This window comes from Strix uralensis, chromosome 27 (assembly GCF_047716275.1).
Source record: "Strix uralensis isolate ZFMK-TIS-50842 chromosome 27, bStrUra1, whole genome shotgun sequence".
Classification (NCBI taxonomy): Eukaryota; Metazoa; Chordata; class Aves; order Strigiformes; family Strigidae; genus Strix; species Strix uralensis.
This window is the reverse complement of record NC_133998.1, coordinates 3220427-3289749: the sequence shown is the minus strand read 5'-3', so window position 1 is coordinate 3289749 and position 69323 is coordinate 3220427. Positions and strand designations below refer to the sequence as shown.

At 54.1% G+C, this 69323-nt stretch overlaps 2 protein-coding genes and 1 long non-coding RNA gene across 6 annotated transcripts; 1 reads left to right on the top strand and 2 right to left on the bottom strand.

Annotated features, from left to right (window-relative positions):
- Window positions 1-18732: 18732 nt before the first annotated feature.
- LOC141935468 (4-galactosyl-N-acetylglucosaminide 3-alpha-L-fucosyltransferase FUT6-like) lies at window positions 18733-21223 on the top strand. The gene is made up of 2 exons (XM_074851662.1): window positions 18733-19778; window positions 21166-21223. Exons 1-2 carry the CDS (start codon window positions 18733-18735, stop codon window positions 21221-21223), a joined length of 1104 nt encoding a protein of 367 aa, XP_074707763.1.
- Window positions 21224-25504: 4281 nt separating this feature from the next.
- Window positions 25505-50904, bottom strand: NRTN (neurturin). Of its 3 annotated transcripts, none has more exons than XM_074851667.1 (3): window positions 50819-50904; window positions 32399-32654; window positions 25505-30503 (listed from the first exon to the last, which is right to left on the bottom strand). In XM_074851667.1, exons 2-3 carry the CDS (start codon window positions 32625-32627, stop codon window positions 30055-30057), a joined length of 678 nt encoding a protein of 225 aa, XP_074707768.1. In that variant the 5' UTR covers window positions 32628-32654; window positions 50819-50904; the 3' UTR covers window positions 25505-30054. The 3 variants fall into 3 exon arrangements, with proteins under 3 accessions (XP_074707768.1, XP_074707767.1, XP_074707766.1); XM_074851666.1 differs by lacking the exon at window positions 50819-50904 and adding an exon at window positions 50221-50380; XM_074851665.1 differs by lacking the exon at window positions 50819-50904 and adding an exon at window positions 40371-40801.
- Window positions 50905-51348: 444 nt separating this feature from the next.
- Window positions 51349-66879, bottom strand: LOC141935350 (uncharacterized). Of its 2 annotated transcripts, none has more exons than XR_012626547.1 (4): window positions 66744-66879; window positions 65148-65233; window positions 54369-54751; window positions 51349-52623 (listed from the first exon to the last, which is right to left on the bottom strand). It is a non-coding gene; the product is annotated as an uncharacterized LOC141935350 (long non-coding RNA). The 2 variants fall into 2 exon arrangements; XR_012626546.1 differs by having other exon boundaries at window positions 65148-65237; window positions 66744-66853.
- Between the last annotated feature and the right edge of the window lie 2444 nt (window positions 66880-69323).

The window sequence follows — 69323 nt, the reverse complement described above, 5'->3', positions numbered from 1 at the left end:
TCAGCTGGGACAGAGCCAGAGTCCCACTGGGACCTTCCCTCAAGGGATGGTGGAAGAGACACGTCATGTGCTGAGAAAGTGGGGGGATGCTCTTGTATGGGTCTCCAGCAGACAGATATTGCTGGGAGTCCTGCAGCACTTGGTTTCTATCTCAGCCAAGATGGTTATCATTAATTGTACTAACTCTAGCCGTTCCTGACATCCACAGAAATGTCTAATCCTGTTTTGGAGCTACGTACATTCTTGGCCTCTCTACATCCTCCTTTCCCTGGGAATTTTCCCCTTCAGACAACTGGGCTGCGCTAGAAATGCACGTTACTGCCAAAAACCTACAGAGGGGTTCTGCTGGGTAGAAGATGTTGCAAGGGGAGCCCATGGTGGTGCGGGTGCAGGGCAGATGTTGGGGCTTTTGGGGTCTTGCTGCTGAGACCAGGGGCTGGATGTGAATCTGCCTTCCCCAAGGTGCTGCTCCAGTTTCTCAGTCACCGGCTGAGCTCAACGATGGTGCATGCCTGTCTTTCTGTAGACATTGGCCCTCCAGGTAGGGGTAAAATGGTGCTGGATTTGTAGGTAGAGGTTACATCGCTGACTTAGGTTGTTGAGGAAATCAGGAGAAATGGAGAAACTGGTTAAAGAGGTGGATGTGGTTGGGATGGAAAGGCTGTTTCCCCTTCATGGTCTGGTTTGTTGTGGTGTTGGAAAAATGACATCGAGACCTGAGGATGTCCCCGTCCCTGGGTCTCCCTGGCTCCTGCCGAGAGCCAGAGGGTGCTGCAAAGAGGTGTCAACAGCAGCTCTTCTCTGCAAGCCTGATTCTCCAGCAGTCAATGTCTGTAAGGGAAAAGAAAGCAACCCTGATCTTAACAAAATTAATAGACTGGGAGAAAAGATCCTTGTTCATTCCCATGTCACTAACAGAAAATACTTAAGTGCTGAAAACCCCTTATGCTATGGCTGTTTTGTGTGCAGGACCCACAGGTTCCCATGCAAGCCCGTGAGGTTTTCTCACTCTAACACTGACTCCTGACAGATTTCCCTGCTGGGAGGCAGAAAAATCTTAATTTTTTTCCCTGGCAGAGGACCCTGACAGAGCTGATTGCAAAGGGTGTCCCACCTCGGTTCCTGGGAGGCTGGTACATAGATGTTGGTTTGGGACTGGTTTCCATGGCAAGGCATTTTTTCACAAGCAACGTGCATTTCTAAAGTGTTTCTGGTGCATCCAGGATGCAAAGGAGAGTAAACTGAAGGGCACTTGATAAATAGGTGTGCATTTTCTGATTGATGCTGGCTGGAATCAGACCTATAATGGGTCCTTGGCTGTTTTTGGAGAGGCGTTGAACCCAATGCTCTCTGCTCAGTCCCTCATCTGGGCAAGCCCCTGCCTGGGTGGAGAGTTCACTTCTCAGACCCGTAAATTTAAACAGCTCAGGAGGCAGCTGGGGTCTAATCCAAAACAGTAGGACGGTGTGAAATATCCTCCCGGAGGGCTTTCCTGCTGTGCTGGATGCAGATCTGAGATATTTTGTGCAGGGCAGGCTGCCGGCAGTGGACGGGGCACCAGGATCCCATGTCTTGGGGGATCGGGGGGTTTTTTGTATGGCCCTGCTCAGATGGCGAGTGGTTCCCCTCTGCCACCGCCATGCAGGACACGGGGCACCAGAGGGGCTTATGGCTCCCTGCTTCCCTGAGATCCTCCTTTGCTGCTCACCGGCACCATGAGCCTGGGGAGGGATGTGCTGCCTGGATGAGATTTTGGGAGGGGATGTTACGAGATGACTGGGAAAATGTCATTTGTTCCCCGTGGTTGTCACTGTGTCCCTTTGGCACACTTGCCTCTGGGTCTCTGAGCAAGCGAGGCGTTGGAGTCGGCACAGATCCCATGCTGTGCTGGGACCAGCCTGAGAAAGGGGAAATGTTAATGCAAAACCCATCAGCTGCACCGATGGCAGATGAGTACCTGTCTCTATCCCCTACAGGCTGGATTAACGGGTATTTCCTTTTTATCCCGTAGAAAACAGTTATTCTCCCTGCATTTATTTCAGAGCAGCATCCTGGTTCAGACTCTCTCCCTGCAACAGCACTGTGCAGGAGCACTGGAGTTCCCTGGAAATACCGTGATGGGAAGGAGCTGTGAAGCAGCAGACGTCGCCGCGCATTGATGGCACACAAGGACGTCGTTCCCTGGGGGCTACAAAGAGCCACTGGAGCAGAGAAGTGGAGGTTAAACAAGCCAAAAAACCTGTGTCAGCCCCCAGTCTACTCAGTGTGCCCCAGCACATGGGGCTGGTTCCTGCTTCCCTTCGGACCCATTGCTGCCAGGGGATCTCGAGGGGCTCCCCGTGGGAGTCCCAGCCAAGATTTCCAGCCCTGACTGTGGATTTGCAGTGCTTTGAGGGGTGAAACGGGGTTTGCGTTTCAGGGGAGCAGGACCTGCATGGGGATGGGGCCCCTGGGCACATCGCTGGGGTAGGTGGGTATCGAAAGAAACTGTCTCTCAGTAGCTACGTATCCTCTTAACTAATGTGTTCATCCATTGATCTGGCCTTCCAGAGACCTTTTCACTTCAGGTTTCAAAGGACCTTGTGGTGATGCATGGCCAGTGGTAGAAACAGATGGGTTTTGGTGGAATTAACCTGTCGTCCAAGCCCTTGACTGAACCATGACCTTGAGAACAACCTACGAGGGTCTCCTGGCATGCAAGACTGGAGATGGAGGGTGTCTATGAGGGCAAGGGCAGGTGATGGTAGTGAGAATCAACTTAGTAGCAACCAGATCATTTTAAATCCCTGTTGGGATCTGGTGCCGTGAAGCAGATTAAACCTTGTGCTGAGTATCTGAGGTTGGGATAAAGCAAAGCCTGACCCCCCTCAGCTCTGATCCTGCATGGCTTCATTAAAGAGAGGAACCAAAATTAACACTGGGCAAGTTAATTTTTCATTGCTGCTGTTGGATAAAGTTTAGCTTGGAGGACTTTTTAACCTTAAAACAGACGTCTTCAGGTCTGGGCTAAATTATGCCTCCACAGGCTGTCATTATATCATAAAAGGAGCAGGTAATATTAACATTTTTGAACAATTGCCCAGATTAAGTTTGCTTGGGAAGAAACCTCTGTGAGTGTTCATGGATGCATAGAGGAAACCAGGACTGGAATGCTTTGATTTATGAGTGGGGCCGGGGATGCCCGGGAACGAGCGGGTCCTTGGACAGCTTACACACGAGAGCAGGAGGCTTAAAAGACCTGCTGAAATTCTTTGTGGTCTGAGGATTTCGCTGCTGTACTGATTCATCTCCGATTATCAAACGGAGCACAAATTCCTTCCTGATGACATGCGAGTGAGTGCGTTACCGGAGAAGCCAGCTGATGAATTTGGGGTGAGAGGGATATGGCAGAGGGTCCTTTGGAAGGACTTGAGCGCCTTTGGTTGCTGATGTGACTCATGGAGGTTTCCGCAGCCTGCAGAGCTGTTTTACGCTCCCTGGAGACGTGGCCATTGAAGCGGGAGGCATTTTTAAGAGGTAAAACAGCATCCTTGTCTATGGGGTGGTGACACATTTTGCAAAATAGCTGTATCCCCCAAACTGGAAGAGAAAAACCCCAAACCAGCCCCAAATGACAGCCCTGTGAACAGCACATTGTCAAGACAGGGCTGTTTGTAACTGTTGACTCTTTGACATTTTCAAGGGGGGAAAAAACGGAAAAGGAGAGACATCATGTCCTGTCTTCTGCTCCAAGTTACCCATATTTCTACACCCCACTAAACCTTGACTCCTTGAGGGCCTGAGTCTGCGTAGCCCATACCCAGCAGTGGTGGATGCCAGCAGGAGAAGAATCTTGGCCCCATTTTGGGAGTGCAAACGGCAACAGAGGCTGTGCAGATTCAGTCCTGGGATGGTGCTGGGACCTCACTCTGCTGCTGCTGACGTCAGGCGGGAGCGCCCGGGGAGCTGGCGGGAGCAGAGTTAGAAACACCCTTTGCTGGTGTGAATTAGGTTAGAGCATGGTCCCGGGAGAAAGGGGGAATTCATTAAAACGCCACCACATGTGGAGTGAGGTTATAACTGATTTTGAGTGAGTGCAGCTGACAATCTGAAAATACATTTTCCCCTCCAAAGAGTTTTTATTCTTTCAGCTCTGCCTCACTGCAGCCTTCAAATACCGCAGATGTACGTACAGGAGATGGTCTGGCATTGGCGTGAGCTTTTCCTGGTAGCGGTACAGAGCACACCAAGGCACTATCAATTATAATAAGCTATTTAAAGAAAGGTGCTGCTTTTCCATTGCTCAGGTCTTTGTGCCCGTTCACACTCAGTGGGAAGTAAGTGGCATTTTCCAGCTTCTGCAGTAATGACTTCTTTGTGGTTTCGTGGTGCTCCACTGTTGGTTTATTGAGGAATAGCCCAAGCAAAAAGCACCCCAGGTCCCATCAGGCAACATAAATTCAGCTCCTGGAGCTGCAGGAACCCCCTTTGGAGTTGTTCCTGAGATGCAGATGCACAGGCAAGCCCTTGCAGTTTAACATCACGTCGCTAAATTTAACAGTGTTCACACCCTTGGCCCGTTGGGGTGATGGGGTTTAGCATAACCCTGCTCTGAGCTCAGGAAAGCTGCAGCCGTTACCCTTGCTGAGCTGACACGAAGGAGCCGATCTCGCCCTGATGATGTTTGTGCGTGTCTGAGAACCCACTTGGCACGGAGCTGCTCTTTGCTCAGAGTGGAAGGTCCTTCCCACAGCACCCTGGAGAGCCGTGTCCTAAACTGGCTCCGCTCTTTCAACCCTTCTGCCCTCTGTACTAGGGAGAGGGGATCCTCCTCCCCAGGACAAAAAACATGCATTAGTGGCGGCTTGGCTGTTGGTTTTCATTTTTTTTTTAAAGGGTTGCACAATACTTCCACTAAAATCCACTTGGAGCAGGGGGAACCAAACCAACCCAAACAAACCCACCGCAATGCCTCCCTGCCACGGCTGCCTCAGCCTCCACGGTGCTGGGGAAGGACTTTGCAGCAGGATGGGCTCTCCTCGCTGTGATTTAGGACCCATCTTCCCGGGAAGCTCTCGCTGAGCCAAGCAAGAGCACAGATCCTGCACTCTCATTGTTATTCTGCAAAACAGCTGCTTATTTCTGCTTAATCCTTTTCCAAACAGATAGGCTTAAATCAGAAAAGTTTGGGTTTATGCCAGCCTGTGCAAGAAGCTGTCCTGAATCATATCTGTGGGCAGACGGACTCTTGTGAGGCTTGTAAAATACTGAGCACCTTCTTGGCAGAGTCGCAGTGAATAAGAGTGAGTAAAAAAATTGGCCTGGCCTCCTGGGGATGGGGGGAGCTCCTGGCCCAGCTCATTCCCAGCAGTGCTGCAGCAGCCTTGTGGAAAAGGGCTTGCAGCTGAATTGGGGGAAAAAAAATCCTTAATATTTAGATTGATGAAGTAAGGGAAAAATGTCTCTGTGAAGAGGACGGCCCCGAAGGGTGTTTCTGTGCACTGGGAAATTACATGCATGTGTTTCCACTGCCGGTTGAGGTGTCCAATGCCCAGATCCAGCCTGGCTCTCCTCTTGCACGGCCAGTCTCCCCCGGCTGCCAGGATAGCTCATTTCTCCAGAAAATGCAGGGAGGCCGGGAAAGGTAAACATCTGTGTGGCCAATGCTGCTGGCGTAAGCGGGGACCTGTTGTGCTGGGACTGCCAGAGGCTGACCTGGGGTGAGCCCTCAGCTGCAGGGCCCATGGTGGAGCATCATGAGGGACATGGAGGCCTCCCTGGTTTGGAGTTAAACGTTTGCTGCTGCCTTGGTCGTGTGAATGGAGGGGAAAACCTGGCCTGACACAGCTTGTGGATGGGCGGTGGTTCAAAACAACCACCTGGGAACCACCTCATCTCTGGAAAGAGCACCCAGTTGTGGCAATTCGGACCCATGTGTGCAGTTACAGTTGAAACTCTAACTAAGGAGCCTGGCAGCAAGATGACACTTCAGTTACATCTCTCTCTTTTTTTTTTGTTTTTTTGTTTTTTTGTTTTTTTGTTAACAGGTCAAGAACCTCATGAATTCTACAACTACCTGAAAGGAGGTTGCAGAGAGCTGGGGATGAGTCTCTTTAACCAAGTAACAAGCAATAGGACAAGAGGTAATGGCCTCAAGTTGCACCAGGGAAGGTTTAGACTGGATATTAGGAAGCATTTCTTTCCGGAAGGGGCTGTTGGGTGTTGGAATGGGCTGCCCAGGGAGGTGGTGGAGTCCCCATCCCTGGAGGTGTTTAAGAGTAGGGTCATCATAGTGCTGAGGGATCTGGTGTAGTTGGGAACTGTCAGTGTTAGGTCAATGGTTGGACTGGAGGATCTTCAAGGTCTTTTCCAACCTAGACGATTCTGTGATTCTGTGAATTTTCCCCTGGAAAACAAATACGCAGCAAAATCAAAGCTGTGGCTCACCCCACTGAAACCGGGTGGTCAGAAGCTGAACACGAGCTGCAGGAGAGCAGCTGAGGTGTGGCGGGGAGGTTTCTCTGGAAATGGATTCTCACAAAGGCAACGTGGCTGGTTGGAGCTGATGGAGGAGGAAAACATCCTAAACGTGTCAGTGCTGGTTTGGGTGGCTGCTGGGGCAGGGCTGGGAGGAGCAGTTCTGGTGAACTGCAGGCATCACAGGTACAATTTCAGATGTCAGGTCTGGGGGAGCACATACACACACGTGCAACCAGCACATGTGTGTGCACCAGTGTGGGCAGCACACACACATGCCTCGAACACAGCTGCCAACGCACACCCGCAAAGCAGCCCCTGTGGGCACAAACCACATCCCAGCCTGGTCCCAGCTGTGTTTTCTTCCTCTCCCCTCTTCATGGCTGCACTTTACGGATGTGACTGTGTCTTTTGACTGGGCTGGGGGCAGCCCCAGTCCTGCTGAACCCCTGCCTCTGGTCCAGCCTTTGCTGCTGGAGGGTCCTGGAGGGGAAAATTTGAAGGAAATGGGACTGGAAGACCTTTCTGACAGTGAGAGCTGAGCGTTGGCTGGAGGAGGAGGACCACGGGTAGGTCTTTTACTTCCAGCTCCAGCACCATCTGGGCGTCATTGGTGCTGTGCTGCCGTGGAAGGGCAGAGGGCTGTGATTTGCCCACCGAGGCTCTGGCACGAGGATCATCCAGCCCCCAGGTATTGGTGTTGTCCTTCACCAATCCCTCCCCTAAACCACAGTCCTGACTGCCCCCCTCTAGCCCCATACCGTGGTCCCACAGACATGTGGGAAGTGCTGGGGCATCTGCAAGAATCCTCACAGTCTTCCTCTGACCAGCGCTGGATTTTCAAGCTAGCGGAAGGGAAATGGCAGCAGGAGCCTGGGGCAAACGCTGTGGTGTGCACAACCCTCTGCCCTGGCTGGAAGCTCCTGCCATTTGCCCTCAGTCCAGGTGTGATTTCTTTTTATTCTGTACAACAGCAGCACCCAAATGAGCCTGTAAAGCAGTGGCAGCAGCTTTAGAGCACACCAAAAGCATCTGAAACATCAGTAGGATGAGTGCGTGGATCGAGAGGAATTCCTCCTGCAAACCCTTAGTGGCATAGAAGGAGGCACATCCCCCACGGGGCACCTCAGCCCACGCCACCCTCCCTGGGGAGGGCAATAAACTGTGATGTGGGCAAACAGCTTGGTGGTCCAGCTTGGGAGGCACAGGACGATGCTCACATCAGCTGTAGAGCTGGGAGGCTCCTGCCAAAGTCTAACATGGGGCTGCCTTTGCCTGGCAAATGTTTGACACCACGCAGAGGGGATGCTGGTGCATCCAGGACATTTCCATAACTCAGATCCAACACAGGCACCAAAAAGAAGACAGAAATAATTCCAAGTAAAGCTAGCCTCTTAAATGTAATCAACCCTGAGCAGATGCTGGCTCGCTCTTAATCCAATTATCTATCAGCAGGCCTAGGCAGTGCTGGGAGGAAAAACACACCGACCCCATCTTGCTGGGAAGTGGGGCTTCAGCTTCTTCCAGAATTTGCACCCCCACCCTGCCCCAAATCCAGCAGAGCTCTCCGGAAGCATGAGGTCCATGAGCAGCACAGCAGCACAGGTGAGCTCCTTGTCCAAGGGCACGGGCTGCAGCCTGAGGGCACTGGTTGTCGCCTGCCTCTTGAATCATTCAAAGCACTCGGAGGGTGAAGTTTTGTTCTAAAATACTAGATCTTGAAGTCTTCTTCCCCAAGGCTGCCACAGTGGTGCCTTCTTGAGTTCTATGGTGCAGGTTCTTGGGGAAAAGCCTGCAGTGCAGCATGTTCACTTTACAGCCACCTTCCCTGCCCAGAGAATTGCAGGGCTTTGCATCCCTGTCGGGATGTGACTCATGGGATGCTACAGCTTTTGGGGTACCCCAAAGGCAGAGCCAGCTGAACCCCTGTGTCCAAGGAAGAGAAACCTCTGGGGAGGTGGTTGAGCAGAGCGAGCTTTGCTCTCCTTGCAACTGCTCTTGGCTGCTTGGCCACCCACCCACGCGGACCCCCTGTGAGAGGCTGGGGTGGGCTCGAGTGGCAGCTTCTCCAGCAATTAGTGGCCACTCTTGGGACTCGGGTCTCAGCAGCCCCGGCTGGCAGTGAGAAAGTTGATGGAAGAGGAGCCATGTCCGCTTGCTGTGACAACAGTACAAGTATTTCTGGAGAAGTGCCCTTGCCAGAGTAAATTGTTGGCAACCACGCGCTAATTCTCTTTTCATAAACAAAGCGAAGGAGATAAAAGCAGCAGCCTCAGCTGCCTCCGCCTTCTCCCTCCAGCGCAGCGCCTCGCGCCCTTGCACACCCAGTCCCGCATCTGGAGCTCATTGGGGGCAGCTGCTGGGAGGACGGGGATGGGAACCAGCTGAGCCTCCTTCCATGCTGCTGCCAGGTCCAGGCATGGTCCTCAGGAGGGAGCGTGCAAACGGGGCCCTGCTTGGGTTGGGAAGCTTGGGTCAGATCGATGGTGGCAGTCAAAACATCGAAAAGCAGGGTGGTTTGATCAACCTGTAAACAGAAAAGTGAGGTGGCCAACATGTATTTTTAATGGTCAAAATAGCTTCAGATTTCCTCTTGGCCATTCATCCCTTTCAATCAATAGTGACCAAGCACTGGGAAAATGTACTGCTTGTTAGATCTTGAGTGTGCCCTGAATTTTGTCCTATCCCTGGCACAAACCTGAGCTGGGCACCACAAGCAGGTTGTTTCCCTTGGGCTCTGCAAAGAGGCAGTCATCTTGGGAGCCGGCACCTTGAGCTTTGGCTTTGGGAAGTTGTTATCAGAAAGGCTGATTTGAGCCCCTTTTTGCAGCCAAGGGTCATTGCAGATGGATTTCTCAATGCAGAAAGATTTTAGCAGGCTGGGGAGAAAAAAAGCTATGTGGCCACAATGGAAATGTTTGCATTTTCCATTTGCAAGAGGAACATTTTCTGTTTTGGGGTTGGAAGTGACTTCTGTTTAAGAAAGTTGAGGACAGCATAGTACAATGCAAAAATAAACAGCAAAACAGCTCAATTTGCTGCAGCCCCAAATGAAGCATTTTGAAATGAATGAAACAGTCCCCTGGTTGGCCCCTAATGAGATCTCAGGAAGTGGGATGGACACTTTGACTGATCGTTGGCTCTACCAAAGCCTTCCCAGGGCATCTCCTGGTGGATCCTGCCCCTGGTTTTGGGCAGAATTTTGGAGGCTGAGCCCATGGTGCTCATGTGGAGTTACTCTGGACTTGTCAACCCGGTAGAGAAATGATGTTTTAATCAAGGCTGCGTATAGCAGATGGCAGCTGGGAGCTGTCCCGGCGTGGGAGTGTGACTGCCCAACCCCAGCTCCCCAAATCGCTCCCGTTCCATCGGGGTTTGCTTTGTGCTTTCCTGACAAACCCTTGCCGGGGTGCTGGTTTTCATTAGCTGGGGGAGGGCGGTTCTCTGCCTCGTTGGCTCTTCCACGTTCGTCCCATCCTTAAGGAAAGCTGAAGGAAATAACTTGAGTCAAGCATGCTCAGGGAACTCAAAAATGTCCCCCTCTGCAAGAGTCAAATTATAGAGTGGTGGGTCCTGTGTTACTCTTTCCAATCGGAGACCTGTGGTCCTGCAACTGCACCTTTATTTGTTTATCTAGATTTCCTCTGAAACCAAAGACGTGTTGCTAGCATGGTCTTCATTATAATTTTATTAGTTACATTTCCAGTCACTTGTCTATTACATATTCCCCTTCTAGACCCTCCTCTTGCCTTTTCTTGGGAAAAATAGATTCTGTGCATGCGGGGGGTCACTGCCCAAATCTGCTTTCTTCTGGCAACCTAAGTGTGCAGCTGGAGACCTGGAATCAGCTGCAGGCGGGCTGTCTCTGGCGTGCAGCTCAGCCTTTCCAAAGGATGCTTTGCGAGGGTGCGGCCAGTGTCTGGTAAGACCCAATCCTCCTTTCTCTGTTTTGGGTTGTTATCTCATGTGTGGAGAGCTCCGACTTGTCTTTGCAGCCCCCAAGACACCGGGGTCCTGCCTGCACAGTGGCTATAGCTGAGCCACTGGGCGTGAAGGGACTTGGGGAGCTGATGGGAGCTGCATGTGCTACAGTGGAGGAGATGGCAAGTTGCTGCTGGAGGTAAATTCTGTCTCACCCATTCCTCAAACCAACTGTGCATCCACCCATCAGCCCATGTTAGGTACCTGGACCAACATTTAAATGTCACCTGCATCAAACCCAAAGGGAATGACCGTATTTTTGTCTCCTCATGCTAAATGATTTTCAGACCTTGGCCATTTTTAATTTTTTTTTTTTCTGTGGAGACCCATAGCAGACAACTGACAAATCACCCTTAATCCACCTGCACTGCTAAATCTCCCGGTAATCCCTCCCCAGCACTGCTCAGATGCTGCTCCCCTACAACAGACCTTCTTGGTACCATTAATCAGTGTCTTTGGCTCCCGGGTGCCCCTTGGTACGTGTCTATGCAGGGAAACCTTCTCATTTATAAAACTTGGGGACCTCCCACAGTTTCCCATTCCCTGTGACCCTGGCGAGGGGGTCAGTGCACAGAGTAAACTGATTGAGAGGGAAGGTCGTAATATTTATATGGAAAGCCATTAGCAGGCAATATCTTATCTACCTTCTATTTTGAAGTGGAGGGTTGGGGCGATGGCAGGGCTATGGGTAGCATTGGAGCTGCCTCTGAAACACCCTGACATGCTCTGTTTTGCCACCTGCACTTGTGGCTGGGTTATAGCACGTTCTTAATGTTGTGGGATGAGAGCAGTGGGTGCAGAAGGATTTCAGAGAGGAAAAAAAAGAGCTTAGACCCTCACCTGCTGAATTTTCAAGCCTGAAAAAAAGCTCTTAAATCTACCTTGATACCTCCTGGGGTGGTGTGTTTTAGCCAGCTGGTCCCGGTGTGGATGACGTCCTTCCAGGCCCAGCTGGAGGTCGGAGTGGTCTTTCCTAGTCTTAAAAAGTATAAACCTATGAAATAGCCATTGTCTTGTGAACTCCCCTGAGCCTTCCCCAGATGTTGAACATAGCTTTGAACGCAGAGGTGGTCAAATCTTGTTTTCTCCAGTGGAAACCGTCTTGGAGAGCCTCTGTGTTGGATGTAAAAAAAGGTAGGGAAGAAGTGAAGATGAAAGTGAAGATATAGCAGGGGTGAGATTCCTGCAGGACTTTTGATGTGAGAGGAGAGGTGGTGACTCCCTGGGAAGGCAGGCACGTAGGACACAGGGGATCAGCAGGTATGTGGGTGCTGGGTAGGTAACTATTGAACTGCAGCACGGTCACAGACTGCATTTCTTTAGGAAATGTGACAAAAAGCAAACCAGAACCAAACTAAACAGCGAGGCAGTGGGATTCCAAATTTGCTGATGTTTTATTCATAACATCTTCAGCAAAAAGAGCCCTCTGCTCCCGGGCTGCTGTGCAGCTGTGGATATAACTTCACAGTATCCATTTTTTCAAGTCCATATCCTCATAGGATGCTGGGACTCCAGGTAGGACTGGGAATGGGAACAGAAGCATAGACATAACAAAACTTGTTGGAAGCAGTGAAGCTGTTGGCAGTGGGCAGTTGGCTGATCTCCCGTTGGCAGATTCGTGGTAGCATTTAGCATATAAATTCTGGGCACTTTGTAGATGCTGGGGATAGACTGGGGAGAAGAGTGGGGCTGAAGCAGCTGTTGGGACTCCATGAGCCCTAACAACTATCACAGCAATTGTCCTTTAGTTCAAAAGCCGTCAGGAATACCCAGGCACAGTCTGGGGGGGCTTCAACCACACTTCAACCACCCTGATATTTGTTGGAGGGACAACCCAGCAGGCCATAAGCAATCCAGGAGGTTCCTGGAATGCATTGATGATAACTTCCTTCTCCAAGTGATAGAGGAGCCAACAAGGAGAGGGGCTATGCTGGACCTTGTTCTCACCAACAAGGAGGGGCTGGTGGGGAGTGTGAAACTCAAGGGCAGCCTTGGCTGCAGTGACCATAAAACAGTGGAGTTCAAGATCCTCAGGGCAATGAGGAGGGCTGGACTTCAGGAGAGCAGACTTTGGCCTCTTCAGGGATCTTTTCAGTAGAGTACCCTGGGATAAAGCCCTGGAGTTAAGAGGGACCCAAGAAAGCTGGTTAATATTCAAGGATCACCTCCAAGCTCAGGACCAATGCATCCCAACAAAGAGGAAGTCAGGTAAGAACGCCAGGAGTCCTGCAGGGATGAACAAGGAGTTCCTGGACAAGCCCAAACACAAAAAGGAAGCTTACTCCCCAAAGGAGTCGGACTTATACCAAAGGGTGGGCGGACCTGTGGTCCCAGCAAATGCAGAGGACTGGTGATATAATAGAGATAGAGCAAAATCATGGGGCAGTCTGGGGAGAGACAGTGGTGATGAGGTTTGGCCCACCCAGGAAGGCAGATGGCTAAGGAGATGCAGGGTTTGGGGACTGCTGGTATTCAGGGCTGGCTGCCAACCTCACACTCTCATCCCAGTCTCCTTGCTGACATTAAAGGGCTCTGGATCAGGCAGTGCTAAGTTTGTTCTTGGTGGCTGCATCTTTCTGCTCTGCTGTTACTGGGCTGTACCCTGAGGTGGGTCTAGCCTAGAAGATCAGAAACCCATTGCTGGATGCCAACCAGGGCACGTAGTTATATGTTGAGGCACAAACAACATGCTCAGCATCTTAGGACCTGTTGTATATTTGGGGTTGGGCCCCTCCCATCTCCCTGATCCTCCTCCCTTACCTTGGAGACCCACATGAGAAATCCAGCAAGGCGAGAATGCCTATTGACACTTCTTTTATGTCTGTGCAGTCAAAAAGGCTGAGGGTGATGGAGGGGACCATCAACAGCCATTGTGTTTGGACAAGATCTCTCCATCCTACCCACTGAAGCTCAGCTGCACGTTTAGGACTACCACTGGATCCATGCTGGTATTTGCCTATTGATGATCATCTCCCAAAACATCTTTGTTCCTGGAAAAACTCAACAAAATGTTCTATATGAGATGAACAGGGAGCAGTTGGAGACCGCAGCTGTGAATGCCCCGGGCAGAGCTCCCCGGTGAGTCTTTGCAAAGGAATTCTGCATTCCTCCCACCTCTTTGCCCTGCTCTTACTCTTTGCAGTCTGCCCAAAGTGACTGGAGCAGAAAAATGTAGTGTTGTTCCCTTGTAGACTCTGCAGAAGCTTTTCAAAGGAATTGGAGGTATATAGAGACCTTTTTCCAGTTACTTCTAGTGCAAACATTAAATGCCTTGATATTAGCAGAGATATATTGCTGATGGGGCTGTGAGACATCCGCCCTGTCCTCTTGGAGTCTCTGTCTTTTCTTGGGACAAGATGTCTGATTAGATAAATGCTTCCAAGAGCTCACCCCTCAGCTGTAGCCCTGGCCTATGGCTTTTCCTCATATGCTATGTATGCAACGGGAAACTAAATGGAGGCAGGGCGTGGGTCTAAAGACCATCCCATTATCATCTGTACTGCGCGCACCTTGGTGTGATTTTAGCCCATGCCAAAGAGTGCCCTTCAACCAGCATCTAGACATGGTCCAAGGATAGTCCAGGGCAGGGACCATACCCAGCAAAAAGCCTGGATGTGGTTGCAGTTGACTGAGAAGCTGTGGGGATGCGAGTCAAGCTGGGTCACTTGGCCTCAGGGACAGAAACTAGTCTTTGTCCCATTTATTTAGTAATGTAGATGAATCCAGTGTGTTTGCAAATCCATCACTGTGGACTAACCGTGCTTGGTGACCTTTTTGAAGGTAAATGGTCTCATCTGTTCATCTGCTAGCATGCCTGGGTGAGCAACGCTCACTCTGTTGGTACAGAGAGTTCAGCCCTTGCGTTTTCCTGTGCTCACCTGGGTGAGAGGTCACCATCTGAAGCTCCACTGTCACTTGCTGGCTCAGCAAGAGCAGTAACCAGGAAGCTTCTCCAAAATACAACATTGTCTTCAGATGTAGGGATTACTGAGACTATTCATCACACAACAATAAATCTCCATGTCAATGGCATTTCGTCCTGCCAAGTCTATTACCTGAAGGACCAGTTTGTTCTGTCTGCGCTACAATCTCACATCACCTTCTGGACTAAGTGATCTGTCACCTCATGTCATGTGTGCCGCTGGGAACAATTCTCAATCCACAGCTTTGTGACTGTTTTCACTTGCTAATTTGTTTCACTTAATTACACCTGCTGAGCTTAAGTTCCTTATGGTCCTGGTTTTCAGGGGTACAAAAGTCTTGAATTCTCCACCTGCCTGAAGCCTCTTATCTGGTGCTCCAGGATCTTTCAACTCAGGGCTTCCCATGGTGCTGGGAAACTCAAATCTTCTTTCTTCTCTACAGCCTTGAGCAAAATTGCATCTGGGGACATCTGGGCATGCAGGGTCTTCATTTGTGCTGCTGGCTGCAGCCATGGACCCTCAGCCAGAAAGCCAGCTGACACCTGAACTTCACAACTGCATCCACCCTTGTAGGACAAGCTTGTTCTCCTGAGGCTAACCAGCGTGGCTGGGCCATGTTCATGTTACAGAAATCCTTTTGCCACCAAGGAGAGGCCATGTGCAGGCTACCTGTAGGGAATGGTTGCTTGTCCTGGTAACTCCCAAACTGCACATGGGTCCCATTTGGCATAGTGCTAGCTGGCTCATGCCAAAGCTGGGCCATGGACCATTCCAAATGGCAGCCTCTAGGTTAATTAAATCCAGAGCCCTCGTATTGTTTAAGTTGCTAGTATAGGTGTAGCCTGTGTCATGGGGAAAGGGCCAGAAGTTGCAGTTTCTCAAGCGTGGAATTTCTAGGCAGAGCAGTTGAATGGCTGGTACCTTCTCCAGCCCAGGTGAGGAGCCGTGAGACCTGAGGCTGCCTGGGTCATTCTGGGGTGAGCAATCCATGAGTTATGGCCCCCATTCCTCATGCCATGGTATATTTTTTTGCTCTCACCTGTGCTGGAGTGCTCCCAAGTCTGCAGGAGGCACCTGGACACACTTCAGGTGACCTCCAGCTCTGTCCCAGGAAGCACACACCTGGTAGTAGAAGACCTGAAAATGTAAAATATTCCACCATGTCTTGCCCATTTGCATTCCCCTTGCCCATCCAAACCACCCCAAACCTGTATTAAAACTCTTTCTGTGAATTTAATTCCAGACCAACAATCCATATTTACAGCTGAATATATTTAAGCCCGATAATAGCACATAATGGCTTCTTAATATTCCAGTCAAGTGCAGCCAAGCTTGATGCAAGATCAATTCACTCTGGTCGTGGCAAACAACCTTTCCATGTCCACAGACCGTGATGTACAATGCCTATTCACCTGGGCTGGAGATGCCCCAAAGCTTGGTCTGTGGTGCTGGACACAGGAGGGATCTCCCAGACAATCTTGTTCAAGTGCTCATCTACTCTGAAGCTCATGGTGATCGCTGAAGTCACCAGTCCCAAGAAACACTTTAGCTCAAGATCTGGGAAAGGTGACAAGGACATGTGGCCCAGTGTAGGGACGGGGAAGCCCATTAGCTGGCAGGGGGACTTGGAGACCTGCTGCCTACACCTCCACTCCATGTCAGCTTTGCTCGTCCTTCCCAGAGTTATCCTCCTGCAACACAAGGGGAAGGATAAAACATATCACAAACAGATCCTGTGGGCTGAGACTGACAAAGGAAACAAACTAGTGCATGTGTAGAGGTGCTTTCAATGGTAAGGTATGCTTTAACCACAAGCAACGTCTGGGCTGCTTTATTTGACTGTTCCTTAATTTGTCAAAAAGGAATCTGTCCTGCCTTTATTGCAGCTTTTATGATTGGGTGATATGTTTCTGGTGGTAGCGACTGGCATGCGCAGCTCAAGACACAGAGGAACACCTGGAACACGCTGCCAATCCCTCCCTGCGTCTGTGCTCTCCTTTCTTCTCCTCCTCTTTCCTGGTTGTGTCATCCACTCCAGTGCTCACCCTCATGGCGCGCTTTCTCACCAGGACCAAGCCTGGAGGTGAGTTGCAACAGTCCTTTCTTTTTCCGATAGTTATTGGAGGAGGAACCTGATTCAGGCTGTGAGAGAGAGGCACCAGGTACAGGAGGGAGGGGGTCTGTGGACATCTGTTTTCACCTCTGATTGCAGGGAGGCATTGCTTCCCTCTCTGTCTTCTTATCATGTCTGTCAGTAGTACAGGTACCACTAATACACAAGGTAAGAGCTGACAGGTGCTGAACCCACCAGCTTTTGCTGGAAATCCTGTTGTTTTGGGGGATCTTACAGCTACCTGTAAGACCACGGTGGAGCGCAGGCTGGTGCTGTATGGGATTCCTCGCCCTTAGGTGAGTGTTGGCACGCAATCAGACTGTTCTGTTAGACAGTCGTGACTACTGCAAAAACAGCAAGACCTGGGCTTTGGGACACAGACATTCCCATGCTCTTGGAGACCACAGCAAGTGTGAAAAGCAGTGGGGTGTTGCAGACCTGAAGGTCCATGGCTGTTATCTGGCACAGAGGAGTAGCCAGCAGGATGCCGGTGATAAAACTCTGGTGGTGGTGCTGGAAGTTGGAGGGGTGGTGGTCATACAGGTGCTAACCGTGCTGAGAAGGCTGTAGCTACTGTTCACAGGACACAGAAGTAGAACAGACAGTGACAAACCAGGCCATTGATTAGTACAGATAAGCTGTTTTGAAATGTTCAATGAGGGCATCAACTGAAAGAAAAGGAAACACATGTAGCACCAGCCTGCACACCAGAATGGTTTACTGGTGGCTGTCAGATCCCCCCCAACCACAGGGAAGGGAGCTCCCCCACCCGCTATCGCTGTGTGATGCTGACATCAAACCCCAGTTTGTGGTTCACAGGCCCATTGACCCATTCTTCTGGTTTGTGTCATCTTTTGGGGGATCCTCTTGGGGTCTTTTCCTTATTGTGCCCACACACATGTTATTCTGATGTTTTGTCCTCCGTGTTTGCAGGCAGCGTTGCCTGTGTCTTGCAGCCCTGTGTAAAGCCCAAAGCCGGCCCCAGTGCTCCTCTTATCCTGCTGGGCTGGGCTCAGATGCAGGGGCATCTCTTTGCATGTGACAGAATTTGTGCTGGGGGCCCCTTGGTGGCTCCCTTGGAGGGCTCTGTCACTCTTGGGCATGTTCTGACTTCTCTATGCCCCCACCCTTTCGGTACCCCTCTGCCCTTATGAAGTTTCTGCCCATCCCAGACGTGGCAAAGTGGGGGGACCCCAGCCTGGCCATTTTATACCTTTTTATGGTTCTCTTTTTATATGCTTTTATGGTTATATGTTTTTAATCTCTATAGCTTTATAAATATATATATATAAATATATATATAAAAATATACGCAGCTATACATATATAGAAGAATATATAAAACAGTGTGTCTGTATCTAATTAAAAAAGTCAAAACCTATTTGTACGCTCCTTTACGTATAATTCTATATATCGTGTACAAGTATAAAATATGCGTTTATATACAACATATATAGTATATAAATGTATCTATTTTTATACATGAGTATTTCTTGGTCCAAAGGAACCAGGAAATCAGCCAGCCAATCACAGGGCTGCCTGAGACCATGTGGGTATGATGGCTGTCAGCCAATCACAGAGCAGTATGATGTTTAAAACGGCGGGCAACTGCCTGCCATACAATGGTGGTGTCATGTCCTAAAATGGCGGCCAAAACAAAATGGCAGCCCCGTGTGGGTAGTGGGGAGGCCCTCCTGGGTAAATCGGGAGGGCGTGGCTGCTCCTGCCAGCCAATCACCACAGAGCACGTGACCAGGGAGGGGGAGTGGCTTGCAGGCCCTAAGGCTGCTGGGAGGTGGTGGGCGGGGCTTGCGGCAGGCGCTGGTGGGCGGGGCACCTGTCACTCCTCCGCATCTCTGGTGCCTGTGGCGCTTCTGCCCCTGCTCGGGCCCCGCGGTCACAGGCCTTCCGGGATGGAGCCGGCCGCTGCGCGCCCCGAGGAGCCCGCGAACGGCAGCTCGCGGCTCTCTGGGGAACGAGGGGGGCAAAGAAGGGGCTGACGAGGAAAGGGGTGGTGATGGGGGCAGCAGAGGGTCTGTGGAAGGGCGGCTGCGTCTGTAAGCGCCTTGCGTACGGCGCTCTAGAGGCGACCTTCTGCGAAGAGGCGGCTGGAGGTAACCGTCCTTCAGCTCTTCACGCTGTCCCCTGAGCCCCCGGGCCTCCCTCTCTGCCAAACTCTGTACCCAGAGCCACCTCCCTGCGGGCGTCTCCGTGCACCCATCATTTGTCGTCCTGTCTGTGGTGTTTGCAGGTCCGTTCATGGAGTGCATGGAGGGGAAGGTCTCCTGCAAGAAACTCCTCATCTTCCTGCTCTTCAGCTTCATCATCGGCTCCTGTTTCTTTGTTTCTCTTCAGCAGTTCAGGACTTCCGAGCCAGAGCGTTACAATTCCAGTCCCTCTGCACGAAGAGCCCATGCTAGAGATACCAGTGCCCCACCAAAGGGTGAGCACAGGCTGACCATCCTGCTGTGGAAGTGGCCCTTTGGGCACCACTTTAACTTCATAAACTGCTCGAAGGTCTACAAAACCCCGGACTGCCATTTCACCGTCAACCGCAGCTGGTCCCAGAAGGCTGATGCTGTGATTATGCATCACGGGGATGTTTTCAGGGAAAGGGAGAAGCTGGTCAAGCTCCCCAGGTTCCCGTTCCAGCCCTGGATCTGGTTCAACCTGGAGTCCCCAAGTCACTCTCCGAACTTAGGTGCCATGGACAACCTCTTCAACCTGACCATGTCTTACCGGAGAGATTCAGACATCTTCACCCCTTACGGGGAGCTGCATCTCCTTACCCAGCCCCAGCCCTTCAACATCCCACCCAAGACCAAGCTGGTGGCCTGGGTAGTCAGCAACTGGAAACCAGAGTCCCCCCGGGTAAAGTACTACCAGGAGCTGAAGAAACACATCACTGTGGACGTCTATGGGCGGTATCACTTGCCCCTGCCCCGGGACAAACTCCTTCCCACTATCTCCCAGTACAACTTCTACCTGGCTTTCGAGAACTCACAGCATGAAGACTACATCACCGAGAAGCTCTGGAGGAATGCCTTGTCCTCTGGCACTGTCCCTGTTGTGCTGGGGCCTCCTCGAGAAAACTACGAGCGTTTCTTGCCCCCTGAGTCCTTCATCCATGTCGATGACTTTGCCAGCCCTGGGGACATGGCGCAGTACCTGTGGGAGCTGAGCAGGGATGCTGAGGGATACCAGCGCTACTTCCAGTGGCGCAAGTGGATGAAACCCTCAGAGGGACCCGGGTGGGCTGTGCATGTCTGCAGAGCTTGTCACTTCTTGCAGACAACAGCAGCCAGGTACCGGGTTGTGCCCGATCTGTCTGAGTGGTTCGTGTAACTGCTGTTTGCTCAGCTTTCTGCTGTGTTGCAATCTTTTTGTCCTTGCTGGCGGGTTGCGATTTCATGATTGAACTTGATGGAAATGGAGGGACAAAAGGAGCTTTGAAGCAAAGAAGGAAGCAATTATGAGTTTGTATGTCTTTGTCTTGAGAACAGATTGTCAGATAGAGTAGTAGTGCATTGTCTTTTTTGTTGATCTATTAGTTACCTGAACAACTTGTTTGCTGGCTGCAGCTTGGTCTTTGGAGAAGTTCACCTTCAGTCTCTGCAAACAATTCTGAATCAGCTCCACGGGAGCCGAAGCGACTGGCTAAGAGGGGAAGCTGACATAGCAATACCTATCATAAACCTGCTTCAAGGGCTTTGTGCTGTGCAAAGCTGCAGCTTGAAGGGTTGGCCACCCCACGAGGCTGCCTGCTGCTGCAGGACGAGCTGGCTGCTCTCCTTTCTTCCAGCCCCACAGCCCCAGTCCTGCCCTTGCTCTGCCTTGGGCTCTCCCTGGCTGCCTGTGTGCTGCTGCATCAGGATGCTAAATGGGCAGAAAACAACTCAATTTCTTTTACAAGGCTGTTTTTCGGACAGGTTAGCAAGACAGTGTGTGTTTGAGGAAGGGTCTGGCAGCAGCAGCCTGGTTCAGGTAAGGTGTGGGGTGCCAAGAATGCCCTGGAAAGAACTGTAAGTTTTAGTGCCTGCAGCACCCTGTGGCAAGGAGACGCTCAGCACCAGCACATGATGAGTTACCTCCTCTGTGCCTCGAACATCGCAACGTCTGGCATCGGCTGATGCCTCTAGGCCACGTGTTTAAAAAATAGTGAATAATTTATTGAGCTTCCTGCTGCTGTTCAGGTTGTATCACTGGAAACTGTTTCCTTTTCAGGTTGGGGAGCCCCATTGCGTGGAGTTGGTGGACACAGCTGTGCCCTTCCAGGCTCCCTGCCGATACTCCTGGACATTCAGTTTGTTTCCCTGACGGCTGCTGATCCCTGAGCTGAGCCTGTCAAAGGTCTGTCCTGACCCCAGGATGTTTCCATGAGGAAAATCAGCTCAGAGTCCAGCAGTGCATACAGAGATGCAATTGTTTTCTCCGTCAGCAGCATTCAGCAAACATTTCTAAAGAATTCCCTCTGCGTTTTCACCCGCAGGCATTCTGTAGGAGAAGGACCATCAGCAAGACCTTGTCTTTAACATTGCGAGTCCCTTATTTTCATTAGCAACCTTTGCCACCTGTGTTTTTTCTCTGCTTTGCATATTGGTTGAATACATTAATCAGCACAAACCTAAGGACAAATGTTCACCCGGAAACCTGAACCTTTATCCCTCCCACCTTCTTCCTGTTCTCCTACAGTACCTGTCTAGATGAGACCTTCCTGAGGCTGCTTAGTTTCGTGAAGAGCCTTTGCTGAACCTTAGTGAACCCCTTTGGAAATTCAGGTAGAAAAGTGTGCCACATCTTCCATAGCCATGTGCTTGTTGTCTGCTTCAAAAAAGAGCAATAAATTTGTGAGGTGTCAATTTTTATTGCCAAACAATTGTCCGTGCTTCTGCCCCTGCCTTGTCTGCCTGCAGACACACGCATGTCTCCTCCTTTAGCCTACAGCTCCTGGGATCTCATCAACCGACCCATGTGCTCTTTCCAACTTTAGAGCCAGTTCAGTTCAGAGCAGCTGAGAAAATTTAAGCCTTTAACACTGCTGATGGAGCTGATATGGATGTGGGTAAGGGATAAATAATATTCTGTGTGTGAGCTCTAGGTACAGTCTCTTTCTGTCAATGGCAGCACCGGGGAGTTGGGATGGATGGTCACTCGTTTCACTGCTCCTGCTAGATTTGGAAGATGACACCTGTCCCTCGGCTAAATCCTTCCACTTCGAGACTTCTGTTGGGAAAACTTCAGCTTTGAGCATTGCCAGCAAAACTGATTACAAAACAGACTGGTTGATGAAGCTGAGCAGTGACGGGGCACAAAGTCCAGCTGCTTGGAAAGGGTGTTCCATTCGGAAAACCAATTGCAAATTGCCGGAAGCTAATAGAGATGACCCACGTTGCGTGCATGAATGCAGCCAAGAGGAGCTTGCTCTTGGCTTTAGCCAATGTCATAAAAAGCCTTCCCAGGAAGAAGCATAAAGCCCCATGAACATGTTCAGTTCACCTGCAGTATTTCTCTTTAGCCTGTTTTGAACGGACGTACTGCAGCGAAGGGGAGGTCCTGGTGGGTGGCAATGCAGGGTGTGTTGGGGCAGGGCCACTGTCCTTCTGCGCCTGAGCCTGGGGATATTTTGGCAGGTCAAGGCCAGCCAGGCTCATCAGCCTCATCCCTCTCCCGGGTCCCAGGGCTATTTGGGGACCTGGGTAAGCCCTGGGGAGAGCAGCAGGGGTCTTGCTGACCCCGAGGCTGGCCAACCTTCAAGGCTGCAGGAGCAAAGGCAACATAAATATGCAGAGGGCTTGTTGACCTAGCCCTTACCCCAAATTGTGCTGCAGCCTTCGAGAGGGTGACCAAAATAGGAATTTTAGTTCCACTGAAGCATTCAGGACTGGGCAGACCAGGGGATGGTAGGAACTTGCACCCAGCCAGGCTTAAGCCATGGTCCTTGAGGAGGGGACATGGCGTTGCCAGGACAAAAATATGACATTAAACCTTCTCCTCCTCTAAGCAGTGGCTTGCTGCTGCCGAGGCCTGGGGAAGGGATGCCTGTGGGCAACGTGGAGCCACACACAGGCTGACTTTGTTAGGGGACAGGAAAGCTGACACCGCACTTGGGAAACTCTGTAAGGGGGGACTTCATCGAGGGAAACATCTGGATGGCTGCGCCGCGGGGGCCCAGGGCTGGGAGACCACACTAAGTCACAGTCTGGCTTTTCCTGAAACACCAGTGCTGGGGTTTGCAGCCTCCTTGCACAAGTGTGTCCCCCCTCCACACCCAGTTGGAGATACCAGCATGAGGGGGCTGCGTCAGTCCCTCGCAGAAAAGATGTGATGTTTGCCCCCAAACCTCTCATCTCTTTACCCAAATGTGGTAGGGGGCAGGCTGAAGGGTTCCCAGCTGACACTTGGGCAGAGATGGTCCAAAGAGCAGAGAAGGGGAAAACTTTACAGGGGTGTTTCCCCAAGAGGTGAGAAAGAGGTTCTCCTCATGGGAAACCAGGGAGATAATAATGTTGAAAATGGAGTTTTTGGAGCAGTGTCTGACTTCTGCTCTGCAGAGACACCAGGGCCAGAGGGGAGCCAAGAGGAGAGCTTTGCATTTGGGGAAGGGAAGAGAAAAGGCTCAGCTACACCAAAATCCTGAAAACAGTGGCTGGAGCCTTACAAGCTCCAGAGTTCCATCATCACTGTGTTTGTCCTTCTGGATGTGTGAAGGTGCCTGAACCAATCCTGTAAATGCAATTACTTCCAGCTTTCCCGAGCCTACAGGCAGATACTCGCCCCATGCTTTGGAAACCTGCTCCTCATTTTGTCCAGTGAGGCTGGGGAGGGGAACATGAAACTATTAAGACTGTTTTCTCCACATCTGTCCAGCACCACCGAGCTCCCTCCTTCCCTTGTGGCAAAACCCCAGCAGCAGCTGAAGCAACGAATATTGTCATCGTGTCTTTTTTGGTAGTACTAGCAGAGATACTGAGAGAAAAATCACCATTTATATGGGTTTGTTGGTTGGGGTTTTTTTTAAGACTTGCAAACTCCACGCACTTGCCTTCACTTTTATTTCACGTTTTTCAGTTTGAAGTCAGGCTGGGTTTATTTTCCCATGGTTTTTCTTACCGGGAGGTAATTTTGAGAAGCTCAGACTGAGTGGTGGGGTTGAGCACTGTCAGCATCCCATTTCCCGCCTGTTACTTTTTCCATTTAAAAAATGAAAAAATGAATCCAGACCGTCATTTGAGAGCTGGGATTTTGAAGCTGGGGCTCTAAAGCAAGCACCAGCCGGTGAAAAGCTCCCACTTACACTATGAAAACTGGCAATATGCGCCTCATCTCCAAGAAATTGCACCCAAAATCATCCCCGGCCCCAGACCAGCAGCATGTCCTGGCTTCACACTGTTGCCTGTAACTGTTGTTTTCTTTCTATTTTTTTTGTGCTCTTGCAGGAGTCAGATTTTCCAAGCAGCCCTCTCCAATTTGGTCATTAAAGCTTCAGTTTGTCTTTTTTTTTTTTTTTTTTGGACAGGCTGGCAGCAGGATTGCAGCTTTTCTTAGTTTCTGGAGTGCACGCGCACACGTACACACATGCACGCATGCGTGTGCACATGCGAAGATTTATGAGTCTCAAAAGATGCTTCATAAAATATTTACAAAGTGGAGCTTCGAGCGTGAATGTTTGACTCGGCCACGAGCCGTCCACGGCTGTCAGGCCTCTGGGTGGCATGAGGGGGGAATATAAACAGACCTTTTTTTCCATTCCCAAAAAACCACTATAAACCTTTGTGGTTCAAAAGCATTTTAGCTGCTTTTTTTTTTTTTTTTTTTTTTCCCCCCAGTTGTTCCCTGCTGCCCGGTGCCAAGCCCGGCAGAGCAGCGGGGCGGCTCACTGGCTTTGCTCAAAATGAGGTGTTTTGCAAACAAATGCAGGAGCTTGTACCAACTCTCACCACAGACACTAGATAGTTTGTCTATTTTTCAGTGAAAAAAAAAAAATCATATTTTTCTGGACACAGTGGAGTGGGAGTGAGGTAGTGCTGTTACAGACAGGGATGCAGGCTGATGCTCTGCACTTTAAATTCCATAATGTGCATTAAATGGGGGTAACGTGTCTTAAAACGGTGTAATATGTGTTAATTGGGGGTAATATCTGTTAATTATGGGGGTTGATGCATGTTAACTGCAGGGTAGCCCATGTTAAACGGGGGCAATGCACCTTTAAAGGGGTCTGTTAAATGGGTTTAACGTGCGCTAAAATGGGGCTTCAACACCTCTGGCTTCTGTCCCCTGCGGAGCTACTGGGAACCAGTAGCAGGAAGGAGGAGCTGGGGTGGGACTGGTGCGTGTGAGGCGGCAGCGTTGGTGCCAACGCTTCCACTTTCCACAGCTTTGAAATGTGTTTACATCCTGAACTTGGCCAGGCTTTCAAATTGCAACATTTCACCCAAAACAAAATATTAACCACCATAAACTTCCTAGTAAGAAGGGTAACAAAATCCCAGCCAATGCCTGCTGCTGCCTTTGAGATGTTTTCCCTATAAAATATGTTTCTAACCTCAGCACGGCTTCCAGATGAGCAACTGAAACTTTTTTTCTGGCTGACCTTATCAAAACCTTGCATTTTCTTTTTATTTTCTTTTTTTTTTTTTTTTTTAAATGTGATTTCACCAGAATTGGCATGTCTTTGAGCCAACCCAACTGGAATCGCCTTTACAAGAAGGAGGCAAAGATGATTATTTCTGTGGCTAAAGTAGCCAGACCCATGCAGGCAACGACCCAGCCTCGGTAACATCTCAAATCGTTGGTTTGTATAAATACAGTTTTGCAGTAGAATGAAAGAAAGAGGGCTGTGTGCATGGAGGTTTCTGCAGGAAACCAGAAAATAAAGTCAAGCTCCTGCCATCCTTCAGCCCTCTCTGCTCTCCCAAAAGAAAAGCCAAATTTCCCATTTCCCTGGCCATCCCCATCCCCAGCTTGGGGATGTAACAGCACTCCACCATCACTGACCCACAGGCAGCAGTCAAAGACAATAACCAGAGAGAAATCAATATAATCCCCCTTTTATTTTCACTTTGTCTTGAGTATGTAACAGCATCACACCCGAGTTTATGTTTGTTTAAAAAAAATAATATCATACTGCATTTTTCCCCCAACGTTCAGAATAAATGGTAAAAATGTAATAAATGTAAACTGCACTTGGCACCATTTGGATCAATAAATAAAATTTAAAAAAAAAAAAAGAGAGAGAGGAAGAACGCATTACGTAGATGGCACACTATGGTATCTAAATAAATAACATAAGTTACTTCGAATAAATAGAGAGTATCTAAAATATAGATGCATTGCATCAACTTCTGCAGATGGTCGGTCAGACCCGACAATACCGGAGGGGAAATGGGTTTGTCCGGATGGTGCTGAGCGGAGCCGCGGGCTGGACCATGCGCTCCCACCCTGTTCCCGCCGACGCGGTGAGACAAGTCTCCCTTTTCTTTTTCTTTTTTTTCTTTTTTTTTTTTTTCTTTTCTCCTCCTTTTGGGCCTCAAGTTTGAGGCTACGCCTTGTTTAACCAAGAACAAACACATGTGGTAGCCCTATTTACGAAGGGAAGAAGGCTGAGGTTCCCAATACCGCCAAAAAATAATTTGTCGTGATAAACTGGGAAAATAATTCCTTCCCAGCAAGTTTCTGGTCCTGTTTAAATACGGAACACTCCCTTCGCGAGGGCTTTCATCGAGTGGAAACAATGATGTTAGACCCATTTCCCCCTCACAGATACCAAATCAGGAGAGGGACCATGTCAGCAAATGGGATCCCAACCGCTGCGAGTGACGGGTGGATCCGAGCCAGAGCCGGAGCTTCGGCCGCCCCCTGCACCGGCCGCGTTACACAAACACAGGCGCGTACGTATATAGATGTGTATAGTAAAACACAATGAAACGTCCCATAACTCATTGTCAGAGAGCTGGGATAACATAACACTCATATTTTGCGCTGTCACAACCACGAGAATAGTTTTAAACATCTCCTCGTGTTTCCAAACCTCCTGATTTTTTCAAACACTGTGAAACACCCTCATCTCCTGGGGAGCGATGCGGCTGCAAACAGCAAAGCTGCGGCAGTAGATAGGCAAGCTGCAAAAAAAAAAACCAACCTAAAAACACCCCCCTGACAGATGTTGCAAGCTATTTATTATTATTAACATTAAATAACCCGTGGGATGATGAGGAAGGAGCCAGATGAGATTTTGCCATAGCTTTGAGCAGGGAATTTTCCATCCTTTTTTTGCCCTTTCTGCATTGTAGACATTCTTCCGGACAGCTCCAGCTCCTATTACAGCAGAGAGGGCTGTAGAAATGGAAAGCATTAGGGAAATATCAGCCTTTCTATTGGAACCACATTTCCATGCCCAGGCGGCAGCGAAGCGGCGCGGGTTGAGCAACGCTCCTGCAGCGGAGCCGGAGGAGCTTCATGCAGAAGACGGGCCCCGAGCGAGACGCACGGAAGAAGACATGCAAGCAAAAGCCATCCTTTTGGCCGTGGCCGCGATGCCCCAGCTCACCCCGAGACCGGGTCAGGGGGTTTTGTGGTCGCAAATCCCAGCTGCACCCCAGCTGCACCCCAACAAAAACAGCAGGTGCAGGGTGCTCGGCCGCCGCGCTGGCAGCGGCAGATGTCAGGCGCTTCCCCTACACCTCTACACAGGCCGGTGCTCAGCTGCCGGCAGGGTGAAAGGAAAAAAAAAAAGAGGAAAAAAAAAAAAAAAAGATTAATTGGAGCTGTTCATGTTGGTTTGTGACAGATGCGTTGCATCGTTGTTTTTTTTTTTTTTCCCCAGCAAGCCTGTTTTTTTGGGGTTGCAAGATGGATTTGCACTGTGCATGGGCACCCCTGGGGGTGTTTTGCAGCTGGGAGGGGGGCCGGGGTGCCCGAGCACCCTCCGCCTGCTCCCGAGCCCCCTCACCTCCCCACCGCTCCCAGCAAGACCCTGGCGAGAGGAGGGTCCCCTTGGGCTGGGAGACCCGTCAGTCTCTCAGTCTGCAAATCACGGCACTCTAAATCCCTAGATATTGTAAAAAATTGCCCAAACCAGGGTGCAAACAGCCCCCTGGGGAAACGCAACAGCTCTGACATCTCCCAGCCACCTCCTTGGCTCAGGGGAACACAACTCCAGGAAGCCCAGCTGCAAATCCTCCTCCCACAGTGCCTGGTCCTGCACTGCCTCTGCAACACCTTGCCTTGCTTTATTGCTCTAGTTCCCTTTTTTTTTTTTTCACTGGAGGCTTCTGCAACAAAACTAATTTTAGTTTTATAGTAGTGAGAACTGGAAAGCACCCAAGCCCTTGAGAGTGCAGTTATTATTATTAGATTTGGGTGCATGTTTTTTTTTTTTTAAAGTCAAGAGCGAGTCGCTTATCTGCCGCGAGCACGGCGTGGATCCCGCTGACGGCTGCCCATCTGCTGTCCCCATCCTGCTCCCACTGCGTTTCCCCTGGCTGTTTATTGTGGGCCACCTTTTTAATTCCCACCCAAACCCAGCGGTGCAAACCCTCCCTCGCGGTGCTGCAGCACCTTGCGAGGCCGTTTTGGGAGCTCCGTGCACCTGCAGCGTGGCTCGAGTTTGTCTGGTCTCAGCAGCGTTTGCATCCCCGGGTGCAGGTTTGCCAGCCCGTGCCAGGCCCCACGGACAGGTTTCACACCCCACACGCACAGCTGCCTTCTCCCTTTCCCATCAGCGAGGGGAAAACTCCGTGTTACAGAGTGCAGGCTGCTCTCCCAGGGACGCCGGGTGTGCGGGCAGCCCTGCTGAAGGATGGTGTTTATATCGCTTCACTACATCCTGGCTCCGCTCAGCCAAGAGCAGTGTTTGGATGAAAAAGCAAGAAAAAAAACCCACCAGCCCGGCCCTTTGCAGAGGTCGGGAGTGCTGCTGGTCGCCCACGGGAGATGCAGGGGGGAGAGCTGTCTCTCGTTCCAAACCGAGCTGTCTCACCCCGGGAGATGCCAACCTGTGCCCCAAAATCCCGCAGCAGCATCCCCCAGCTGCTGCGGTCACCCAGACAAGCTCCTCATTGCTACCCTGCTGGGATGGAGGTACATGGGATTTTTCCCCCTGTTTTGCTGCACCGAGGAGCTGGGACGTTGTTGCTATCTGGGGGCGGCCAGTGGAGCATTTTCCCTCGCATTGGTTAATGCCCAGGACATGACACCAATATTCTCCTTCTGTTTATGATTTGCTTTTTCTGGGAAGAGGGCCAAGGGGAGAAAACCCATCAATCCCAGGCAACAAATATAGCCTGCCCAGAGAATGCAAAAGTCTGCGGTCTCATTTATTTCTCCGCAGAGTAAACACAAGTGACACTGCTGTAAATGCGAGCCAGAGCCAAACCCCAGGCCTGAGTCCCCTCTCCTGCAGGACTCAAGCCCCGCCGAGGCGATGGGCCACACTCACGTGCCGCAGCCAGGAGAGCTGGTCCGGCTTTCGGGGGATGCCGAACCGGGGATGCTCCTGCCCGCGCTGCAAATCACGGCTTGGCTGGTGGCCTCGTGAGGCTCTGTCACCTCCCTGGCAGTGGCAGATCTCCAGCCCAGCTGCCCGCAGGGGGGGACAAGGAGGTTAATCCAGTTACTTCAGATTATCACGAGTTTTAAGAAGAAAATCCCAGGGCTGCGGGGAGCGAGGTGATGGCAAAGGGGGCACGAGCGGGCGTGGGGGAGCGGAGCCAGAGCCTTTCCCCGAGCGCAAACGACTGTTGGTGCATCTCTGCTCCCAAACACGGGGCTTTGGGGTGCTGAATTCCCCCTGGCAGGGCAGGGACCCCAGCACAGCGGTCATGAAACCCTGGGAAACCCCCGCACAGGGCAGCTACAGACCACAGGGCTCAGCCCCCGTCCTGGGGCAGCACAGGGCACCCACAACCGTCTAATGCACCCCACACCTCTAGTGCAGCCTGTAACACACACCGTGCGCCTGTAACACACCCTCTCCAGGACCACACACCCCTGGTACCATGCCATACGCAGCAACACCTGCACAACACCCCCTGTGCACAAGCACACCACCTGTGCAATGCCCTGGCATGTGCAGCACACCCGACACGTAACACCCGGTGCGTGCAGCACAGCCCACCCCCGTCACCTCTGCTGCGTGTGGCACACCCCGTGCAGGGGCCACCTGTTTCGCAACACCCGCTCCGCCTGTACGTGTGACACGTAACACACCCCGCGCACGCCATGCACCCCGAGTGTCAAACACACCCCGTGCATGTTGCACACCCGCTGTCACCCTCCGGGGCGGCTGACAGGGACCCCTGGGCCACCCCCAGCGGGGACAACAGCCGCAAGCAGCCGCCACCGCTCCAACAACCACAGCCTCCACCGGCACCGACAGCCACATCTCTAGTCCTGTGCGGCGAGCGGGACGGTAACGCCAAGGGATGCACCAGCAGCTCAGTCTCTCCTCCTCCAGCCAGAGGTCTGGGGCCCGTCTCTCTCCCCCCGCCGCAGCCCCCGGTCCCTCTGCCTGGCGGCCAGCGGGGTTTTGGGGCCGGGGCATCACCTCTCCCGCCCGCTCCTCCCGGGGGGGGCCCCGGCCCTTCACACGCAGCCACACTCCTTGGCCGAGAGCTCGTTGACGGTGTAGTAGCGGTTGTAGGCGTCCAGGAAGGAGACGTCGTCATCGTACGCCAGCGGCCGGCAGCAGGGTCGAGCCCGGACCTTCTCCTTCTTGATCCTCTTTCTGCTCCTCATGCTCTTCAGCGAGAGGTCGTAGCTCCGGACAGCCGCCTCGCAGGTGCCGCTGCAGTAGCGGAAAAGCACCGTCTCATCTGACTCGTAGCCCAGGCCCAGCTCGCTGACGCTCACCTCCAGCTCCTTCAGGGCGCAGGGTTTGTGGCGAGCGCGGGCGCGCTTCCTGCGGCTGCCCGCCCGGGGGAAGAGCGGCAGCTCGTGCCCGCCCGAGTTCATGGCCTGGCTGTAGCGCTCCACCAGCGCCGAAATCAGCTGCCGGATCTCCCCCTCCGTGTAGCTCTCCAGCAAGCTGCTGTCTGCAAGAGAAGGGGTGGATGTTAGTGGGTGTCCCCCAGGGTGGTGGATGTTCCTGGGGTGGGTGGCTGTCCCCCAGGATGGAGGTCCCTTGGGGCTGGTGGCTGTCCCCCAGGATGGAGGTGCCCTGGGGTGGGCGGATGTCCCCTGGGACAGAGGTGCCCTGGGGCTGGTGGCTGTCCCCCGGGATGGAGGTGCCCTGGGGTGGGTGGATGTCCCCTGGGATGGAGGTCCCTTGGGGCTGGTGGCTGTCCCCTGGGATGGAGGTGCCCTGGGGTGGGTGGATGTCCCCTGGGATGGAGGTCCCTTGGGGCTGGTGGCTGTCCCCTGGGATGGAGGTGCCCTGGGGTGGGTGGATGTCCCCTGGGATGGAGGTCCCCTGGGGCGGTGGCTGTCCCCCAGTGCTGGCTCCTGGCTCCCTCTGTGCCCGGTAGCAATTGCAGAATTGCAAAATTCATCCCTACAGCCCAACAACGCGTGGCTGAACCGCAGCATCTCCCAGACACCATCTCTGAGATGTGCATGAGGTCCCTGAAGCCTTTAAAACCCAAACCTCAAGGCCAGAGATCCCCGTGGTCTCAGGGTGGGTGCGGGGGGTGGTGGTGGGGGGAGGAAGCCAAGCCACCCCCAGCCCATGAGGGCAGGAAAGCAGCAGGGCAAAAGAACCCCCAAACCCTTCCCCCTCTCTCCCTCTTCTGCCTTGTTTTCTTTTTTCCTCCCTACCAGCTCTCCCCTGCCTGGAGCTGTCCCAAGAAGCCCCTTGCACTGCACAACATCAAGTCCATGCTTAAAAGTCAACTGTTTAGGAGGGACACCCCCCACCCGCCGCCAAAATTAACTCCTGCCACACTCATGGTTTCCAGATGGCTGCGGCCAGGGAATGGGGCAGCTGTGCTCCTCCGGCACGGCCGGACACTGGCCCTGCAGTTGGGATATTGAAAGGAGAAAGCGCCTGTAAAGAGCATCCTGGCAGGAATTAAAGATGCCAGTGCTGCTCCTTGATGGCATCACCCCGATGTGCAAAAAAAAAAAAAAAAAGTGGAAAAACCCACCTAATTCTAACAAAGATGATGCTGCAGAAAAGCTGCGATGGGATTGGGGAGAAACACCAACAAATTTAATATTTGCACTGTTTCCCTACAGTCTGGGTGCAGGGCTGCCCCCCCAAGACCCCTAGGCCAGCAGCCAACATGCAAACTGTCCCCAACCACCACTGGCAACATCCAAGTCCCTCTGTCCTAACCCCAAAGCCGGCGTTAGTCCAACCCAGCACCAGGGGAGGCACAGGAAAGACGAAGGAAAGTGTAATTTGACAGCTTGTCATCGATTTCCAAATTTCAACCCAAAAAAGAGTTCTTCTGGTTTGGAATCAAAACAAACACGCCAGAGATTTTCAGTACGCTGCCAGCGCGAAGGGGCGAGCGGCGCTGCGGGGGAAGCTGCTGCCTCCCCGCAGAGCGGAGCTGTTCCCCCTCATTTTCAGCTCCTGTTTGACATTTTGCATTTGCAAAAATAGTGCAGAAATAAAAAATTTTTTTTAAAAAAAGCTATTCGGAGCTAAAAAAGCAGCTTTTTTGCATTAAGATGAGCTGTTTGCATTTGGTTTCCCTACGTGGAGAACTGACGTGCTCGCACCGAGGTTTGGTGCCCAGCGGCTGCATTTTTGCAGGACCCTTTGCTCAGCACCCCAAGCCCTGCCCGCTGCACCCCAAGCTCCTCTTTAAACGCTCATAAAGGGGATGCACGGAAGCAAGAGAGGGCGGCGGGGAAAGCAAATGGGGAATAAACTCGTCAGGCTTTGCTTGCGAGGCGAAAGCGTGCCCCGCTGGGGTTCTGGGGCCAGATCCTGCGGGTGCGGGAGGGACGGCGGCCCCGGGGCAGAGGCGCAGCAGCTTACACTGGGAGAGCAGCGAGCTGTGGCGTTGCAGGGCCCGTGGGGATCTCCGCGGAGCTGCCGGCAGCGAGGAGGAGGAGGAGGAGGAGGAGGAGGATGCCCGTGAGGAAGACGGCGAGGAAGGCAAGGGGCTGTATTTCCGGCTTCCGTTGAACATGTCTCTACAAACTAAAATGGATAACATGGAACTGAGGAGCATCGATGCAATGGCTGCAAACTTCCATACCTTCATCTTAGAGCAAGTCAGAACATTGAAACTCTGCAAAACAGGCAAAACAAATATCCTTATTACGCGGCCTCCGCCCGTGGCCCCCTCTTCCCTCCCCACATCCCCGTGGCTCGCGCTGGCTGACCATCTCCCGTGGCACCACCAGCCTCCCCTTGGCTCCATCTCGTCCCCTCCACACTCCTGAGAGTGCTCCAGTGTTGCATTGGGGAAACTGAGGCAAGGAGATATGGTACAGCCCACTGCAAAGGGGAAACTGGCCATGGCAGGCGAGGGTGACTTGGGGGTGGTGGTGGCAATGGGGACAAGGTGGTGTCCTCAGCCCCGGCAGCACGCAGCCTGGCTGGGTGGGTGGATATCCACCTCCCTTCGCTCCAGCCAGGCTTCCTCGCACCGGGGGCTGATACTGCCGTGGGCTGCTGCGAGTAAAGGATAGGCAAACTTATGCCATGCCACTCTGTGACACCTCTTTGCCCAGCACAGCCCCTCCTTGGGACGTGGCGAGCAGCAGAAGGAGTCCCCAGCTCCATCGTCCCCTCCCTCGCAGAGCCCCGGTGTGGTTTGATGTCCCCGTCCTTTGGCGAGGTGCAGGGAGCACTGTGAATCTGCCCCTACCATCCTCTCGCCCAGATGCTTAAACGGAGCCTGAATCCCTCCCCACCAGCCCAGCGACGCAGCAGCTCCAGCAAAACCAGACAAAATCAGGAAAACATCAGGAAAAAATGAATGGGGTGACTGGACTGTCCCGGCGCGGCTGCAAGGCTTGTGGTGGGACCGGGCACCTCGGCTGCGCAGATCATCTGGGGTTGCAGCCCAGCAGTTTCTCACAGCATAAAAAAAACCCGCTGGCATTTCTCTCGCAGGAGAGCTGGGCCCTTACCTTACACCACTCAATTTTCTCCATTCAAAGCAGATTGGATCTGGTGGGATTTTACAACTGACCCCACAGCCGGGCAAGGCAGCGGGGAATCGGGTCCGTGCTCCTGTCAATGGGCTCTCAGCCATTAAATCCCCATCAAAGACAGGCTCTGGAAAGCAGCACGGACTTGCAGCCGCCTCCTGGCCCCTTTTTTTATTTCAGCTCCTTGCAAACTCCAAACATTTCTCCTTTTTAAATAAATTTTCCATGGGGGGAAAAAAAAAAAAGGAGAGAAGGAAAAAAAAAAAACAACCAACCCCAGTTTAGCAATATTTGCCAAGCAGAATTTACCAGGGGAAAAAAAAATGTTTATTTTAAAAATGGAATTTGACAGGTTTGCTTTTACTGTTATTGTAGAAAACAACAAGAAGGGCTGTGAATGCTGCCTCACTGCCAGCAACCCTTTATTTTACAGGATGCAGGTAATTGCACATTAACTAACAGTAATTATATGCCCTGTAGGTTACAAGATAATTGTAGAACCCAGCCAGAGTCTAAATATTTTCAACTGGGCTATAAACAATGCCAAGCTAGAAAAAGAATAGTTTCGCCTTATAAGGAGGTAAGATCATGAAATCCCGCCAGGACACAGCGCGGCGGAGCTGGCCGAGACACCGCGCCGATAAGCACCGGCAGCGAAACGTGCGTCGGGGCGAGAGTTTGGAGCTGGCGGTGGGGAGCGTCGGGAGCACCCGGAGGGGGACGGTGCCGTCCCCGCCTGCTGCCGCTTCTCCTCCCGCAGAGCCAAGGTCGAGCCGGTCTCCCCGACCTGCCGGCGCAGGGGAGGGTGATGGATGCCGCTGGGTGTGTTTGCATCTACATTCATCATCATAATTAGGTGCCTGGAGTTCAGATTTCTCCTCTGAGATAAGAGCAGGAGAAGGGAACAGGCACCGAGAACACTCATCGGCACCAAACGGTTCCCAGCAAGGTGGCAGGGATAGGTGCTAAACGGTGAAGGACCGAGAAAATTGCAGTTTGTTCTTGGACAGCTTGCAATATTCGGGGTGTGAAGGATTCGTGAAGAAATCGCAGCCTCAGGTGAAGCAGACTGCGTGGGTTTGGAGGTGGGGAAGTCACCCCGCTTGCGGTGACATGTTGGATGGCAGCGGTTGGCTGTCCGGGAGGACAAGGAGCTTTGGGCAGCTGATGTTCAGGCATTTGGGGAGGTGAATCCTGTGCTGGACAATCAGCAACGGGATCACACACGACCTAGAGCTCAGCCTTCATCGCCACCTCCCGAGCTGCTCCCCCATCAGCCCCCTTTGCCCTGCGCCGGGGAGGAAAGGGCTGCGACGGAGCAAGGCTGCGACACTCGATCCGTCCACCTGAGGAAGGGCCTCTGGCTTAGTGCAAGCCCATAAAATTTTAGGAGAGTGGTTTCAGCCTCGCTGCACATCCTGTAAAAAAGCCTCCTATTTCAGCAGCCAGTAATTTTCGCCCCCACCCGCTCGCCAGTGACCTTTCAAAAGACTAAAACCCCAGCTCCAACGTGCAAAACAATAAAAAAAAAAATTCCAGGCTTTGCCTTTGGTTTCTCTCACTTTAAAAAGCCACAGACCGCATGTGCCAACCTGCGGGGAAAGCTGAAATTTGGGGTGAGGGGAAAGGAAAAACACACACACGCACACGGGAATCACCGCCGTGACTCACCCGGGACGATGTTCGAGCTGCGCCCTCCCATCTTTCTGCTTTTCACGTATTTTAAACCCACTCCCGGCAATGATGAATAATCACAAGGGGTTTGACACGGGCTCCCCGGGACCTGCCACCGCGGGTGTTGCTGCGGGGGTCTCCCCCCCGCTCTCTTTAGACACGTGGGGTGCAGCCTCATCTCACATCCCCAAAACCTCCTCAGGCACCAAGGGTGCCCGTGCCTTGGGATGCACCCTGAGCTGCCCGAGGGCGGCGATTTGCACATGAGCGTGCAAAGCATTTGCAAGGAGCTGAAATGGGTGAAGCTGGCAGCCAGCGAGACCCGACGACAGCTCCGGTGTTGGGCATCCGTAGGGAAGGGGACTCATGGCTGACACCTCGCGTGTTTGCGGCAATGCCAGGCTGCTGTGACAAAGTTGCCTATGGCGATTGCTCAGCATCTGTTGGGGCGAGTGTTCACAGAACCAGACTCATACAATATGGTTTGGGTGGGAAGGGACCTTTAAAGCTCCTCTAGTCCAACCCCCTGCCATGAGCAGGGACATCTTCAACTCGAGCAGGTTGCTCAGAGCCCCGTCCAACCTGGCCTTGAATGTTTCCAGGGATGGGGCATCTACCACCTCTCTGGGCAACCTGCTCCAGGGTTTCACCACCCTCAGTGTAAAAAATTTCTTCCTCATATCTAGTCTGAGTATTGCCTTGTCCAAGCCTTGCTCCTGCCGGCACAGCGAGCCTCCAGCAAGGAAACACCAGGATCTTCCCAGCCTGGACCACGCAGCGCCGGGCACAGCTGCTGCTGAGTCTTGCTGCTGCTGCTCTTTGCTCTGGTCTCATCGCAGCGACTCCACAATGCCAAGGTGCAGCCGTCTCCCCGCGCCGCCAGCTCCGGGCTCGGCACGGCAGGATGGATATCCCCCATTCCCAGGGCCAGGAGGCAGCCCTGCCCCTCGGGGTACCCTGCCTGGCACCCACACCTAAAAATCACCCATTAAATCCACGCTGGTGACTTGTCCCTCTTGCTTAAAGCAATTTTGGAAAAAGAAAAGTGCATTGCATGGGTGGGGACGGGGTGGTGGGGAAGGGGTTTGGCTGCAAGGCCAAAGGATGGCCTTGGATGGGGTTTGGCTGCAGGCGGCTGACATGCCGGGCTGGGGGAGACAAGGCTGCTCCAGCTTTGCCCCCTCTTTCTGGAGGGGATGGAGGAACCCAGCAAACCTGGGGCTTTGGGATGCCACAGGAGCTGAAGGTGCAAAAATGTGGCTGCGAGGGTGTGCCAAGGGACTGACGGGGAGCGTGGGGCGCAGGAGGGCTCACAGAGAGGTGCAGCATCACCTGGGGATGCCTGGTCCTCACACAGCCGCCTCTGCCAGCACAAAAATCCCTCTTTTCACAAGGCAAATGGGCAGCTTGCTTGGCTCTTACCATGTGTCACCAGGAGCCAAAACCCATCGAGTCACCACTTTACGAGTCACCCGCTGCCACAGGCTGTGCCCGTGCATTTACTCCAGCCCCAGAACAGACCCACTGCAGCCACCCCACCTGTGATCCGTGGGTCTGTGCCCCAGGTTTGCTGGGAGGGGGCTTTTGGGCTGAGTCCTGGCGGGGTTTGGGCACTCGCAGCTACATTACATCCCGGGGAGGGACCCAGGGATCCTCCCTGGCTTGATTAAAGGCCAAAGTTTGTGCTCAGCTTTTCTTCTGGAGGACAGCCCAAAAGCTCCCTATTTTCCTGCATTCTCCTGATAATCCATTAATGCGATCACAACCGTCTAGCCGTGCCGTGCCTGCTGCCAAGCGGGAAACTCAATCTTGCTGGAGAAGACCCTTCCCTGCCGCACAGCCCCCAAACCAGCCCCGTTTCACAGGAGCCCAGCTCTAAAACCGCTCCAGCACAAAGCCTTTGCTCCGGCAGCCTCCTCTGCCATCACCTGCCCCCACTCTCAACCCCACGGCAGCTGGCTCCTGCCGGGGCTCACTGCTTTCCAGGCAGAAGAAAAACTACTCCGTGTCCTGAAGAATCGGAAATATTAAGGAAAAACAACAAATAGCAGCACAGCCAACTCCCATCGCTTAGTCTGGAGGGAGCAAGTTGATTATCTTGGCTCCCCCTGCCACTGCAGATCCTCCCCAAAAACCCTCCATGAGCTCCTCGTGCCTCTTGTCTTTCTTTCCAAAGGGGATCCAACAAATCCACCCTGCAGCCCTAAGTAAACTTTTCCAAGGCTTGATTACCCTCACTGTTCGGCAAAAAAAAGTCAAATCAATCGAGTCTCATTTCTAGTTGGCGTTTTCTTCACTTCAGCTCCCAAGTGTCAGCGTTTCCGCTGCCTTTTCCTGTAATCAAAAAGCAGCGACCCCTTCCCCGCTGATGCGTTACCTTCGCTCACAAAAACGGAGCATTTTGGGCTTCTTGGACTTCCCTTGCTTTTCACGCGCTTGGTTTTTGTCAGAGCTCTTTTTTTTCTAATCCATTTCCAATTTTTCAGGCAGACTCTTAGGGTTTGTTTCCAATATCCACTGACTCCTTAAAGCCTCAATCCTGGAGTCATGAGATGAGGGGGAAAAAGCAGAGTTTTACTTTTTTTACCCGAAATCCTCCTTGCTGGAGCAGGGAGAAGGAGACGCGAAAACTTTCAGTCCTGACGCTTCAAAGCCCAGAAAGCAGAGAACCCAAAAGACATTATATTATAAGTGTGTCATAAATTTTCAGTCGATTCATGCTTCCGGGCATTGATTCACTATTTTCAAGCGCTCAGCCTCAGCCACGCCGCAAGAATGGATGAGGCCACTGAGTGGCCGAGGGTTTTTTGGCAACACAAAACACTTGGAAAGACGAAGGCCTTGATGGGACATCAGAGAGCGCTTCCACCTGCCACACACTGTTTATTTTAGTGCCTTAGATGGGAGCCAAGCTGCTTTGAAACCCCGGCTCCTCATGACTCACCCCGCAGGAATTAAACAATTTCCATCCAGGCTCACGGTGAAGCAGCTCCAGGGGCTGCTGAAAAGCGGCTCCTCCAGCAGCAGCCTCCGGCTCAACGCCTGGTCCTGCTCGGAGGATGGTCGGCAGGTCCTGAAGGGTGGAGAGACCACCTGGGTAGACTTTCCCCAAAACTTATAGCAAACTCCTGACCTGTCTTTATGGGAATCGACCCCCCACAAAGAGCATCGGCGTGTCTGACAGCCCCGACCAGGGCGGATGCTGCGCTAAGAGTACCAGAGCCTGCAGCAGGATGGCCAGTGCCCCAGGGTCAAACCAGCCCCAAAATGGCAAAACTGGCCCCAAAATGGGGACCACTGAAAGGAAAAAAGCCCCAAACCCTGATCTGAGTTGAACTGTTGGGTTTTCCTGCTCTTTTGATGGTAAGTGGGTGCATAAAGGAGGGGAAGAAAGACAATGTCCCCATCTCCAGCTCTGCTCTGGAGGTCGTTCCGGGGACACGGAGTGCCACCACCTCAGCGCAGACGTCCCCTTGGCTGGGGACACGGGGCAGTGGCGCCAGTGTCCTCGCCAGCAGCTCCCCCGCCCCAGCACGGCACCTCAGCCTCGTGCTTTGAATGCCAAAAGCGATGACGGCGACGGCGCGTCCCACGGCCCCGCAGCACTGGCCTGCCCCTGCGCTGCCTTCCTCCCCTCCCCAGCCCTCCTCACTCCCCCGTAAGCAAAACCAGAGCCGAGCACGGGACACATGGTTCTGCTTTGCCTAAGTGAAAACCAGCCCAACGCGAGAAACTCCAAAGCTCTTCCTGCAGCCTCAGCTTCCCCCGGTCCCCCCCGAAAGGGCCAACCACAAACGAGCCAGACCTTTGTCCCTGGGCTCCCCGCCACAGCCCAGCTCCTCTGGGAAAGCCTTTTGGGGCGACCGCCAAAGCCCCTCCTGGCTGCAGCCGCTCGGCACAGCCCCGGCAAGGAAACGGCAGTGGCGGAGCCAGTCCTGGACCCACGGGATGGCTGAGAGAGAGAGGGGGCCACGGGTGGGTGGGGGGAGCATCAGCGTTCCCGGCAGCGCGGGGAGCCCCTCGACTGAACACGCCAACCATCGGCAAGCTGCGCTGTTCCCACGCTGACATGACATTTACATTCGGGCTGAATTACGGCGGGTTTGGTTTACATCTCTCCAAACAGCTGGATAAAAAAAAAAAAAACAACCCACAACCTCATCATCGTGATAAAAATAATAAGAAAAATAAGTCCTCAACAAGTCCGTGTGACAGAGCTGAAGGGTTTTGCTAGGGGCACCCTGAGGTGCGCAGGCGATGCTGGGGGGTGACGGTCATGCTGTGCTCCAGCTTGAGGCTGGAGAAGGAAGATTTTGTGGCTTTCCCACAGCTGGGATGCTGCGTCTCAATGTGAGCAGCAAGGTTGGGGCGCAGCTTTCCAGCCCTGCTGAGCTGAGCCTGGGTAGTTGCCATCAGACGGAGCAGCCCCGCTCTTGGCCCCATCCATATTCCCACCATTTCCCTCATTTCAGACTTTGGGGAGCCAAATCAGCTCAAACGCAGCCAGGCTGAGCACTGGAGATGGCACCAGGAGGTGGCAGGAATTTCGGGCACATTAACCCATCCACGCCATACACACATCCCACATCCCTAGGCACCTCCGGCGATGTGCCTCACCGAAGGGCATCACCTTCTCCCCATGGGCTGTAGGGCTGGGAGGGAGCAGGCACAGGATCCCCCGCAGCCCCCATGGCGTGGCCAGAGCCCTGTGCCAAGGAGATGCCCCATCCCATGTCCCACGGCGCCGATAGGAACTGAGCAAATGCTGCCAGCGAGGGGGTTTGGGAGCTCTTCCAGGAGGGGATGGAGCACAGGGGAGGAAAATCCTGATTCGTGCCACGGCTGAGGGGCACCTTGAAGAGCCATTTTTGTGTGGCAGGGGACAGCATCCTGCCGCCCCGAGCTGGCTTGCACAGGCAGAAACCAAACTCACTGGGATGGAAAACCCAGCGCCAGTGCCCTGTGCCACGTCTGGCACCGCTCCGGTGCCCCCAGCCCAGAAACCCCGAGGTCACGACCCGCTCGCCTCCCTCCCACCCCCTGGCGCAGAGCCAGCCCCGCTCAGACCCATTTTGGGGCTGGACCCCTCCAAGGAGTCCTCGCGAGCCGGGTGCCGGGATGGTGCCGGCCGATCTCACCGTCTCCCGTCCCTCCCGTGGGATTTCTGCTCTCACCATCCGGCGTGTGCCCCGGCACGGCGTGGGGCTGCGGGGAGGCAGGCGGCCCCGCGGGACACATCCACGCCCTGGGAGGCAGCGCCGGTGCCTTTGATTCCTTCCCCGGAGGTCCCACGCGGGCTTTCATGTCATTAATTAACAGGGGATACGCAGCGGGTGCCCGGCGGGGAGGAATCTCGCTGCAGACGTGGACCCAAGCGTGGCAGCGCGACGATTTCTGCCGCGGTGTCCTGCTGGGTCCCCGTGTTGGGATCGGCTCAGCCCCAGCTGGGCTTAGCTGATCCCTGTGAGGGCAAATAAAGGTGCTGCTTTCCCTCCAGCCTCGGCTGCCCTCGTCTCCCACCCTGCCGCTCCCGTCCTTGCCGCTCTCTCCGTCACTCGCCGGGGCACGCCGGAGGCAGAAACGCAACTGCAATATAAATCAGCATTTTAAAAAAAAAAAAAAAAGCTGTTTAAATGCAGCATGACTCACTGCAGTGTTCACCCTGCCTGGCCAGCTCAGGGACACCTGGGTGGTGCTTGTGTGGAGGTCTGGGGGCACCTGGCTGAGATCTGCACGCCCAACACCCCTCACCCCTCACTTCTGTAAAAAAAAAAATCATTGAAAACATCCCATTTTGGGAATCTCTATTCCTCTTCGCAGCTAAAAATCAGCCAAAGCGTTTAAAAATCCCAGCTGGTTGGACACGGGTGGTGTGGTCTCCAGCTCGTGGTTTCCAGCGGGCGCCAGTCCCCAGCCCAGTGGCTGCATGTTCCTACTGACCCTGACAAGGTGCGATTGCTTCACCAAGGTCAGCGAGGCTACAGCAACCCAAAAACCTTTATAAGCCGATTCAGTCAGTTCTAAGCAGCAGCAAGAGCTGCCCTTTATGGTAAGAGATGAGTAAATGGAGATAAAATTACAATAAAACGCTTCAGGATGGTATTGCTCAGTGCGTCAGCTTGTGGCATGACGCAAAATAGTGCCGTAACGGGGAACGAGGTGGGAATAAAAACTGAAAAAAAACCCTGCTGATGCAGCCAAATCCCATTTGCTGAAGGGTAGAGAAAATATATATTGTTTGAAATCCCACCAAACCCAGGACAGTTTCTGCAGGAAACCAGGGATAACTCCATCCAGAAAAAAAAAAAAAACCACAAGCAAGATCCACCCCCCCCAGTCCTGGGCACCCATGGGTGCTGGTGTGCCGGCTAACAGCAGCCTGCACGGCCCAGCGTGGTTTTCTCCAGCCCAAAATTTCCCCCTCATGCTGAAACCTGAAGTCTGAATGTCAATTAATATTTTTTTTTCAGAGTGACAAACCACCCCCCCCCATGCACTAAATAATCGCGCGATGCCAAAAAGGGGTGGTTTGTCGGAGGAAACTAATTACTGTGGCTTGTTTGAACAATCCCAGTGCCTCGGGAAATAGGGTTAAAAGCTTGAATTTTGGCAGTGAGACAGCGCCCAGGCCCCAGATGTGCTTTCCTCTGGGCCGGTTTCGACACTGCTGGTATCTGAGCTGCCACGGGTGCGCTGGGGGCAAAATCTCCTTTTTTTCCCAAGAAAGGAAAAGCCTTTGGTGCAAAAGGAGGGAAAAACATGACAGCGGCAGGAGGGCTGCCAGAAAAGTGTCACCTCCTCGCACACAGCGGCTTTGCCCGCTTTCACCTTCTCTGTTTTGTAGGGTTTTCCTTCTTTGCATATTTAGCTGGCGTCATGGCACGCTCCAGCCCCCCAGATCCCCAGCGGAGGTCACTGCAGCGTGCCTCAGTTTCCCCTTCACAAAAATGCCCTGGGAGCATGATGACCCTTGAAGGACTCTGTGTATTAATTCCCCATTTTTCCAGAGCACCTGTGGGAGCAGAGGGGTCACTCCGGCTTTTCCACGTGTCTCTGGTGGGCTGACACGGTCCCTTCAGCTCCCACCTTCATAATTCCCATTCTCATCCCCAGAGAAACAGATCCTGCCCTGAGCCAGCATCCCTGCGAGCAGGACAGGCTGAGCCAGAAACGAGCTGTGCTGGGGGCAGGACGGAGGAGTTACAGCCCCCAGGTGCCCTGCGAGGGATGAGCACCCATCCGCGTCCCTCAACAGCACCCATCCGCGTCCCTCAACAGCACCCATCCACGTCCCTCAACAGCACCCATCCACACCCCTCAACAGCACCCATCCGCGTCCCTCAACAGCACCCATCCACACCCCTCAACAGCACCCATCCGCATCCCTCAACAGCACCCATCCGCATCCCTCAACAGCACCCATCCGCGTCCCTCAACAGCACCCATCTGCGTCCCTCAACAGCACCAATCCACACCCCTCAACAGCACCCATCCGCGTCCCTCAACAGCACCCATCCACACCCCTCAACAGCACCCATCCGCGTCCCTCAACAGCATCCATCCACACCCCTCAACAGCACCCATCCGTGTCCCTCAACAGCACCCATCCGCGTCCCTCAACAGCACCCATCTGTGTCCCTCAACAGCACCCATCCGCGTCCCTCAACAGCACCCATCCGCGTCCCTCAACAGCACCCATCTGCGTCCCTCAACAGCACCCATCCACGTCCCTCAACAGCACCCATCTGCGCCCCTCAACAGCACCCATCCGCGTCCCTCAACAGCACCCATCCACATCCCTCAACAGCACCCATCTGCGTCCCTCAACAGCACCCATCCGCGTCCCTCAACAGCACCCATCCACACCCCTCAACAGCACCCATCCGCATCCCTCAACAGCACCCATCCGCATCCCTCAACAGCACCCATCCGCGTCCCTCAACAGCACCCATCTGCGTCCCTCAACAGCACCAATCCACACCCCTCAACAGCACCCATCCGCGTCCCTCAACAGCACCCATCCACACCCCTCAACAGCACCCATCCGCGTCCCTCAACAGCATCCATCCACACCCCTCAACAGCACCCATCCGTGTCCCTCAACAGCACCCATCCGCGTCCCTCAACAGCACCCATCTGTGTCCCTCAACAGCACCCATCCGCGTCCCTCAACAGCACCCATACACACCCCTCAACAGCACCCATCCGCGTCCCTCAACAGCACCCATCTGCATCCCTCAACAGCACCCATCCACGTCCCTCAACAGCACCCATCTGCGCCCCTCAACAGCACCCATCCGCGTCCCTCAACAGCACCCATCCACATCCCTCAACAGCACCCATCTGCGTCCCTCAACAGCACCCATCCGCGTCCCTCAACAGCACCCATCCGCATCCCTCAACAGCACCCATCTGTGTCCCTCAACAGCACCCATCCACACCCCTCAACAGCACCCATCCGCATCCCTCAACAGCACCCATCCACACCCCTCAACAGCACCCATCCACATCCCTCAACAGCACCCATCCGCGTCCCTCAACAGCACCCATCTGTGTCCCTCAACAGCACCCATCCACACCCCTCAACAGCACCCATCCACATCCCTCAACAGCACCCATCCGCGTCCCTCAACAGCACCCATCTGTGTCCCTCAACAGCACCCATCCACGTCCCTCAACAGCACCCATCCATGTCCCTCAACAGCACCCATCCACGTCCCTCAACAGCAGCAGACCAAGAAGTGCAGGTGATGCTGATGCCACCTCCAGCCCGGCAAAGGGAACCCCACCATTACCTTCGCTCCCCTTTTCCCTCTCTATATATTTAATTTCTTTTTGCACAGAAGGAGCCGGCTTGTCAAGGCGCCCGCCAGGGATTACAGCGCTTTGCTAAGGGCAGAGAGACCCGAGAGAGGTTTGCAAATCCAATTTGCACTAAACCCTTCCAGTGGGTTTTGGACGGTGCACAGACTAATATCCCATTAGCGTTTACTGTCCGACTCCAGCAGCAACCGCCGACATATTGAAGCACTTAGCACTGCTCCAGAGCGAACAAATGAGAAATTCCTCCCAAGACAGCGACAGCAGCGCGTTGGGAATGGAGATTTTGGGTGGAGGAAATTCAAAACTGGGAGATGCTTAGGATAAAGGGGAGATGATGGGAATAGCTGGAGGGTCTCCAAAAGGCAGTAGGTCAGGGTCACCTGGATCTCTGCACGCAGAGATGCCGATACGGGGGCGCAGCATCATGCAGACACAAACAGACGCGTCCTCCAAGATATCCTGTCACTGTGCAGAGAACCCCCTTGGGACACCCTCAGGGACTGGAGCCTTTCCACATGGAAGAGCCACACAGCTTCCAAAAAAGCAAAGTTTTGTCCTCTGATCACACCCAGCTGCGGTGACACTGCCCTTCCCGTCCGGCTGCTGTCTCCCATGACTCCAGTTCAGATCGGACTGAGCCTGGGGATAAGAGACTGGGATCATTTTCCTGCCCCCAGCTGACGGCGTGTGTGCTCTGCGCTGCCATAAAACATTTGCAATCGGAGTGTGGCCGCCCAATCTTGCCTGTGCTCCTGCAGAGGAGCCGGCACCATCAGGGAGGTAAGGGCAGGACTGTGGGGTGACACGGGCAGTGACAATCTGCCCCTTTTTTTTCCATTTTCCACCTTTCCCAGCCCAGATGCTGCAGCGGGACCCGCTGGCGCTGCTCAGAGCAACAGGAAATTAAAGAAAGCGCTGGTGGAAGATAACGGCGCAGCTGAAGGAAGAGCTCCAGCAAGAAGATGGATTGTGGTGCATCTCCTCTCCTGCTGCCTGCGGGAGCCGAGCTGGCAGCCACAGCCAAGCCCTGCGCCCCGCTGGCGTCCCCGTCCTGGCAGGGAGCCCTGGGCTGGCACGCCGATGCCACCTCTCCTCCGCGGCCCACACAGCCTGTCCTGCTGCAGCTTCTGTGCCGGCGTTTGGCGATGGAAAAGATCTCAGATCTGCTTTTGGAGTCAGGCACGGGCCAGACCCCCCTCTCCTCCCATCACTCCTCCGCAAGCGATGCTTTGCCAGGGCACAGCCACTCATCACCGTCCCTTCGTGCCCAGGCATCCCCCCTCTGTCTGTGCTTAGAGGGCTTGTGCCACCCAAATCCTGGCTGGATCCTTCCAGTCTCTCCTTTGCCCTCCCCCAAACCGCCCTTGGGCTCTAAATAGGCACGTCCCCCACCCCGGTTCAGGGCAGCAGGGCGATGCCGCGGCACCCAGCCTGGCTTGGTGGAGCATCACTGCCAGCAGCCGCCTCCGGCGTCCTCCTGCCACGTGTGTCGGCTCCGCCGCTGGCACCGTCCCTCCCAGACGGCTCCGTGGAGCTGCTAAGCCTCAAAAATGTGCTCTTAATAAGCCAGCACCACTTAACGAAGACAGCAGCTGCCCTATTAAATCAGAGGCGAGCCTTTCCTCGGGGACACCCTGGCGGGATGGGACTGGTGTCCCCGGGTGGGATGCAGCACCTGCTTGAGGGGATGAAGATGTTTTGGTTTGTACCCAAGGTTTTGGCCAATTTTGGTCCCCCTGTGTCGCACAAGGACAGAGCATCTCTGCCTGTTGCAGGGAAGGCAGCAGAGAGGAAAAAGCCCAGGGAGAACCCTAAACACCGCTTCAGCACCTTGCTGGGACCATCCCCTGCCCATTCATCCCAGCACAGCTCTGCTGGCTGCAGACCAGAGCTGCTCAGGGACCACAACCACTGGGATGGACCTCGCGGGGATTTGGGATTTCGGGCCATTGGCACAGGGACAAGCTGACACTGCTCTGCTCCGGGAGCACAGCATGAGGCTGCCCGGGGATCTGGCAGCAGGACTGGGGGCTCTGCCCCATTTCATGGTGCCAAAAGGTCCTTGGCCACCAGCTGCCTTCACCAAGTCCAACAGCCCTGGTGTTTTATAGGGGAGGGTCAGGGAGCAATAACAGCCAGCAATAAATACACCCCGTGCTCTCAGCCAGCTCCGCCAGACCACAGCCAAAACCAACATTATTGAAGGCAAAAAAGCCACCACAAGCCGTGCAGAAGCCCGTGGCCTGGTCAGCGATGCGAGCGCTCAGCGCTTTTGCAAACAGCTCTGCCACCACAAGCGAGACCCAGAGATGGCAGAGATGGGGCAAAAGTGGTTCTCACCCCCAGGACTCAACCAAAATGTGCTTGTTGAGGCCCGGCTGTCCCTGGAGCTGCTGTGGCCTGGAGGCAGCAAGGGTGGTGGGCTGCCAGCCCTCCCCAGCCCCCGAGAGCCCCCGGTAATGGCTCTTTGCTCTATCCATCCCCAAAATCCTGGCCTATTTGCTTGCTTTAAATAGTCTTTGAAAACTGGCATTCATTTGGTTCCTTCAGGGACATGCTTTCCTCCCTGGGAAGAACTAGGGGTGGCTTACAACTGCCTCACCCCTCCGCTGCAGCCTGGGAAAAAAAACAGGCCAAGATGATAACGAGGGTCTCCCTAAAGCCTTGAGCCCCGTTACACGTTATACCCATGAATTATTTCCTTGCTCAGCACCGGGCATCACCCAGGAGAGCTCACGGATGGGATTTATCGCCCTGCCCCAAGCACCACACAACCAGGTCCCTGTGCTGCAAAAAAGCTGCTGAAACAGAGAAAAATTCAACTCCTGCCTTGGATTATTGCAGCCTGGGAGTGATGCTAAAGGAGGAACTTCCCCTCCTGGGACATCTCCTGCTGCACCAGGGCTGTGCGGGGCTGCCAGCCCCTCGGAGCGCTGCCTGCCCCCAGCGAGGGCCGGGCAGGGCTGCCCTGGCTCCCTCCCGGCAGCCACCAGCCATCCCCTTATACACTGGGTTTGGACAAAGTTCAAAGGAAACCTTTTCTGCTGGAAAAAAAATATGTGGTTCCATCAAAATCAAAACACTTCATGAAAACCAGTGTTGATGCAACTGACATTTCTTATTAGGGGACTGACATGCTGGCGACGTGGCCTTTGAACAGCTGCGGAAGGAAATGCTTTTTTGTCGTCGTTTGAGAACAACGCGGTGGCAAATAGATTGTTTCAATTTAGTTCTGTGGATGCTGAGTTACAAAGTGAGCCCGTTTCGGGTTTCGTGACGAAGAAGCAATGGGAACAAAACTGCTTGTGGCATTTCCCTTCCCAGGGTGATCGCAGAGGGGGTTCCTACTCTTGGGATGCTCCTTCACACGAGAGCATCTCTGCACCGTGCCTGGCACAACCAGGAGGGAGCAAGTTTGGGTTTCTCTTCCTCTCCTCCAAGCTTAATGGGGAAAGACTACTCCAAACTGGCCAAATCCCAGAAAAAGCTGGGTCAGGGGGGGATTTCTCCAGTCCAACCAGCTAACGGTGGAGCTGGAGCAGATGGCTCACCCTGACTGAGGGGCTGGTTGCCCCATGGCTCCATCGCTGCGGCAGCACTCCTGGGGTGCCAAGTGGTACCTGGCATGGTGGGAGCAGAGGGGCCAGCTGGTACCTGGGTCCTCACCCCCTCCCTACACACACTGAGCCCTGGGAGCTGCTGGAGCAGGATCACATGCTGCTGCCCTGGCCGGGCTTAGCAAGGGTCCTGGAAGTGGGATTGTGCACATGTGCTTTAGCTTAGACCAGCAATGAAACTGCCTGCGGCACCAGGGGAGAAAAAAAAAAAACCCCACATCAGTAAAACACACACCAGTGCTGAGCTGTGCTACTGCACCTCCTGTGCCGGGCACCCACGCGGGGCCCCTGGACCCTCCCTCCTCTCAGCATCTCCCTCTCCACTGAGGCCCAGCCCTGCTGGGTACCGTGAGATGCTCTGTAGGCAGGGGCTGACATCAACAGGCAGCTGCCAGCTCTTTGTGACGCCCCAAGCCCACCCCTGCGTGGGCACGGCGTGGCTCAGCGTCTCACAGGGTGGGGCTCTCCTGGGTGGGCAGCTGCCTGCCCTTGTGCTGGATGCCACCGCACCATGGCATGCTGCGGCGGGGTCAGCCACCACGACGCCTGCTCTGGCCACGCTACCCGCTGGCCCGTGTTTAGGGTCACATGAGAGACACCTCGACCGCAAAAGGTGGATATTGCAAATCTTAGATCCTCCCTTGCAGTCCCCCAAAGGTGGAAATCAACCTTAAAAGCACACCCTGGAGTCTGGCACGGCTGCAGGAGAGGAGCCCAACGGCAGCCCTAGGAGGGGCCTTTCCCTGGGAGAGCAGGGCCAGGGCTGAGCCCAGAGCTGTGATTCACGTCTGCACCGGGGGAGGGCACCCAGTGCAGCGCCAGCCAGGCCTGCTCCAGCCCCCAGCACCACCCACCCCTCCCTCTGCGCAGGCACCCAGGGGTGCCCACTTCCCAGGGAGAAGGGGCACCGGAGCAGTGCCAGGACCTGCCTGTCCACCCGCCCCCCCCCGCCCCCAGGGGCCATGTCCCAGCAGCCTGGACCAGCTCCTTTTATTTAGAGCCCAGGGGCTGGATGCCACGAGGCCTGGAAGGTGCTGGGCTCTCCCCTTGCCCTCGCAAATCCTGCGGCCGTGCAGCCCAGGGGGAGCCTGGCCCTGGTGCCGCATCCTGCTGCAACCATGCACAGACTGATCGCAGAGTGGGGGGCACAGCCCGGCCTCCCCCAGGGTGCCTGCAGCCGGCAGCGGGATGCGCTGCACCACCTCTGCTCCTTCCTCCAGGCAAGAGACGAGCTGGACCAAGACGGAGTGAGCACTTCAAGATCCAGCGCTATTTAAAATTTTGAGATGTAGAAACAGGAAAGTCTCATTTCCCTGGCCCATCCCCGGACCTGCTGGGGCTGGAGGCGCGGGACGAGCCCGCGGGCTGCTGCCGGTGACTGTGGGGACGCTGGGGATGCTCACCCCAGGGCCCTGCCACAGCCCAGAGCAAACCTCAGGTGCAGCATCGCCAGCTCTGCTTTGTGACCTGGAACCAGCACCGCAGTGAGGAGATTTGGGTCTGAACCAAAGGCTCAGTTAAAACTAGCAGCTAAAAAACCAAAACCAAGTGCTCAAGCCTCCTAAAGACCTGCACAGAGAACCCCCCCCTTCCCTGCCTGACTGCTCTGCCCTGTGCCATGCAGCATCTCGGCCGCTTCTGCCATTAAATCCAGGAGCACCCACGAACACCAGAGTCTGAATTTGGGATCCACAGATGATCCCGGCTTCAGACCCAGGACTTCAGCACACATCCAGGACCCACACGCTGCCTCCGACAGCCGTCAGTCCCTTCTCCCGCTGCGATAAACCGTCCCCTCGACCCAGCGCCTAATTGTGGATTGGCTCCCGAAGCAACGATAGGATTTAAATCAGTGCTGGCTACAAGCTACCATATATGTGCAATAAAGACATCTGAGGTCTAGGTTGTTTTTGTAAAGCCTCCGTACAGACCGCAGCAAGAGTGGGAAATTCCCTCCCTCGACGCCGGGGTGAAATTCGCCTCCCAGCCCCTGCAAAGCTCTGGATTTGGTTACCACGGCTCGGCGGCGGCCGAAAGCTGGCGGCTGGAGCCGGGAGAAGGTGACGGGGTTGCAGATGCAGACAGAGCCCGGCCGTAGATCCTTCCGTTTCTTAAACTAATATTTAGACAGGACGCATTTCCCCCCCCCTCCTGTGAACAAACTGCACCCTGAGCCGTCCCGAGCCGTGTTTGTGTTTCTGCGTGGCGGGACAGTCTCCAAGTATGAAGCAAACTCCTCCGGCAGCCGCAAAGGCCGCCCCGACACCGAGCGGGAGGTGGGGGCCGGGGGCCGGATCCTGGCTCTCCCCCCTCCTCGCATCCTCCGGGGAAGCCCGAAGGACCCGATTCTGCCCCATTTGCGGGGCGGCAGCACCCGACCCCACCGCGCTCGGACGGGACGCGCGGCCCCAGGCGGGGGGGGGCGGAATAAAAAGCGGCGAAGCCCGGAGCCGGGACCGGATCCCCGCGGGGGAAAGAGGCTCCGCCGGGACCCCCGGAGCCGCCCCCCCGGCCCCGCACCGCCGGGCGCGGGGCAGGATCCGTCCCGGGCGCGGGCAGGTGCCCGGGCCCCCCCTGGGCTTACCTGGACGCCGGGCCGGTGCGCAGCGCTCAGCGGCGGCTCCGAGCCGGGGCCGGGACACGCGTGGGGCCGGGGGCCGCCATGGGCGAGAGGCGGAGCGGCTCGGCGCGGCTCTGGCACGGCTGGGCTGGGCTCGGCACGGCGCGGCTGGAGCACGGCTCGGCTCGGCTCGGCTCGGCGGGGGGGGCTCGGCCACCGCCTCCTCCCCGCGGCGGGGGGCGGGTTTGGAGCCGGCCGGTTCCCCCGCCCCGCCCGGTCCCGCCTCCGCCCGGTCCCGAGCTCCGGTGCCGCTGCCGGTCCCGGGCCCGCCCCGTCCCAGGCCCTCCCGGTGCCGGTCCCGCTGCCGCCCGCGGCTGCCCCGGAGGAGGCACCGGCCGCTTCTCGCAGCGGAGCCGACGGGGCCTGGTCCGGCCCCTCCCCGCCCCGCCCGGGGGCAGCCAGACCCCCCGCTCCTGCCCCGGACCCCCGGTGTCGCCCCCGGACCCGGTGCCCGAGCCCTGGTCCCGGTGCCCACATCCCCCCTCCCGCCCCACGGTGGTACCCAGCCCCCGGCCGCCGGGCGCATCCCCGCCACATTCATTAAGGGCATCATTTAAGTCACCTCTGCAACCGGTCCCAGCAGGGCGGGCTGCGGCTGTCAGCGGCTTCGCGGCGAACTAATCTCTAGTTTTGCATCAGGGCTTTTCCCAGCCCGGCTTTGCAGCCCGAGGACACGCCGAGAGCACGGCGGGATCCCCCCCCCGCCCCAGGCGGGGGACAGGCTGGGGCACGCGTGGAACGAGTTGTCTGGAGTCGAGGGGTGGTTTTGCGCTTTCTGTGTCAGAACCAAATTGTTAGCTCGGACTCGCCCACCTTGCACCCGCGGTCGCCTCTCCCCGTGCCCGGTAAAGCCCGGCCCAGGCGGGGTGCAGACTTGAGCCGGGCTGCACGGCTCCCCAGCTCCCAGCCTCTCGGGATGAGTCACCCGCTTTGCCGGAGATGCCTGATCAAAAAAAAAGGTGCCTTCAGGAAAACTGAAACTTTGCGGCTTGTGTTGGTCAACGCTAAAAACCCCAGGAGCGCATCACATTCCCCAAAAGATTTGTATTAATTTCCACTTTATCAGTTAAAAACTAATGCTCTTCATGGGCAAAGTATTTTTTCAGTTGCATCACTTCATCTCATCCCAAAGGTTTCTTTTCTCTGGCAGCTTCTTGGTTTGCAGAAGAGAAAGGAACAGTTTGTTGCTGCCTGGCGATGATGGGCTTTCCCAGCCTTGAGGGATCCCCACAATCCGTCCTGGCCACGCAGGGCTCGGACAGGGTTGGGGACAATGAGGGACCGGGGTGACAAACATCCCAGCTCCAAGCTCCTGTCACCGGCCTCGGCTGCAGCGATGCTCTAATATGGCAAAGTTGGGAGAAGTTATTTCTAATAATAAATAAATCCAGGTCAGCTATACAGAGAGCAATGTCAAGGAATTTAAATCCCACAAGAAACAACTTCTAATTTAAGGCAAATTTGGGACTCCGCACGCTTGAAGTGCTGCTGTCTGAGGGAGTCAAGATCAGAGAGGCTGTTCCGGCTGCCCTGGGTTGGCCCTGTCTGGGGGGGACTGAACCCCTTGGTGGGAAGGGCCACGGCAGCCCCACAGCTGATGCTTGTGCACCTCGGGGCCTTGGTGGGGCTGCTTGAAAGAGCCGGGACATCCCTCTGCTTCATCTCTTCCACTTGTCAGCTGTCTCCTAACGGGACAGACACGTCCCCAGCTTCATTCATCCCCATAACCTCACCACGGGGCTGGCGGGACTGATTTAAGTATCCCCATCGCTCCCCTGGCTCCTTGCAGGTGGGTAATGGCAGTCACTGCGGGGCTGACCACAGAAAGGCACTTTAGTTTACAAAAAGAAAGGGAAAGTATCATCTTTCTTGTAGGCTTTGTTAGAAACAAGATAGTTCTTGATGCTGTTTGCCCTGACATCATTAGTCTTCAGAGTTAACAGCCAGCTTGTGGGTACAGACAGCCCCTACCTCTCTGTGCTCTCTTGTTGTAGCCTCTTTGCAAGCATCGGCGGATGCTCTAGTCCCAGATTTAGAGCTGGGTGAAGCTTTCTGATGTGAGAAACCGGCAATAGGTGCAGACAGACATCGCTGCAAAGCTCGGCTTAATGATTTCTTTCCACTGTACAGAAACAATTCACTTAAACCCTCCCTTTCTCCAGCTCGCCAAAAGTGGCATCGGGTTTGTTTTGTGCAGGTTTTAGAAGAAACGTGATCCGTGTTTTCCGTTTGCTCTTGTGTAAGTCGGAGGGGTGCAGGTCGGGGCAGGCGGCGTGTGCCGGCCGGGGTGCCGGGGGAGGCAGGCACGTGCGTCCCAGCTGGGGCACCCCAGGCACCTCGCTGCGGGCTGGAAAGGTTTCAGCTTTCCTGGAAACCATTACAAATTCCACAGAACAAACAAACAAACAAAGATTCCAAATTAGAAGGGGTCCGATTGGAAAACTGCAAAGAGAAATCCTGTTTATACTGGTATTTGTGGAAAAGCACCATGAAGCAAACAACAAGTAAAGCTGATTGACTGACAGGTGGGGAGGTAGCTTGGACGGGGGAGACTTGCTTGGGTTTGGGGTTTAAAGCTAAACTAAACTGTCACTGTCTGCTGGGGATGGCGGGTCCTGTGCTGGGGGTGGCAGGTCTGACCCAGAGCGGAGCGGAGAAGGAGGAACATCCCCCCCCACCCCGTGGGATGGTTTTGGGCTGGACCCAGCCTGTATGGGAGCTGCTGGCTCTGCCCGCTGCCCGAGGAGGAGAGCGGCGTGTTGAGCAGTGCCCGTGCTCTGGGCAACAAGCAGTGAGGGCTGCGAGCACATGAGCCACGTTCGGATTGAACCAACAAAGAGGAAAAAAAACCCGTTCAAAATGGGGTGAAACAGCACCACAGAAATCTTCTGGCCATGACACCTGGGGCCGCAGCGGTGGCTCCGTATATATGAGGGGCAGAGAGCCCACCTCTGCCTCCAAAAGTCCTCTGGCCACAGCGGGGGGGGACAGAGCAGCCCGGAGCAGGGAGGAGGGAGCCCAGCCCCAGCAGCGGGGCCAGAACCGACCGGGGAATACAACCCAGATGTGTCTGCTTTCATCCAGCTGTGCGCCTCCAGGACCCCTCTTGCAGGGCTGGGGCTCGAAGGCATTTTCAGGCCTCCCCCACACATCTCCAGTGCAGATCCGGAGGGATACTGTTGCACAAAGGCCTTCATCTCCCCAGCCCAGGATGCTGCCCGATGGCACCAGCGCCAGGGGTGTCTGAGCAGGACGTGGGGCGGGTGCACATCAGCGTGGTGGCTTGTCCCCGACGCAGCCTGGTGAGCAGAGGGCTGCTCTCGCACCGCTGGCTGCTGAGAATGCTCACAACTCACTACACGCAGCTACTCCTCCTTCAGCAAATCCCGAGCGGTGGCACCCAGGGGCACCCCGGGGTGGCAGGCAGGGAGACTGTGGGTCCCCTCCACCTCCAGCTGTGCCTCCCACCTCAGGGCAGCGTTGGGGCCACTCTGCTGGAGGAGCATGTGGGCTCCCTTGCCTGTTCTAGTCCCAGGGAGAAGGGTGAGCTCTTAAACGCACCTAAACACCGTTAAATACCCTTTAAACACCCTTAAATGTGCAGATGCAAACTGGGGTGGAGGTAGCCTCCCAGTGCTCCCCATCACCCCTGCGCTGTGCTGTGCTGCGCTGGTGGCTTGTGCTGGGCATACGCTCAGTGCTGGCTTTCACCCAGCAGGCTCCTGCGCGGAGGGGCTGAAACCCCCGACTCCTGCCTGCTCGGCCCTCGGGGAGCAGGTCCTTCATCCTCAGCAGCAGGCAGAGCTGCGGGCAGGCAGCCTTGCACCTGGACCCCCTCCATCCCCAGGTGTCTCTTAGGGACCAGGCAGCCGCTGGAGGCAGGGCTAACTCGCCCTTAGGCAGCCTCACTTTCCCGGCTGGTTCCGGGAGAGGCTGGGAGATTGTGGAGATGGTCCAAACTCCTCAGGGTAAGGCCCTGAGCAACCTAAGCGAGGCCCTGCCCTGCACAGGAGTTTGGATCCATCACCTCCAGATGTCCTTTCTGACCTCCACCACTCCACCAGCCCCGGAATGCCCACCCAGTTCAGCAGGAAACTCTGTCAAAGCGTTACCTTAGGATGAAGGATGGGCTACAGGGCACAGCTTTTTGCGCTGCTCACCGGCTGCTTTCTCTACCGTGGGTGTTGGGATTTCCTTCACTCCCTCCCCTGCCGCCGCTGCTGTTGGTCTGGACCTGCCACGCCAGTCCCACAGCGAATTGCACACCCAGGGACACCCTCAGAAGTGTCTCTCCGCAGGAGCCAGTACCAGGAACGATGCGAGGGCCAGCGGGTGAATACAGCTCGTTTGTGTCACCTCCTCTTCCTAAGCGTGGAGGAAGACAACACTAACGTGCACGCCAGGGCTAACCTCTTCCAGCTGCTACGGGCTGTGACATTAGTCTGATTGTACTTGCTGGACTCAGGAACCACCTAAAATCAGTTACTGGCTTCTCCTAAAATTAAAAAAAAATAAAATAAAATTGAGAAGGAGAGGTGAGAACCCTTGCAAGGCCCCAGGAGGCACATTGAGCTGCTGATCCTGCAGCATCTCCTGTTGCTGTGCCATGTCTCCCTTGGTTGCGGCTCCTCTCTGCGCTCCCCATCCAAGCAGAGCTTCACCCTGTTGGAAATCAGGATGTTGTGTTGCAATGTGAGTGCTGGCCATGCTGAAGAGACCAGAAAAAAGAGGCAAAGCTGGTTTTAAGAGGCGTGTAGATGCCCCTTCAAAAGCAAGCTGTGCTGGGACAGACCGGCTAGGGCACAGCTGAAGACATTTGCAGAAGCTGCTCTTAGCGTGGGGTGTGCAGGGAGGCAACGGCCATAGGACACGGAGGGATCGGAGATCTAGAGAGGAGAGGCTTAGCGCTCCCTGAATGGCTGGCTCATTCCTTCTCTCTTCCTAGTGTTTGTTTTTGCAAGTATTAATATGCTGGGACTGTTTTCGTTAGCGCACATCGGGGTCTGGAGGGTTTTGCTGCGGGTCTGGGATCTGGGTGACCTTGTCCCATCAGGAGACATTCCCAGGAGGGGTCTATGGAGCCTGGCCCACAGCTGCCCCAGGTCCCCACAGCCCCGGCGGGAGCCCCAGAGGTGCCCCCACCACAAAGACCACCCGGCCCGAGCCCACAGGGTGCTGCGAGATGGTGGGTCCGGCGGGGCGGCAGCAGCGATGGGTGCTGTCACGCTTCTCTCTGAAATGAGGAGGGTTCACCTTGACGTTCCTGGCTGCTCTGCAAAGCAGCATTTCATGACACCCTCCTGCTCCGCAGCCCGCAGAAGGCAACAGCTGTCCTGCCAAAAACCCAGTAGCTGCTAAACAAACAATTTAATGCAAAACAGCCTCAATGGAGCAGGAGCAAACGTGCCCAAGAAAGCGTCGAAGCCATTACAGAGCCACAGCAAAAGCACATGATGTTGCAGAGGCTTTGCAGAGTGCTCAGGAAGCACAGCCTGGTACAATTTGCATCTTTTGTTTCAACTAACATTTTCCTAATGACGTGTGTAATATGGTTAGTGATACATAGCTCCCATCTATCCTGCAGTGTTTACTAAAAGCCCAAATGTCAGTCTGTCTGCAGCGCCTGCCTGTCCCCACACCTCACCCTGCTGTATCTAACAGGGTTGGTACCAGCACTTTCTGCCTAAAATCACGGGGCAGTGAAATCCAGACAGTAACTGGGAGCCTCTGGCTCATGGAGGAGGTTGTGCCTGTCCCACACACCTTCCCAGCACAGACCTGGGACGCACCGAGCAGGGTTACCCAGAGCAGACCTTCATGCAGGAGTGGGGGGAGGCACAGGCAGGAGCAGCACCCAGCCAGTCTGCCCACTGCAAAGGATGGAGATTTGTGAAAAAGGCAGTAATCCCCCCAAATTAGAGATTTGGCAGAGGAGAGCTCCTGAGTGAGCCTGCTCCCAGGCTTGGGGACGAAACTGGCGGCTACCAGACACCACGGGCACCTCACCCTGACTCCGTGTGGCACCTAGAGCCTGGCCGGAGAACGGGTACCTGAGACACGACACCTCGGATGTCTTCCTTAGGCAGACATCTTAAAAAAGCCATTAACAGCCCTGGATCCCGCATCATCTGACACAGGGAGGGATGCGCTGCAGGGGGAGGTTGCTCTAGGCCACCTCTCTCAGTCTCGCTGGCCCCATCGACCCGCTGGCAGATGATGGAGTTCAGAGGTGTGGTCTATAGCAAGAGGAGATGTTGTGAACCACTGGGATGAAGTGAAAAATGGGAACGAGCCAGAAAATACATGGTACATAAAGTCACACACAAAATACTACGAACAAGTGTCGGTAAACACTGAGGGGGAAAATCTAAGCAATTAAGTCATTTTAAATGTCAACTAGCCCATGGACCCCACATTTGGACATGACAGAAGAACAAAAACATAGACATTAAAAATTCCTGAAAGCTAACAAAGGAACGATGATTAATTTCTCTCTGTTCCAGGGCAATCGCATTATATACACACAAAGGAGTCATAAAAATTCCAGGATGATGGAACAAAATCTTTATGGAGCTCCACAGATAAAATACAACCATACTGGAAGGAGCTGGAATGGTCCAGGGAAGGACTGTGCCTGGGGCGGGCTCTTAGATATCGTGCTGGATAAAACACCTTCCGCAGAGGATGCGACTGTAAGATTACACCTGGTGAAAGCGCTGGTGAACATGAATGCCACGTCCCAGCTCGACAAGGGACAAATCCTTCTTGCCTACAGCAGTGGTTCTCCCATGCTTGCTGCAAACAGCCACAGGCGAGGCGAGCTGGGCATTGCCAAACCCAGATGCCATGTGGAAAAGGAATTGGGGATGCGGATGCATCAGTGGTGGCACAAGCAAGGATGGTGCAGAAGATGGTAGGAAGGAAACAGGTAAAGAGGTCAGCAGCATCCTAGCCCTGCTACGGCCAATTTAAAACCCTGACTGAGTCCTAGGTACTGGAGCTGAGCATTTAGGAATGCAAGAAAATGAAGGGATAAAGTCAAATAATTTCAGTCCAAGAGGGGGACTTCTTTCTTCATTTAAGAGAAAGATATTCCAAACCAAAACCACAAAGAAAATATCATTAAAAGAGGCCGCAGTGTTGCTCGGTGACTGCTCATTGGCTTTTTGTGGGATGTTTTTCATCAAAACCGGCTGTGTAGTCTGCAAAATTAATTAAGGAGGGTGCTAAGCAGTGCCAGGGGCAGAGGGGGGTTTAGGGGCTGCCCTGTGGGCCACAGACCCCGTATGAGGAGAAAGGTCCCTCTGAGAGCAGCAAACACCCACCCTGGCTCCGCAGCGATGGTCCCCCGGGCCAGGCAGCCACAGAGCGGTAGCAACCTGAGGTCGGGATCCAGCATCGCAGCATCGCTGGCTGCATCCCGAGTCGTCCCGTCCTCACTGGAGGCTGCAGCCCCGCTCCCAGCCTGCTCATAATTCACTCTCTGCAGCCCAGAGGGGTGAACCCGGCCGGTGGGGACATCGTTCCCTTCTCCTAATGGGCTGTGAAACTTCAGCATGCTCAGGATACCCAGAGTCCTGTCTGGGAAAAGATATGGAAAAAAAATGCGGGACTTGTGGTAAAATGGTGTGAAACAGCTTGGGCAATGGCAAAATGCTTCACAGCAAGAGAGGGGTGAAACAGGAACATGGGGAACGCGTCTTGCCCATGGTGCTGGGGACTGGGCACGGCTGCGGAGGTGTCTGCACCCCGGTAGGTCCCTGGGCACCCCGTGTCCCCACCTGGCCCTGGCCGGCGATGGCAGCAGCCTTGCGCCTTCCCCGTCCCAGTCCCCCGACTTCCCGGCCAGGAGAGGTGTGCCGGGCGAGAGCCATGGCAACTCTTACACAGAGTGTCAACAAAAATCAGCAAAATAATGACTTTCTCATTGAAATCTCCGGGGAGGGAAAAAGGCTTCAGGCCAGATCTGCCTGCCATAAAACACGCTTTAAAATTTTTCAGCGGATGCTGAAGCAGAGCTAAGGCGAGAGGCTGCTCCAGCTCAGCCACAGCCCAGCCTGCCGGGAGTAAGAGCTGGGGGAGCCACGGGCTGCCCAGTGCTCCCGCGGTGCCGGGAGAGACGGCACGATGCAGCGGTTGTGCCAGTCCCTGCGCTCGAGCTGCCTCACCTTGGCCACACCAGCCCAAGGAGAGCTTGGTCTGCAGAGGTGGGAGAGGGACACCTTGGATTAATCCTATTTTTTCATTTGGCGTACATGTTGAAAAACTATTTTATTTTAAACCCAAATCCGGTAGTTTCAAAAAAAAAATATTTTTTTTTTTTAAATGGAACAATTCAGCTAGAAGGCAGTTTTCTATTCCGGGTGTGAAATGCTCCTCCTTCGCAGGCTGTCAGGGACAGTTCTCCACCTCTTCCCTGAGCAAAGGCAACCCTGCTCAGCAGGGACTCAATTACACATATGAAGCTGACCCGGCCAAAACGCAGCCCAGAAGAGTTTGACACAAAGTTGGGAACCTGCCAAGAAATTCCTAATTGAAAGTGGTTACTGAAACGTCTATCAGTGGGGTCTCCGCCTGGTGAACCCTCCTCTGTCACCGTGAATTATGAGCATGCTCTGGTTTGAAATGAGGCAGAGTAAATCTAATCATATTTTTATGAGCCCTTTTTCCTCTTGCTTTGGGCACATGCTGTGCAGCAGAAGAGCGGTGGCTTTGCCTTTTTCCATATCTACCTCCTTTGTTTGAGTAAATGTCAGATTATTAACAGATTAAAAGTTTGACTTGCAATAAACCACGTTCCCAAACGAGTTGCAGCCGCGGGCTGGGCAGCGACGGGCAGACAGAAGGACAGATGTGGTTTCCAGCAGCACGGACTCTGAGTGTCCCTCACCTTCTCCCTGTAACATGGGCCCGATGGGACACTTGGAAGGGGCCAGGACACAGAGCTGTTGGGGGACACCAGCCATGTGGGTCGCTCCTCAGGGGCTGAGCAGGGTTGCTGAGAAGTGAAGCAAGAAGAGAAGTGCCGTTACGTCGCCGGTGCTCCCGTGGGGTCTGTCTCGGTGCCTGGCAGCAGCGCTGCCCCAGACGCCTGCATTTCTCCCCATTCCACCTGAACTTGGACTGCCTCGACTGCTGCCGAGCCACAGCGGGCAGCCCCCAGCAATCCCCAGAGGTCTCCGGGACCTTGCCCAGGGCTCCGCTCCGGAGCAATAATGAGCCACTATAAAGCATCCTGCCTGCTGCTGAGCTATCTCCAAAGAGTTGTTTCACACCTCCTCGGGCGTGAAGGTCACAGACCAGATGTTCCCCATCAGCAGTCAGATCCTTGTACATTTTACACCGGATTTAAGCCCTGTAGTCAAATTGCCTTCATTTTCTCAGAGGCAAGTGATACTCGTCTTGGAGCTGTATTTGTCTGGGAAGGGAAGGAGATGAACGCTGATGCACAAGGAGCGTGATCCTTGGGATACAGAGCAGAGCCTGCCTTCCCGAGGACTCTTCCAAAATAACCGCGGGCAGCCAGAGGTGCCTGGCTCTGGAACACACTGAGCTGTCCAGCCGGCACGCCTCAGGGCACCGGGTACCGCAAGCAAACTCGTTTCATCGCCCACCCTGGCAGAACAGGGATGCTCAGAGGTTCAGCAGCCGACGCACTGCCACAAGAAATGACCCAGCTGCACATGGGCTCCTCGCTGGAGGTCCCCCACTGGGAACAGTCCTTGTTGTGCCACCAGCCACCCACAGCCACGGGGATCCTGGGGATCTGGTCTTGCAGCTTCATCTCTGGTGCTGGAACCACAGCAAACCAGAGGCAGAGAGGACAGGTCTGTGACCCACAGGCACATCCAGGGGAGAGGAAGGGCTTTAGATAATATCTCTTTGGACACCAGCAGCCTCAGACCTCAGCCTCGTAGACCCACCTGCAGTCACGGGCTTGGGGGCTGCAAGTCAACCACCGTGAACCAGAATTGGGTCTGCAACAGGATCAGTGTTGGTGGCACAGGGAGCAGTGTAAGGACATTGTCCTGGCACTGCCCAGGGAAAGCAGAGGAGGGGCTGCTCTCATGGACGGATTTATCTAATGCCCTCAACGCTGTCGAACACAAAGCCTAATCTCCACAACACGCGCCCGCCAAGGAGGACTGCGTTAGTATCACTCTCACCAGCCTAATGGGAAACGTCTCAAAGAGCAGCATCCAGCCTGAGCCTCACCCAAGACAGTCAAACCAGCCCAGGAGGTGCTCTGGGTCCTGCTTCCTCCCGTTTCCATAGCAATAACCCAAGTCCTGATCAGACAGCCCAGTCACTGACAACGAGACAAACACTAGAGAGGAGGGATCTGTTACAGAAAGTGTGAGGAGTTGCTCCAGGACTGTTATCTCCTTGCAAAGAAATCTCATACCAAAGCTGTTGCTTTGTGCTTGCTTGTAAAGAAATGCCAAAGCAGGGAGCTGCTGCCAGCGCCTGACTGACCATTTAGCCATACATAGAAAGAGATGACTGGGCTCCTTTGGGAAAAGTCACATATTTTTGAGAATCGAAGACTAGGGAGAGGTCCCGCTCACTGGAAACAGTGACCAGGAGCCATGGTGCTGGTGTGTGGCTGGTGGTAGGAGGGAGAGAGCTTGGTTTGGAGCAGGGCTCCTCACGCAGGTCAGGAAAGCATCATAGAAACATGCTCCAACATTCAGGTCCTGCCACAGCGCAGACCAAAGAGTTGCCTCCCTCCAGCCAACGCTTCTGCTGCAGAGTTGCTTTTGCCAAATGCCTGGGCAACATCCCTTGTGCAGGCAGTCGCCTCTGTACCACCCTCAGCCCAGCTGAGGTGTTTGGGGAGCTCAGGTTGGGAGCTGCAGGTCCAGAGAGATTCAACATCCATCCACGTCCTTAGTACAGATCCTCGTGGGGACCCTGTGGCTCAGCCCTGGCAGCTTGTCAGGCCACATCCATGCTCCAGCGCTAAGAGAGGGTGTTGGGGAACTGGTTCAATTCCTCCTGGCAAAGCAGCACGTGAAGGACTCACCTGCCCCTGGGGGCTGGTGGCCGTGCCCGGGAGGGCTCAGCCCAGGAGCACTGCTCACTCTTCCCTCCCTCCCTGTTACATTCCAGCCGGGTATAATCCTTTAAAAGGCACGTAGCTGGTCTCAACGTGCGGCCATCCCGCATTACGGACCTGCTGTGCGGCTCCAGCTCTGGCTGAGGGTTTGCAGCTGGAGCTGCCTGCAGAGTCAGGCTTTCGACTCTGCTGCCGGTGCTGGGAGAGCTGCTGGGGCAGAGGGGGTTCACTTCAAAGCTGTTCTGCCTCTTATAAAATCCCCTGCCACGGAAATGGGGATGCCTGGAATTTACAGATGCCTGGCAGGTCTGCAAATAAAACATTCAGATCAGTTGGCTGGCTTAGGGGTTTTTTTAAGTATTGATATTATGGTGACATATGGAAGCACCAGCTTAGAGCAGAGCCTTGCACTGCACGTGCTGAGGCAGGTTTTGCCCCAAAGAGATGTGAAGCAGCCAGAGAGAAGGACCCTGTGCATTGTGACAGAGGAACAACCCAGCCTTTGAGCTGAACTGAGCCATGTCCTGGCTGTGACACTCAGTGACCTGAGGCAGGTCTCTAGCAGCTGAGGTGCAGGCATTTAAAGAACCCTCAAGTGTAAAAGCAAAGTTGGGAGATCCTGAGATCCTGCCTGCGCTTAGCAGAGACACAGGAGCAGGCTGCACGCGTGCTCCAAGTCAACAGCAATGCAAAATACAATGGATTTGCTTAAATCCCCTGCACAGACCACAGCCAAAGCAACCTGCCCCCAGGACAAACACAGCAGAAGCCTGTTATCTCCCTTCCTGAATGTGCCTCTGTTCCCAGCAGAGTCTTCCCCCAGGGCCTACAAACCTCAACGTGTGGCCAGCCCTCCGCTTCCCGATCCTGGCACAGGATCCTGGCACACGGGCCAGTCTGTCCTGCTCCTGCTCCTCCGCCTTTGGCCATCGCTGCTGGTGCCGCGAGATGGTCAGCGGTGTGTGGGGGCTGCTGGTGCCGCAGCAGGGACAGACGAGCATCCCAAGGGTCACCTTCAGAGGGCAAATCTCTCCTGAATGTAGGAAGGTGTCTGGACATGATTTGTTTTAAAATACCATTAAAAAGGACACACCCAGAAAGGCAACTGAACCAACAGGGAAAGCGATTTGCTTCATATTTATACTCCAAAAAAGGGATTTCGGATCCAGCCTTTCCTAGCCCTCTGGGCTGGCATCTACCTCCCTCTCTGCAGAGCACGCTGCTCCTGCCAGACGAGCCCTGCACACCAGCTCCACAGCCAATAAATCCTCTTCTGCATTAAACATTGCGGGTCTCAATTAATTAAATGAGCACAACAACCACAGTCCCCTCAGCAATTAGAGAAGTGGCTGAGTAATTAGATGGAATGTTAATTTAATTTCCAGGAGGAGGAAAGAAAAAGAAAGAAAGGAAAAGAAGAAGGAGCAAATGGGATTACATTTGACAAGAGGGAAATTAAAAGTCACTTAATCATAGAGCAATTAAAGTTCCCCAAACTACGTAGCTAGAAAAAAAAACCCCTGGAAGGACGGGACCACCAGCACGTTTTGTGAAGGATGCTCACCCAGGTAAAACAGCGGCTGAAGGCCCGTGTGTACATGGATTTGTGTAACACCCACTCTAGCTAAGCCTTGCCTTTCCCCGTTGTTAGGGAAGTGGGAGAAGGCTATTGCCTTGCAAACAACTGCTTCATCCTGGCCATACCTCCAGATAATGCTCTTATCAGCCTTCCTCAGCTAAGTAAGATCAGTCGTCCTCTGCCAGGAGAAACAGAAATGCAAGGCGAGCAACTCCCCGCAGCCCAGGGGCCGTGCTGCAGGAAAACTGGGGCTGGTGGCCCAGGGCACAGACAGGCAGGGTCACCCCCAGTGTGAGCAGCTGCACCTGCACAGCATGTGCCCTCCCAGCGGGTTGTCTCCTCTCTGCATTTTTTTACATGTGTTTCTGATTTAAATATCGTCTTCCAGCTGTTTGGAGCATCAACAGGTGCCAGGTTTCACTCAGGACCATTCTGACAGACCACGAGCAGTCCCTGACAAGCAATGCCCTGAGCCCATCCGAGGGTTTGCTAGAAAGAGTGGAGACTGAAGTGGAAAAATCCCTGCCTTGGGCATAAGACATAGGCAAGATATTCAGCATCAAATCTGCCAGAGGGCTGAGAGCCCCCATGAGGTCTGATGTCATCAGAGGGGTTGGAGCACCCCAGCCCACCCCCTTCCCTTTCCTGACCTGCCTTTCAGGGCGGCACACCTGAGATACATGTTCCCCAGCCCCTCCACGCTCAGCGAGAAGCAGGGGTGGGTGCCAGGCTCTTGGGTGTGATGAAGCTGCCTGAGTTCAGCTCCCAGCGGCCTCCAGCCTTATCCCAGCCTGCGGCGAGGTTTGAAGATAAAGGTAGGTTTGTTCGGTTTAATTAGAGTTGGCGTGGCAGAGTGTCTTGCTGCCAAGGGCTGACAGGCAGATTAATTAATCCGCTCACCGTTGTCACTTGGAGACAGCTCCTCAGCAGCAAAGTGGGGGGAAGCCTGGAGAGAAACAGAGAGCCTCAGCAGTGCAGCAAAGCCAGCGGGGAGAGGGGATGGAGGGAGATGTTTCCTCCCTGTTGATGATTTTCCCCTTTTCCCCTCCCAGGGCTCAAACCTCCTCCCACCCGAGTGTCTCCCCAGGGCTCTGGAGCTACTCTGACCTGTGAAAGTCAGGACTCCTTTAGCTACAGAGCTGAAGGACTCAAACCCTCCACGACAAAACCATCCAGGACTACAGCAGGGGTTTTGCAGAGGGTAAAACAGGGAGTTAATGCCCCTGCAGACCTTTGGGAAGCAGCAGATGGTTTGCTAGCACTAGAAGTCTGATTTTATTACAGAAAGCCATGTGAAATAAAGCAGAGCAGAAGCCTCGTGCGAATGCCGTGCCTCCAGCCGGCGAGCAGCCCGCCAGGCTGCAAACGCCTGTGCTGATTCCAGTACCCACAACTCACTGGCTTTTAATTACGATGTGGTGCATTCACAGCAATCCAGGAGGAAAAGAAACTATTTTCCACCAAACAGCTGTCTGAAACGCTGTTCGAAGGCTGGAAGCAATCACAGCAGGCAGTGAATGGAGGTGTAACAGCAGCTCAGAGCACTGGACTGTCACTCAGGGTGCAGTTAGATGTTCCCAGCTCTGCCAACATGTCTCTTGCGTGGGGCCGGCCGCTTCCCATCTCCAGCAGCCGGTCCCACGTGCCGATGGAGCAGGTGTGCAGGCAGGGAGGATCGTAGGCTGCGGCAGGTACAGGCTTGTTCAGGAGAAAAGAGCAGTAGGAGAGCTGGGACTGAGTCCTTGGGAAGGCTCAGGTTGAACAGTTGTGGTCACTCGTGCTCAAGAAAAATATGGGGAAACTGGGATGGATGGATGGATGGATGGATGGATGGATGGATGGATGGATGGATGAAGAGGAACTGGGAGTCAGAAGAAACAGTGTATCCAGCTTGCAGGCAAGGACTATGGGAGCTGGCTTTTTAGCCTGGAAACCAAGGACTGAGGAGGTAGGACGGAGCGCTGTAAGCACCCTTGCAGGCAGGGGAGACTGCGGAGAGAGAGGGGGGTGATTTAGGCTAAAGATGAACCTTTGCTCTGGTGTAGATGGGCACTAGTTGGCTGTGTATAAACCCGGAGGATGGCTCCCAGTCACTAGGGAGATAGAAACAGCTTTTCTAGGCAAAAGCCTAGCTGCTTTGGGGTAAGGCCATGTGATATATGAACTCCAGACATGGGCCCTTTCCCCTCCACGGGTTCCTCTGCGTGCCCCCCCGCAGACAGCCTGGCCCCAACATGCTCCCCACAGCAGTACCTGCACTCAGGCTGTCCCACTGCAGCGAGCATTCCCCGGCTTCGCTCCAGCCTTTCTCTTGGCCTCTGGCACAGCGTTGTCCCAGCCTGGCTGGAAAAAAAAACAGGTTTAGGAAGATAGAAGAGCAGCATCTCCAGCAAGCCCTGCTGCATCCCCCTTCTCCAGGTCACATCCCCCTCTGACGGCTCAGGGGGCTCCCTGCCCTCCCCAGCTCTGCCCAACTCCCCTCCCTGTCCCCCATCATCATCCAGCCTCCTTTGGCTCCCCAGATCTCTCCCTGCAGACCCCTTCCCCACCTCAGCATCCTGGGGACAGTTAGAGACAGATCTCTGCCCTTCCAGGCCTCCTATCCCCCACACCTGGGTCCACAATCCTGCCTGGACTTGGTGTTAACCCCCACCATGTCATAGGGGCATCAGGAAAGCTCATGGGGAATGTCTCTGGAGGGGGGAATTGTTTTATATACACTGCAGTCACTCCCAAAATGTGGCTTTGCTGGGTGCTGCCCACTTTTAAAGCACACAAAATGGTGGAGAACAAGCGCCAACACAGTGCCAGGCGTGAGACAGCCAGTGCTTACTCTTAAAAGAGTAAATGAGTGTGAAAGCCGCGTCTCTCGCTAAGGTATGAAGGTCTGGCCTTCGTCGGCGAGGCCATGCTGCCGGAGGGGGGGCTTGGGTGGGCGCCAGGCTGGGCTGCTCCACCTGGCTACGTGCAGGCGAGGGGCCAGGCCCTGTTCCGCATCCCTCAGCGATGCCCTGTCTTCCTGCTGGACCATCCCTGGCAACCTTGCAGGGGAAGGGCAGAGATGAGAAACTCGCTGCCTGCTCCACCATCAGGATCAGAGATCCCCCAGCAGATCTGCTCAGATCCAAACAGCCCAGAAAAAGAGCGAAGAGGACTTTTGCCTAGCAGAAAGGTGTCCTCACTGTGCAAAACAGAGATGCTTCGCTTTCCCAATTCCCCATATCTCCTCAGGCAGCTCCCGTGTCACCCCAGCTCGCCCAGAGCAGGACGATGTAAAATTAAGCATTTGCTCCCAGTCTGTCCCCTTTTCTGTGAGCCCCCGGGGGTAACGCACACGATCTGCTGCTCCTGGGGTTTTGCAGAGGTTGCATAAACCCTGCGTGCCTTGGGGATGCTGCTGCCCTTTAGTGTTTATTTGCTTAGCAGTAATTATAGCAGCGTAATTATAATCAGCACTCGTTTACATAAAGAATCACTTTGCTCAGCTTCTGGGCCTCCCTGCTCTTTGAGCCACGTGCCAAGACAAACCTTGGGAGTGCAAAAATTAACATGACACTAGGTCCAGGGAAATGGAAAGTAGGAGAGAAGGAGGGTGAGGGCCCCCCCCCAGCCAGCTTGGCCCACGTTCCCCTCTGGATGGGAAATCTGGGAGCGCTGTGGTGTTTACATGCGCTGTCAAGGGGAATGCTGCACCTTTTAGTTGTGAATTAACAGCCAGCCAGCTCCATCCCAGCAACTAATGGGTTTGTACAGACCAGCAGGAGCATTGCTGTTGTGCTTGCTCCTTGCTACCTATAAAAACCAAACATGTTTATGCGGGATCAAGCATAAAGATGAGTCAAAACTCACCTTTTTGAGTGCGTGCAGCATCTAGAGGCATCAACTTAGAACAGGTTAAAAAAAAAAAGTCCAGAGACACAAGATCATCCCGAGTTTTCTTCCTTCCCTGCAGCAAGCTGACTTGGCTTTACTCCTGAGAAATCAAAGAAAAGTCTGTAAGTATTAGATTGATTTTCAAAACAGTTCCCATCTGAGCTTTTTAAATAAGACCCAGGTTTTCAAGTAAGCTCAGTACAGGGCTGCCGAAGACAGCAGCAAGGGAAAAAAAACTTTTCATCTACAAAAACTGTGGATGAAAATATTTGCATTTTCTTCCTCTGTGCTTTCAAGGTTTGGTTAAAAAAAAAAAAAAGCAGCTCTTTCATTTGGGAAAACAGCTTCTCTGAATATTTAGGGGAGAAAAAAAGTAATCCAAAAGTTGACTGATCTATTCCAAAACTCAATAGGTGAGAATAAAGCTGGTAACTAAAAAATTTCATTTTTAAAATCAGGTGCTTTGATAAGCGTTTGGGGAGCTCCTGTTGAAAAGCAACTGTATTTGGAGGGTTTATACTGCTGCTACACACACCCTCATCCTAGTCAATTCTTGCCCTCACCTCTTCAGATAAAAAACTAATCTGAGGGTTTTGGCAGATCTATGAAAGTTAGGAGCACGTGGACACCAGGGATGGATGGTGTGGCATCAACACATCTGCACGCTGTCATGTGCTGGGAGAGGAGCATCCGCTTTCCCAGCAGAGCCAGGCTCTCCTGCAGCCTTGGCCGCATCTCTTGGCTGTTTTTCTGGACAAGATTGCATGAGCCCAGCATGTGCTGGGGTTACGCTGGTCAAAATCAAAAAGCATTTATTCCCTTTGCCAGGCTCCAAGTGTAGTCTGAGCCTGCTTGTCCTGGAGAGCATGCTGCCCTGTTGTGCCTGGAGACAGACTATCCCAGAGTTTGTGTCTGGGCTAATAATTATTATTCCTGGGGAGGGTTAAAGCCCACTTCTTCAGTCTTCTCTCTTCTTCCCCTTCTCCAGGATTCCCAGATTTTTTCAGCGTTTCCCCAGTGCTAACTGCAAATTACTTGTGACACTTAGAGAACCCACACCCCTTCCAGCATCGCCCCCTCGTCCTGCAGCCCTGCTCAGGCACAGAGTAGGTGGGAGGCTGAAAAAGGCTGCAACAGCAGCAGCTCTGCTCTCCATCCTGTCCTGTTGAATTCTTGTTTGCCTCTGCCATTTCAGAGGCGAGCTTCCCACCACCTCTCTCCAGAGCCAACACGGTGAGACAGGACCCTGCTGCCTTCACGCCCTTCCCCTGGATCCCAGGAGCTCTTTTGCTTTCCTACTTCAGCAAGCCACTGACTGGGGGTATTATTTTTCCCAGGGCTTTTTCTGGGATTTAAATAGGATCAACAAGGCAGGAAGAGTCTGGTCACAAGGGAGAGGATGTCTGTGAGTGCCTGCCTCAGGAGAGCACTTGTCTGGGCTTCCCGGCTGCTCAGCCCGTGGTCTCTGGGATCTGTTCTCTGTCCCAAGCTGCAATGACAGGCCTTGCCTCGCTCCTTTGCACGGAGGGATCCTGGCAGCCATCTCGGTAAAAGTTGTCTGCCCCAAGGCCAGTCATGGGAGTTGGTTTCCCTATAAGTCATTTGTGGTTTAAGGGAAGATGTTCCCAAATCCCACTCTGTTCAAACACCTCCTTCCTCTCCAGCAACATCTTTGCTTGGGGAGATCCTGGCCAACAGCCCATGCATTGCTGATCTGCTCATCACACCTCTAAAGATGGACCAGAACCCGGTCAGAAGGCTTTGAGTCCAACCGGAGTTACCAGATAGCCGGCAGGGATCAGTTGTGGAATCATACATTTTTCATGAGCTGTCTGCACTGAAGAGATGGTATAAATCACCCAGAGACAGCCGGCGTGCAGGTGAGGCAGGCTCAGAGGGCAGATGAGGTGCCTACAGATGAGATGCAGAAAGCAACCATGCGTGATGAGCCACTCCAAGGTTTTGGTTTCATCGATTATGTGTCAGTCTCAAGGAAACAACATTCAGGAAATAAACCAGCAGAGCTCATTACTCCTGCAATTCCCAGCTACCAAAATCAGTCAAGAAGGCACCAGCAGTAGCAATAGAACGGGTTTGTGAAAGGATTTGAGAAGGGCAAGCTAGAAAAAGTGAAGATTCCTGCCACAAAAGGCCTGGACTGCCCAGACACATTTTTTTGGTGTCCCAAGTGCCACCAGCAGCTGTAAATCCACAGGTAGTTGTTTCTCTTCTGTGAATTTTGTTCTGTTACTGGGGCTACAAGCCAAAAACGTGCAGGGTTAATGAGTTAAAATGATTTCATCCCAACTCCCAGGCAGCAGCCCCATCCCGAGGCACAGTGAGACCCAAGGTCCCTGTGCCCACCTGGTCTGGGGTGTCCCAGGCAGGGGGATGCAGCGAGGATGCCCGGGCAGGACAGCCCGCTCCCCCCGCTGCCATCCCTTCCTCGCTCCGTCTCTTTCATTAGCACTGATTGTTCCTTTGGGCTTGGAGCCAGAGCAAAATCTTGTCTCCGGAGGATACATTTTTAGACAGTTTACAGAATCTGGCTTCCTG

Coding starts and splice junctions, on each gene's coding strand:
- LOC141935468 (XM_074851662.1), top strand. CDS start 18,733: ATGGAGTGCATGGAGGGGAAGGTCTCCTGCAAGAAACTCCTCATCTTC. Junction 19,779..21,165: donor TTGCAGACAACAGCAGCCAG/GTACCGGGTTGT, acceptor GTTCTCCTACAG/TACCTGTCTAGATGAGACCT.
- NRTN (XM_074851665.1), bottom strand. Junction 30,504..32,398: donor CAGCTCGCTGCTCTCCCAGT/GTAAGCTGCTGC, acceptor CTTCTCTTGCAG/ACAGCAGCTTGCTGGAGAGC.